Source organism: Pseudoliparis swirei, chromosome 6 (genome assembly GCF_029220125.1).
Source record: "Pseudoliparis swirei isolate HS2019 ecotype Mariana Trench chromosome 6, NWPU_hadal_v1, whole genome shotgun sequence".
Classification (NCBI taxonomy): Eukaryota; Metazoa; Chordata; class Actinopteri; order Perciformes; family Liparidae; genus Pseudoliparis; species Pseudoliparis swirei.
The window spans coordinates 5937895-6009983 of NC_079393.1; the positions used below are offsets into that span (position 1 = coordinate 5937895).

A 72089-nucleotide genomic window follows, 5' to 3' on the forward strand; every position below is an offset into this window, starting at 1 on the left:
CTACCAGTATTAGTGCAAACAGAACAACACACACACAACAACTACAAAAAATACTTGTTCGCTGATCCCTGTCGCTATATTGTTCACATTCTCTAATAAAGTATATAAATTTAAAAAAATGTACCCCAAGGAACACCGACATTAAACATTAAACCGAAAGGTAACAGGAGGGTTAAACCAAGCTTCAACGTGTTAAATGTGGCGTAAGTAAACACATTTATCCGTCAAATAATGTGTTTATTTTGCATCGCATTGCTATACAATGTATAACCGGCATTTATAAAATAAATGAGTGAACACTCAAAATTAAAAGTTTAGACTAAATAGATTTACAAACTGCAAACCTTGTGTAAACTAATGTGCTCTGCAAACAATGATTACTGTGAGTCAGTGCACTCAGCTTTAGTTGCGTAACAACGCAATCCCTGTTTGCAATGGGTTTATTAAAAATGTATGGCAGAACATCAAGTCAAAGGATGTTAATTGCAACCGCCGAGCCCGTTGCTGCATGTACGCCGTCCCCCTGGATTACGGCGTACAAGTGAAATGAACAACACACTTCTTTAAATCACATCTCCGGCTCTGATAGCTTTGGAGTCCATAGAATAATTCAAGCCGGTCACATTAAGAGTGAACGGCAAAAATAAATGACTGTTGGCTGAACATTAACACAATGGGTAAAACAAAAAAGTGTGCAGGGAAAACATAATGTTTGTGGAGGATATATATATATATATCTATACATATTTATATATATTTACATATATATATATATACACTACCGTTCAAAAGTTTGGGGTCACTTAGAAATGTCTTTAGTTTTCAAAGAAAAGCACTGTTTTTTCAATAAAGATAACATTAATCAAAAATACACACTATACATTGTTAACGTAGTAAATGACTATTCTAGGTGGAAACGTCTGGTTTCTAATGACATATCTCCAGGTGTATAGAGGCCCATTTCCATCAACTATCACTCCAGTGTTCTAATGGTACATTGTGTTTTCTAATCGCCTTAGAAGACTAATGTCTGATTAGAAAACCCTTGTGCAATTATGTTAGCACAGCTGAAAACAGTTATGCTGGTGATATAAGCTATACAACTGGCCTTCCTTTGAGCTTGAAGTTTATAGAACAAAATGAATACTTCAAATATTAATCATTATTTCTAACCTTGTCAATGTCTTGACTATATGTTCTATGAAATGTTCAATTCATTTGATAAATAAAAGTGTGAGTTTTCATGAAAGACACGAAATTGTCTGGGTGACCCCAAACTTTTGAACGGTAGTGTATATAAATATTTATTTATATATACATTCATATTTTATATATATACAGTGGGTACGGAAAGTATTAAGACCCCTTTAAATTTGTCACTCTGTGTTTTATTGTATCCATTTGCTAAAATCAAAAAAGTTCATTTTATTTCTCATTAATGTTCACTCAGCACCTCAGCTTGACAGAAAAAAACAGACATGTAGGAATTTTTGCAAATTTATTAAAAAAGAAAAACTGAAATATAACATGGTCAGAAGTATTCAGACCCTTGATGGGGTCCTGGGTGATTATGAGAAATAAAATAAACTTTTTTGATTTTAGCAAATGGCTGCAATGAAACAAATAGTGGACATTTTAAAGGGGTCTGAATACTTTTTGTACACACTGTATATAAATGAAAAAAGTTACCAAGTAAAAAAAACTGTAATAGAACATTTTAACTTTAATCACACATGAGACACTTTGCTGTTCTCTGTATTTATATATAAAGCAACATAATAGGAACCTTAAGTACACCTGACCTCTGGGAGAGAGCATCTACACCAGAGCCAATAAGAGGAAAGAGCATCTCTCCAGGCTTTCAGGGCAAGCGTTGTTCTTCTACTTTAAGTTTTAAACTATCTAAAGATGTATTATATAACAACCACAACACAACGTTTCGCCTCATCCTGACAAAATGTCACAATGTTTTTACCGGAGCGGAACGTTGACAGACTTTCTGTCATTAAGTCGTGACAGTTATGAGACGCAGCTTGTTTGTTACTTTTTTTCAGACGGCAGTCAGAGAGATTTATTTATGTATTTATCTTTTTTCACATGAAAAGGATGTCGGATACTAAAGACAGACAATCAAAGTAGGCAGTTCTCCCAGTTGATGGTGATTTATTGCCTCCATAGAAAGCAATATTGCAGAACCTCCACTAGTCAATGACATCATTCAATGACATCGTCAAAAGGTCAGGGGCAGAAACACCTCAGGGGCGATCGAGGACATTGACGTGAGCGTGTGAACTGTGTATTCTTAAAATCGCACAACAGATTCTGAAATTAGGATTCCCGAGTATAAAACGAGCAAAACGAGCAAGGATAGAAAAAAACCACTTTTATTTACTGACTGTTTCGCCTTTGGTGCAAAACACATTTACACAAACTCCATTATAGATTTCCAGAATGTAAAACCCGTGTCTGTGTTTGCTATTGCTTCCATGTGCATGCAGGCGCGCTGCGATTGCTCGTGTGTGAAAACAACTGACTTATTATTATGATTTTTCTCCTCCTCCTCCTCCTCCTCCTCCTCCGAGCTTGTTTACTTCCACTGCTTTCTGCTCCAGAGGTGAGAAGTGTTAATGAGGGTGCAGCAGCCCCTCGCCACCCGATAACAAATACGGCTCCACAAAACCCATCAATACCGCGATAGCGGGTGTGCCCACAGATTTGCTGGTAATTATGCCCTCTGGATCTACCCCCCCCCCCATCCCCACCCTCCGCAACCCATCCTCTGATTTCCCCCCCCCGATAGGTGAAGTAAAGCCACTGAGATCCTGAGTCCGGGGGCCGGACCAATTAGAGGAAGACATACACAGCACAAGAGACGGCTCTTAGATCTGCCGGAGCAGGGTGGCGCCGGGCGTCGTTATCCAGGCTTCCACACACACACACACACACACACACACACACACACACACACACGGGGTTGTGCGTCATGTCAGCCTGAAGAGAAAAGACCAATGTCTTGTTGAGGAGATTGCGGTTTCTTGTTCTGTTGGACCTGGATAACAAGGAGCCATAATGACGGGATGAGGGAGGGAGGAGAGGAGGAGGGGAGTTTGCCTTTTTTTTTCTTCTTCTCTTCCATGTTCTGTTCCCCCCCCCCCGGTTAGTTTGCAGTTCTTTTCAGGAGGTCAGTGGACAACTTTCTGAACAGGCCATTAACGGTGTTAAGAGTGACAGAAAAGTTCCACAAACGGGGCGGAAAAAAAAGAAAATAACAAAGAGATCACACCTCCGTGAGCGACCCGTCTTCCGGTCGCTAGGCAGATTAAGAGAGGTGACCTCCACCGAACCATTAGTGCGCTCTAGTGGGACATTTCCTCCCAGACGGCGAGGTGAGAAAAGACCCTGTCGCCCGACGCACCTCCTCCTCCTTTTCCCACGAGACGAGCACAAGTGGCAGAGCCGTTGTCATGGCGACTTCTCTCAATTCCACCACCCCTGGCAGATTCTGACCGATGCACCTTTCGGGCAAATTGGAACGGAGTGGATTGACCCTTTCTCGCTTGTTTTCTTTTGGGTAGTCGGGGTTTCGTTGGGCTGGAAGAAGGAAGGATGGGGGGGGGGAGTTGGGGAGAGAGAGAGAGAGAAAGTGAAAGCCGGAGAGAGAGAGAGCAACGTGATACTTACTTTCTGCTCTTCCTCCGGAGTCACGTGGCGTTGCAGGTGGAAGTCTCTGGGAGCTTTCTTTGCCAACGGGCCCTTGGGCGAGCCACGGGCATCGCTGGCCGGCAGAGGGACCCCCGCTCAGGGACTTGTGATGTTCTCTCTCTCTCTCTCTCTCTCTCAGTCCATATCAGCCTCACACAGCAGGGACCCGACTCCTCTGCCATCCCTCGGATGTCTTCCACTGAGCAGCGCTTCTAGGCAGAGCCCGGTCAATGGAAAACACATCCAAATGCAGTTTGGGTGTTTTTGAGTGGACGTGGGTTTTTACGTTGAGATTCATGACCCTCGGCATCGGATGTTTTTTTTGAGGGGCCAAGTTTGCAACTTGGGGGGGAAAAGAGGAAAAACATCCAGATGTTCAATATCTGCATTTACTCATCGCAGGTTAAAATAATCCCAACTGCAAATCAAATTCCACCTACACAGACCCGGTACTTCTACTTTGTTGTATTTTTACTGAGTAAAATGATCTACTGGTCAGGATTTGTGTTTTTATAGTCAAAGATGGACGCTAACAATAAGATTTAGAATGTGTGCTTTCAGTCTGTTCACGATAACGAGATTTAACCTCACGGATCTCTTAAAGGGAATATAATCCAAACTACTTGCAACTTCAAAAGTTTTATAGTTTAGAAGTAAAACAAAACAATATTTGGTCACATTAACTTAATAATGGTTTTAGATTGGTTCCAAATGATTTCTTCAAAAGGGTTACAAACTATTTGGTAATCCTTAAAAATCAAATAAAAAAATTAAAATACTTGTTATTTGATGATTGTATATCATATTGTGCATTATAAATAAAGTATATATATAAAACAAATTTGTATTCATATAATAAAGAAGAATAAAAAAGCCTTAGAGATTAGTTACATTTTCTTTTTAAATCTTAGAAAATCATACCAGGTAACAAATGACTAAGATGTTTGTTTTATTCTTCATTTTTTTTCCATTTTTAATACATAGTCATTTATTAAAAATAGATATAATTCATGACACAACAATGGTGTTGAGTTCCATCCTCCACACATGCTCACTCAAGACCAGGGGTGTCAAACTCATTTCCCCATGGGCCACATCCGCATTATGGCCGCCTCTTAAAGGGCCGGTTGTAACAGAAGTATATAAACATATAAACTACTCCACAATATAGTGTTAAATAACACTCTTGTCATTTAATTATTGTTTATTTGAGTGTAGAAATATTGTACATAAAAAATTTCTCTAATATTATAACATGAATCCATTTCATCTAAAACTTTCAAAATAAAAGCACGGGATATTTTTCATACATTTCTTTAAGAAAAGGTGATCGTATGTCTTTCAAGCTGTCGGGGGCTACATAAAATGAATATATCTCTAATATTACAACATGAATCCATTTTAATTTGAGACCTTCAAAATAAAAGCACAGGATATTTTTCTCAAATTTCTTTAATAAAATGTGATCGTATGTCTTTCAAGCTGCCAGGGGCCACATACAATGAAAATGTCTCTAATATTACAACATAAATCCCTTTTAATTTGAGACCTTCAAAATAAAAGCACAGGATATTTTTCTCAAATTACTTTAAGAAAAGGTGATCGTATGTCTTTCAAGCCGTCGGGGGCTACAGAAAATGAATATATATAATATTACAACATAAATCCATTTTAATTTGAGACCTTCAAAATAAAAGCACAGGATATTTTTCTCAAATTTCTTTAATAAAATGTGATCGTATGTCTTTCAAGCTGCCAGGGGCCACATACAATGAAAATGTCTCTAATATTACAACATAAATCCCTTTTAATTTGAGACCTTCAAAATAAAAGCACAGGATATTTTTCTCAAGTTACTTTAAGAAAAGGTGATCGTATGTCTTTCAAGCCGTCGGGGGTCACATGGAATGATGCGGCCGGTGACATTCGGCGTGTTCCTCGTGTTTGACACCTGTGCTCTTGACCCTCTGAAAGGTAAAGACAGAATAAGAGCTCCTTTTCCTGACAAACACCTATTTGGTACATTAACGTCAGATGTTGCGGTACACGTGTACTTCAGAAACCAGGTTAGACGAACATATTCTCAAACACACACAAAACTAGAGCATCAGCTGGAAGCCAGACTGCTTTGCAGATTCGACATGCTGCACGGTTTGACTCGTCACACACACACACACACAACCCACCAGGGCCACGTGAGCTCAAAAATGAAAGCACTCGTGATACTTTAAGGCACTTAAAGTACAAAAGGGAGCGCGGAGCGTAAAGTGGGGAGCGATTCTCTTTTTTTTTTAACTCCGTGATACGGAACATAATTGTTTTCAAATAGAATTTTCCACCCCACAAATGCACCTTGACATTCATGTGGAAACGCATTGATGGCTCCGGTGTGAAAAGAGGGATGAAAATAGGGATGATGAAAAGAGGGAGGCGGCACGTGTTGAATACACACTTGTCAAACGCGATGATTTACAGATTAATTAAATTCTACATCACAACACTACGCCCTGAGATTAGGATTCATCTAGGGAAGGAGCCGCTATAGTTCGGCCATCGCGACGTCTCGCCACCCAAAGATAAAAACACCAACCAAATGGCACATGCGCCCAAAAAGGGAGCGCAGAGCAATTATTTTTGTAACTTCTTGATACAGAACATAATTGTTTGCATATAGAATTTTCCACCCCAAAAAAATGCTAAAATGCACCTTGACTGCCACGATGTGGAAAATGCGTCGATGGCTCCCGTGTGAAAAGAGGGACGTGTTAAATACACAGATTATTTATAAAACAATTCTTGAGGGTTATAAGTGTGATTGAAACATATTTATGTAGATATATAAAAAATGCTTATATATTCCTATCCTAAATTATTATATCAGATATATCAGGAAATGTATTTAAAATAAAGAAAAAAAAAGAACATAAAATTATATATATAATTTTATATTTTCTTTTTCTGATATATCTGATATAATAATTTAGGATAGAAATATAAAAGCATTTTTTGCTTCTACCTATACCTTTTCAGTCTTTCTGTTTTGTATATTACATAGAATAATATTGTGTTGCAATGATTGACTGAATAAAATACACAACAACAATAAAATACACAACAACAACAAGTTCGGCCATCGCTACGACGTCTCTCCACCCAAACAGGAATCCTTGCAGAGGCCAGTAGCCCGCCCGACGTGGGGGTCCGTATCGGCGACAGAACTCGCCCGTTTACATCTTCCTCTCGTCCTTATTAGCATTCGCTGGCACCGCCTGTAGAAGCGTCCGCCAGTGTGTGGAGCACTTGATCAGAGGCCAAGAAATGTGAAGGAGGACGTCCTCCATGCTTTTTCTCTGACGGGCGGAATCACTGAACTTATTTTCACTCGGGGGAGTTCTGTTTACAAGATGGCACCAATACATATAAATATATTTAGTCCGCAGGAAATATGCCAGACGGATTCCCTCCCCTGTTCCACGACAGCCTCATTACCCCGGCTGAATGCAGCATCGAGTGAACGTCGATGTTTCACTGCTCGTTGAACTGACTGCTGCAGTGAAACGGCTCCACAGAAGATCAACCTCCTTTTCTCTCTCTCGCTTTTTTCCCCTCCTTTTTCTTTTTGCCGTCGCCCTTTTTTTTCCAGAGCTCGACTCCTCGCAGGGCGTCCGTCCATCTGTTGCGGTTCGTCGAGCTTCCTCTTAACCCTGTTGGATGTGACACGGCGTGTCGTATTCGCCGGTTTCAGCGACGAAAAAACTAGTTTTTTTTCTTCTTCTTCTTCTTTTGCCAAAGGTCACAACTGGTGGTACGTGCCAAAAAGCCTTTGCCGGTGTCTGTGTCGACACATCCTTATTGATGTCTTCGCAACTGAGACGACAAAGCAGCAACAACTGAGCAAATTCCCCCCCCCCCCCCCTGCCCTCTTTATCTCTCAAGACTGCTGCTGTGGTTGTTGATGTCTGTCTCACTGCATACGTGTCTAATTAAAGTGGGAAGTGGATAAGCAACGGAGGTATAGGGGCCGAGTCCCCCTGCACATATATTTGGGGGATTTTTAAAGCATCTTTGAGATAATAGTATTACAATGGGACAAATAAGTCTGGCGTAACTATGCAGAACAGGAGTGTCAGACTAATTTCCACCGTGGCCGCCCTCAAATGGTTGTAACTGAGACATATAAACGTATAAACTACTCAAACATACTGTTGTATAACTCTCTTTGCATTTTATTATTGTTTATTTGAGTGTAGAAATATTGTACATAAGAATATTTCTCTTAAATACATTTCATTTGAAACCTTCAAAATAAAAGCGCGGGATATTTTTCTTACATTTCTTCAAGAAAAGGTGATCACGTGTCTTTCAAGCTGTCGGGGGCCACATGAAATGACGTGGCGGCCCGGATCCGGCCCTCGGGCCTTGTGTTTAACTGTGATGTAGAACATCAACGTGATGATTGTTTATGACCGTCATCGCACCGTCTTCCGTCTTTACGAATCCCCGAGACTCGACCACTTTACCTGGCCAAACATAATTAATTAATGCATGACTGTGTTGAATGTGTTTGAGGGTAATAACATTTTATTACTGCATTTAAGGCGGACCGTGACACGTTTACAATAGCGTACGTCCCTGTGGCTGATGGCAAGTTGTCATGATGGACTTCAGCAGTGATAATATGCTATTGATTTGACATTAACATTGCATTTTAAATCATCTTAAAGTCAGTTTTCATTACATACGTACGGCAGTGTAACAACACACATTTGAAATTACTATGTTATTGGGTTTTTCTTCTTCTAGGTCATCTGGTAAAACATATTTATGTCGAGTCGGCAAGCAAAGGTCCAATAGAAAGAAAGTGTTTTCCGATAAATGGCGTTAATAAGACAAATATAAATCATATAATGGATCTGTAGGAGTAAAACTATCCTCTGGGGCTTCATCACATGTACAGATTGCGAACATACGGATTATTTTCAACATTAAACGTAAAGCGATGTTTTATTCAAACTGCAACCGAATCCGTTTCAAAATAAACTCGACGGCTTCAAAGACCGCCGAAGGCCGACGGCCGCATCACTTTGACTGTATCGATCAGTTGGTGGAGAATATCAAGTTGTGCTGCGTCGGCAGAGACGGACCGCGCATCTGAAGCGGCAGCAGAGTCTAAGAATAGGCCGTGCTGCATATCGTACGCATAGTAAAGTTGATTTAGCTTCACCTGTCACGGGGTGAGTCACTATATACTGTTTAGGTTTCAGCCACGCTGGAAAATAAGTTTTTTACAGCAAAACAGTCGCTTCTGTGGCAGGAGTATTAATATTTTAGAACTCACGAGCCCGCCCTGCTGCGATAACTTTGATGTATTTTGTCTTTCTGGGTCTACAGCATGTTGCTAATAAGCAGTTTGAAATCTTGTTTTTCTCCAAAATGTTTTTCCTTTGTTTTTTTTGTTTTTTGGGCTGAAGCTCGGTGTTTCCTTATTCACATGCTTGATGAAACACTAAGCCTAGATTAGACACACATTGAGGACGCATGTCATCATGCATGTCAACTGGTTTGGAATCGTTGTTAAATGTTAAATTTAAATAGTGATGATCTGGATGAGTCGGAGAACAATTTCAGGTAAAAAGCCAAAGTATTTGAAGATGCATGTATCGAGAGCATTGTGCCAAGCCTCTAGTCCCCATCATTTTTACCGTTTGGATCAGATGCATTGTACTGTACACTGTAAAAAAAGATCCTAATTTTACGGTAAATAACTCTAAATATTTACAGTATTTTTCTTTCTTTTTAAATTACATACAAAACTCTGTGAAATTACAGACATTATCTTTAAATTAACAACCCAACTGTTAATTTAAGTTTTATGCTCATAATACAAAATAACATTTTTTTCCCATTTTTGTAAAGAAAAATGACTGTATTATTAATACAGTCTTTTTACCGTTTTCTTAAATGACATACAAATTCATGTAAAACAACAATTATTACCTGTAATTAAATGTGGAGCTCCTTATATGAAGGTTTATGTCCATACTAACAATTTAACGATTTTCTTTGTAATTTTAAGGTAGATCATATTATATTTATATTAATGTGTACTTTTACATTCAAACTCTGTAAATCTGAATCTAAATGTAGCTAACTTTTGTCATTACATTAAACATATTGCATTTTTTTGAAGAGTACAAAGTAGAAGAAATAATAGGTTTTGATACTTGTTCTTTATAGGAGCATTATAGGGCGACCGTGAGTATTTGTCCAGTGTCGGTGTCCCGAGCGAGACATCTAACTTCTAACTGTAAGTCGCTTTTGGATAAAAGCGCCAGCTAAATGCATGTAACATGCTTGAAAGTTTCAACCTCAAGAGAGCAGTGCAGCAGAAACTTGCCATATAGGATTTAGTGTCAACTAGAAATAAGACCGTCACAATGGCAATGACCACCACGAGCGGAGTGCGAAGCATCCCAGATAGCAGTTGATCCTATCCGCCTCCTGTCGCACTCGGTTTGGTCATGCCACCGGATCCGCGCACCATCAGACAGCGTTGTGACTGCGGTGGATGCTCCACGTTGTTGCCCTTCGACTTTTCAAACTGGTATTTTCAAAACTGCAGCTCTTTGCGCCAGAAGTACGAGTTAGGTAAGTGTTGAATTGTGTTGCTACTGTCCAATTATGGCTCGTTTTCTTAAGAGTTCCCTCTTCTTTTGGCTGCCGCTAACATTGCTTTGTGAAGTTTTAGGTATTGTTAGACTTCAACGTAAATAAGTTATTACCGTAACATCCCGGTTTTAAAAGAAAAAATCGTATTTAATCACACACAGTTGGTGATGGTGTATAAGCTGATGTTGCTACTGCACGTGTCCCCTCTGCCAGGGCTGGTCCAGCTAACTACCAGGTGTGGTTCTCATGGAGCTATCTTCTGCAGCTAGCGCTGAATTGTCAGTGGTTATGTTACTTAAGCTCCAACCCAAGGGTGCGCGATGGAAGCTGAGCGAGCTAACCGCTAGCCCGCGAGCTAATAACGAGCGCTAGCTCGCGAGCTAATAGCGCTAGCTCGCGAGCTAATAGCGAGCGCCAGCACAGACCTGTTTTAATTTAATTCTGCATGTATTGAGTTCTCAACACGTAACTTAGAATTTGCAATGTCATCCTCACAGTTGTACAGAAGTGACAACACTGTTGATCGCCATCTCTACAACTCAGGTAAGCACACATTCTTTGGAAGGAAATGTTTTCACAGCAACTTAAAGACACATTTGAGAGGGAACCGTATAACCTGTTTAACTTTATAATGACCAGATTTGTATTAATTCATTAAAATACTATCTTAATAGCGTAGTGTTTGTTAGGATCTGTGTGTTTCCTGTTTTATGTTGAAGTCCCTGTCTCGTTTCCTGTTTCCCTGCTCTTCCCTCCTGTGCTTGTCTGTTTCTTTCCTGATTGTTTCCAGACACGCCCTGATTGTTTCCACCTGTGTCTCGTTCCCCTGTGTATTTAATCTGTGTCCTTCTGTTTGTCTGGTGTCAGATCGTCTTTTTTCGTTCCCGTGTGGTGTTGTCTGTGTTCCTGTACTGAGAATAAACTCAGTTTTTCGTGAAACTCCTGCTGCGTTTGGGTCCTCCACACCACGCATCCGTAACAGTGTTTTTATAAAAATGACTTGACATGCTATATAAGCACTACAAATTAATACAATTGAGAACAAATAAATATTGTATATTTCCTGAAAGAAAAGATGCATTTCAAACATTGTTTGTATTTTGGTTTGTTTTAGATAAAATGAACAGAAAGAATGGGCCTGTCTCCAGCTCCACCATTAGACGGAGGGTCCGTCAAGATGTTTTGACTACATCACTGTGATTGATGGGAAACTGAATACAACTTTGACTGTTAAGTAAAGTTTCTTCTCTTCAATGTGTATAACACGCCTATTATTGCCGTTTAATCTCTTTTTTTTACGGTATACCTCGTGTTTTCAAACACAAATTTTCATACTCCTGGTTATAAAGAACTTTAATAGTTGCAAAATATTATTTTTTTCAAAGTTCTTGGAACAGAAGGTTATATTTCTGTGACAAGTGACACTGTTTGTTTCTTTCCTCTGTAATTCAGGATGTTCCACTTCATAGAATTGTTGACTAACAAAACGGTAGCAGTAGTGCCACAAAGCTATACCAGCTTTGTGGCACTACTGCTACCGTTTTTGTGTGTTACAATTATCCGAGGGACGAAAGGGTGGACAAGGCTGTCAGAAGCGCCGAACAACCTGGACCAGACTGGCAGACACGTGACGTCAGAGTAATTGGATCATGCGGTATTATATTAATATTGTATTAATTGGCCGTTTTAAACGGATATAAAAAATCACTTTGTTATATATGTTGGGGGAAACAACATTTTAATCACATTGTTCTGTTTATAATTCTGTACTTTTTCATTGTGTTTATGTGACTTAATTTTTAGATAATTACTTGGTGGAAATATATGTCTTGCGACACATCAGATCTCCAGTCAGAAGAGGAGGCAATTCCTAAAAAGAGGAAGCCAATGCCGGTGTGAGTAAATATGTATACATTTTATTCTTTAGAACACTTTTACCTTAATAAAATAAAGCGTCTGTCATTCATTTTTATAGTATGACCAATTAGTTTTTTTCTATCTCTTTCTAGCCATTTCTATGGAGACTCGGATGGAGACAGTGAAAATGAAAATTCCCCCCACAAAACAGGGGTCCAACCACTAGCGGGACAGTTGTCCCTCCAATCATTGCCTCCTCCTAACTATTCCATGTACTCCATCACCAGCAGGACAGCGAACACGCCAGGGGGACACGCCCACCTGGCGAGGGGCGTGGTGTGGTTCAGACACCATTGCCTGCTGTGGTGAGCAACACCTCAAACGGCTATGGGATTCAAATTGAACCTTTTAATCATTTAATTTTTTTAAATGTTAACAATTGTTAATTGGATACAAGACATGCAATACACACTGTCACATTGAATCCAAGTGAATATGATTATTATGATTGCATTAATGAAATTGTATAAAACTTGATATTTCCATATTTTATGTAAAATCTCTTAATCGTTACATTTTTTAACTGTTTTTCGAATGGTTTTTTTATATAGCTGTTCCAGTTCAAATCCTAGGCATGCTGGAGACAATTACAGAGGTGAGAGACCCGGTTCCGTTTCCGTGTACCACAATGGAGGAAGTGGACCTTTTGAGCAACGGCTCAAAGATCCCGTCAACATTCTAATGAGTGGTGAGTTTTTGTTTTAAGAATCTCACGAAGCTGATTAAAATCTATTGTATGTAATTAACACTAGACAATACCATGTTTGATGGAAATGTTTTTTCAAACATTCTGTAAAGTATCAAATATTAATCGTACTTTTTCGATCCATTTTCGATTTCCTCCCTGGCAACGATCGGACGACATGATGCCAAACGTGGAACATCCCCGAATGAATGGAAAAAAATTATTCAGTCAAATGACATCTAAGACTTTGCTCCTGCGTAAGTAACTCATATTTAATGAAAACAATTTGGATTCACCCAGAGGTCTTGAGTAGTGTTCAAACTTACGAATAACCATCTTTCCCAGATCTTTTTTTAACGGTGCTAAATAAAATGTTTGAATTGCAACTTTATTCTCTACTTGGGTAAATGTTACTCGACTATATCTTTACATAATAGTTATATGATATATTGGCTCTAAATATAGCATAGCACACCTTAAGTGCCAGACAGCTACTAGATTTTAGACTGCATTTCTGCTCTATGTTGCACTGAGGATTCATGAGATTTTGTATCTGCTTGTGTGATTACAGATGCCGTCAGAAAGAATCATGCCACACATGCATCCACTGATGAACAGATTCTAAAGCATGCCATTAGGTGGTTCAACCTGGCAGCAAACCGGGGTAGCTCCAGGAGGCGTGCTACTGTCGACATCCCCCACACTGAACAGAATTAAAAATATATATTTATATTTTTATATATAATATATTTTTATATATATATACACACACACCAGTTCTCAGTTGGAAGTTCCACCATTCACTTGAGGTCACTGCGACCCATTCTCTGGGAGAATTGTGGTATTTGGGTTAGGTGGTCGGTATTTATGGTTGTATTAGTTGTAGCTCTTGTGTTCTAATGTGAGCTATAGTTTTTACTCTATATGTATGTGTGTATATATTGTCTCGAACTAATTATAAATAAATATGATTCATACATGTACAAGAAATAATTTGATGTCCTTTTAATAAACTGTTTTTGATATTATTTCCGATTGCATTTCTTTTTTCCCCATTGATGCATATTAAATATATGTCGGTATGTAAAGTAATTGATCCGGGCCAAATGAGCTGCTTTATGGAAGGATCCAAATGGAATGAATATGGGTGCATACGGCTGTACATCTAGCCACTGATCCGGAGCCTATGACGCATCCGAGGGAGTCAGTTTGCTATCTGTGATATTAATTGTGTTACATTGAACTGGAATAGGCCTTTACTGTTCAAAATATTGAAAATGACAATGCTATTAAAACATTTGATTTCCACATTCCAAGTTGTGCAAGTAAAAATAGAGGTCAGTTTGGCCTGTATTATAGAGATTTATGCCCACATGGACACTTCCAGGCGGTTAAATTAACTGGGTTTGCCCTAACGACGGAGGCCCGATTCTGCCATAGTTGCTTGCTACTTTGGGCGTCCTTTAGCCGGCAAAAGACAGTAACCTTTGCCCATGTGATTGAGGCCCAGTGCTGCTATAGTGCATGCCGTCTTGGGCATCCACACAACGGTGAAAGAGGCCGAGTTTAGCCCTAAGAAAGTAGGCCTTGTGCTGCTGCAGTGCATGCTGTCTTGGGCATGCGTAATTCAGCCAAAGACTGCATTTAGCCGGGGGAATTGAGGACAGCAGTTTCTTTATCCGAGAAACAGCGTTGTTGGCTGCCTTTAATTCAACCTTTTCAGCCTGGACGCAGAGCTCAAGTAGTCTTGAATGTGCCTCCAAAATGTATGGTATTTACGGGTTAAATCAGCCTTTTCATCGTTTTGACGCAAATTGGCAGAGATCCCGGTTATACTCAGCCAATTTAGCCTGGAGATGATGCTGTAGTGCATTATCAAACTGCACAATTACTGTTGAATCTACCTTGCTTCCATAGACAACTAACATACTTTAAAGACATTCACTGTCTACAGTGAGCAGTTGAACAATTAAAATGTACATTGTCCCATATAAAGGATGGCTAATGGCGAACTACTTTGGCCAACACCTTGGATCTGCTGGATTTGAGCTATGCAGAAGAATAAAGACAAGAAGAGGGGAAATGGCTCGCAATGGATTGACTTGCTACATGCAGTTAAAAGTTTGAAAACATGTTGCAACCTGTATGGGATAATGGCCATGTTGGCAAATGAGTGTTGCTGTGGGCAAAGGCTGAACTCTAAACCAACCTGCCGCATAACACTGCAACACAGTTCGGGAAATGACATTGTCATGTTTGCACAGTTGGCATTTTGGTGGTTCTAAAGGAAAGGTCAGGGATTTGTTAAAATGCAAGAGGGTCATACTATGGGCCATCTGAATGTAAATAGAATGTCACCATGATATCAATCCAGCGATAAGCAATATATGCAGTGATTATTGTTGATTGTTCCATCTCAATTGCCGTCATCAGTCCTCATTTGGGTTATTGTGCAGGAATGGCACTAAAACTTTTAAAATATTTGGGTGCTTCATTTTCTTTAATTAAAGAACCACTAAACACTGGGCCTCTACTTGTGTGTTCTTGTGTTGAGGCTAACCGGGGAAATAATAGTAATAATACAAATAATAATCTACCACTTCTGAGTAGACTCAATGTAGAGGAAACGCTTCATATGGATCAATGTGTTGGAGTTCTGTTGACTGTAGACTAGTAAGTATACTACAAAGGAATTGAATGACCAACCGTCGCCCCTCTCAGCCGGCCTTAAAACATACTAAGTGTGGAAATATATATATATATAGCCTACCATGTGTCTATGTGTGTTTGTGTTAACCTATAGGTATTATTACAACTTTACCATATAGTATTTCATTTGTATTCATACACTGCAATGGAAAGAGTTAATTGAATATACCAGCCTATAAATACAACTAAATACAGACATTTCTTTAGTTTCTTTCAAAACAAGTCATCTTTTTCTATATTTGTTATGTTACCACGCTAAAACCATTGCTATTGGCTGTCTCCCCACGTTGCTTTGAACATGATTGGATAATCTGCCTGTCACTCAGAGAACTGGCCAATGAGAACTGTCCGCGCCTCGGATTTGAAATTACGTCTGTTTGAGCGGGAAGCCGCAGCGGGGCAGGCGCTACTCGGCAGGTCTGCTAGTGTCTGCTGTTGACCTACCTGCATTATTACCTGAAGTATTTTACATATGCCTGCGATTTTAACTTGTGGGATGTCAACGGAGAAAGAAAGACTGGGACACAGAGGAAGGATCATACGGGATGTGGTGACCAGCAAAGTTACGTGAATTGATATCCTGCAAAATTATTGAAGATATCAGGTAAGAAAACATTTTCACTGTTACTTTCTGAAACAACCTAATGTAATTTTCTGTTTAGCATAGTTTAAACATATTTCATTTAGACATATGGAAACAAATTAATCATTTTATATGTTTAAAAGTAATGTTATTACATTAAAATCAGTTAATTAGTGTGTTTAATACAGTTCATAATGGATTAAATAATGCTATAGGTGGATAAACGGACTGTTACAAAGAGTTTGGTTAGCTAGTTAAGTAAACTAGCTTCAGGTAACGTTAGCTTGTTGGCATGATTCTGTCTCACAACCAGAAAAACATACTTGAATGTGGTTTAGGGTGGGTGACATGGATATAATTGACAGTATTCTTCACTTTTTCGAACCGTACTGCACACAGCACTGGACCCTGAGCAGTGCATGGCCTGCAAGATCATGAGAAGGCTGAAGAACCAGGAGTGACAAGATACCACTGGATGGTGGGGCACATAATTCCACTCAAGGACAGGTAAGCAAACAGACAAGACATAGAGAGATAGGATTTGTTCTTACAAAAAACAATATAAAACAGCAAACATGTGCATTTAAACAGAAACAATACACACATACATACTGTAAAAATGTGTTGTGTTCATTTAAGAAGCCTGCTCAAAACAAATGCATGCATGAGTTACTCTAAGTCAGACTGGGAAATAAAGCCTCTAATTTTTGTAAATGTTTCTGAGTTGGAAAAAGGCACCTTGGTGATGCTGGTGATATGATTCTTAAATTGAGTTCACCTTCCATGGTCACTTATAGGTTTGTGATTTGTTTTTAGTGATCTGAAAATGTCTGTTTACCAACGGTCCCCATCCAACCTGACAGAGCGTGTGAGGATCTGCAGAAAAGAATGGCAGAACATCCCCAAATCCAGGTGTGTAAAGCTTGTCGCGTTTTATCGAAGAGACGAGGCTTTAACCGTGCCAAAGGTGCATTAACTAAGTACCAAGTAAAGGGTCTGAATACGTATGTCAATGTGATAATCCAGTTTTCTTTTTATTACAGGGTATTGAGTGTAGATTGATGAGGTAAAATTAATTCAAATGATTCTATCATAAGGTTGCAACATAACAAAATGGGAAAAAGTGAAAAGTCTGAATACTTTCTGCATGCACGAAATATGTGGTGGCAGTTTTTCTGATTCATTTTCACATTACCCTTTTCAACACTGATAATAGCTAATTACACGAAACTTTCTTATATTTTTCAGCTCAATAAGGATTGGAACAACATTGACGGGGGGAAACACCCAAAGTCCATCACTCGTAAGTATCCACTGCAGCATATATAAAAGATATTAGTCCATTTGAACCACTATTGCAAAACCTTACATTGTGATTAATATTAGATATGATTTCTCAAGTACTTTAATGATCTGAGCAAAGCACTTTTTTAAGACAGTTCTTGCACTGGCCATAAAAAAAACTGAGGAGCTTTTCCTTCGGCCTTCTTTTGAGTTGTACGGTGGCCCTGAGAGGTCAGGGCACTGCAACTTAATAAAACATGCTAATAGACAAAACACAAGCAAATTAAGAAAACAACTTCATCAAATTGACAGCACATGTGCAGCATTTAGAAAAAGCGCTGCAAATTCAGACGACACAACACGGTACAGAAAAGCGCTGCAAATTAAGAAAAAGTGTTTCAAGAGGACACTAAATCGTGATGAACACAGCTTGGACAGGCTTGCTGTTGCTATGGTTTGTTACTCATGAAGTTATTGAAATCGGGTATTGTATCATCTGTTTACGTTGTGGACCTACAATATGCTACTGCTCTACTCACGGAAAGTGAGCTGCATGCACCTCGCAGGACCTTGCAGAGCGGAAAAGCTGAATTATATCAGTCATTCTGATTATTTCTGAGGAGATTTGACAGATTTTAAACTGTACTATCCGGTTTAACAGTGTGGACAGACAGCCTGTAGCCTGCATCATATTCATGTAGGCATTATTAGACAAAAAATATACAGACGTATAGTCTACAGTAAGCCAAGCATTCCCATGAGACTTCTTTCCTTGAAAAATCCCCAAACAGACCACTATTACCTTACCTGAAATAAACATACCTCGTACTACTATCACCACCATAAAGTTATTGCTTATATGGTTATTATGCAAGCTACAGTTAACGTAACTTTTTCAATTTTGAAGATGAGGTCATATGAGATTGAATTCTGCTTTTCGCTCTGCAAAGTCCTATGAGTTGCGTGCAGCGGTCACTTTACGTGCAGAGTAAAGCAGCAACAAAAGTCAGTTCCCAACATAAACAGATGGTATACGGAGCCGACGTCACTTCAATAACTTCACGAGTCTCAAACTAGCAGCAACAAACATGTTCAAACCGTGCTCATCACCATTGTCCTTTGGAAACACTTCTGTTTTCTGTATTTGCGGCATGTTTTCTAAATACTGGACATGTGTTGTCAAATTGCTAAAGTTTAATCTTAACTTGCCTGTGTTTTGTCTTTTTGCATGTGTTTTCTTAAGTGGCAGTGTGTTGATCTCTCAGGGCCACCGTAGAGTTAGCATACTTTTCAAAGACATGTCGTCATCATTATCATCATCTACCCTTTTTATTTCTAAAGGGGCATTGAGGAAAAGACCCTCAGACATGTCACAATATAATTATCGGTGGTTGGTTTGATCTAGATGTATCAATTAGCTTCTTTTTTGTTTAGCTACAAGTGTGTTTACCTTGCTATGATACATCTGTGAAACGTGCCCATTGTTGTGAATCCACGTCTTTCTTCTTTTCGTGATTCACATGTTTCTGATGGAAGTTCTAAGACATGCACTGCGTGCAGCTTTAAATAGGTAATCATTTAATTACTATCATTGTCAAAGCTGACTGTTCAGATTGACAGAATGTCAATTGGTACAGACAATTTCAAAATAGTTAGTTTAAGTTTGTTTAAAGGAATGGGAAGAAATGAAAGCCAACTTTCTCAGGACTTTCCAGTGAATTTGTTTGTCCTTCTTCCCTTTTTCCCCCCAGATGCACCGAGGATCTGGCTGATTACTGGAAATTTGGAAGATTGTTCTTTATCTGCACTGTCACTTCTGGTAAATATTTATGAAGAAGAAATATACTTTATTAATCCCCAAGGGGAAATTAGTTCTCTGCATTTAACCCATCCTTAGTTATTAAGGAGCAGTGGGCTGCAGTGATGCGCCCAGGAAGCAACTGGGGGTTCAGTGCCTTGCTCAAGGACACTTCGACTTGCAACTAATGGGGAGAGCGGGGATCGAACCGACAACCTTGGGGTTGCAGGACGGCCCCCTTACCCCACTGAGCTACAGCCGCCCACAATTATGGACCTTTTGTGGTATGTTTTGCTTTCACTTATCAACTGATAGTGAATAATTGGTTGATTTTGAAAATGTACATTAAATAAAATGTTTTAAAATCAATATTGGTGTGTACTTTATATGTAATTCAGTTTCTAACCCCTACTTTAATTGAAACATTGAATGTTTTGTAGATGTTTCAATGTATTTAGATTTTTCACAGTAATCTCAAAAGCTTATATTTCATAATAATTCAACACTTGTAATAGTACAGGAGAAATCTGTAAAATCACAGTATTTCACTGCAAAACCTTTATAAATATCATTTTATTGAAGGTGTTTGATTGTAATAATATAGGAAAAATCTGTAAAATCACAGTATTTCACTGCAGAACCTTTAGAAATATCACTTTATTGAAGGTGTTTGATTGTAATAATATCGGAAAAATCTGTAAAATCACAGTATTTCACTGCAGAACCTTTAGAAATATCACTTTATTGAAGGTGTTTGATTGTAATAATATAGGAAAAATCTGTAAAATCACAGTATTTCACTGCAGAACCTTTAGAAATATCACTTTATTGAAGGTGTTTGATTGTAATAATATAGGAAAAATCTGTAAAATCACAGTATTTCACTGCAGAACCTTTAGAAATATCACTTTATTGAAGGCGTTTGACTGTAATAATATAGGAAAAATCTGTAAAATTACAGTATTTCACTGCAGAACCTTTAGAAATATCACTTTATTGAAGGCGTTTGACTGTAATAATATAGGAAAAATCTGTAGAATTACAGTATTTCACTGCAGAACCTTTAGAAATATCACTTTATTGAAGGTGTTTGATTGTAATAATACATTCAAAATCTGTAAAATTACAGTATTTCACTGCAGAAGCTTTAGAAATATGACTTTATTGAAGGTATTTGACTGTAATAATATAGGCAAAATCTGTAAAATTACAGTATTTCACTGCAGAAGCTTTAGAAATATCACTTTATTGAAGGTATTTGACTGTAATAATAAAGGAAAAATCTGTAAAATAACAGTATTTCACTGCAGAACCTATAGAAATATCACTTTAATTAAGGTGTTTGATTGTAATATTACAGGAAAAATCTGTAAAAAAACAGTATTTCACTGCAAAATCTTTAATGAAAATTACTGTAAATTTATGGTTTTCGTCCTTTATTTGAAGTAAGGTATTTTACCTTAAATTTACGGTTTTTGTTTGGCAGCCGTAGCTGCCACTCATTTGACCTTCTTTTTACGGGTTTTTTTCTTACAGTGTATGTGTTAAGGACTGCAGCTGTTATTAGGTAACACTCAGCAATAGTGAGTATTTCCTGGTACCTTCCCTATTCTTGTTTATTTCTTTCCATTTGAGCCCCGTGTCCATTTGTTCTCTGAGTAAAAAAAGTAAAGAGATATAAATGTTGTGTTTAGGCAAACTTCTCCATTCGTCACGGTTCAGCTCCACACCCTCCTCGGTCTATTTTTAAAGCCACGCCCACCTCGTTAGTCTAACTCCCTTCACCTGTTCACTCAGCTGCCTCTGATCACTAATCAAGTCTCTATTTAGGCTCCTCCCTTCCCAGATTGCTCTCTCTCTCATACCAGACTCTCCAGCACTTGTTCTCAGACTATCTCCTGTTGCCCGTCCCTGTTTAGCCCGCCAGCCCGACTCCCGGTGACTCCACCAGCCTTCTGTTTGATCGGTACTCAGCCTGCTGTTTCCAGGAGCTTTAAATATAATGTGAAAGATCCCTAGAATCGTGTGATTGCATTTGGGTCCAGATACAAACCGTTACATACGGTTGTTGAACCATTAAGGGACGAGAGAATAAAAGCAATAGAAATGTCATCTCTGTTACTTTGCCGTTGGCTTTCAGGCTTTTCTAGGGTACCTGCATGGATGCCGTGCAGACACCCTCACCTCATCCAGGCAGGAATTGTCATCTCGCAACCGATTGTGAGTTTGAGCTACATGAATTAATAATTATGTTGCTGTAAAGCTGCTGCAGGAAAACAAACTTCCACAAATAAAACCTCCAGATTGCTCAGAATACTAAATTCAGATGCACAAACAACCTTAAAAGAAATTACCTAAAATCTATGCTAAAGGTTTACTGTACGTTTTATCTATACAAGCTGGCTGAGCACCGTCTATAAATGACATCCACCAGACGGCAAGAGAGAAACGGCCTCGCCGCTCAATCAACCACTCTGCTTTCTGAGAAGGTCACGAGAAACTTCATCATCGTCATCCGTGACGCGTTAGGTTGGTGAACTGCACATCGAGGAAGAAGACGGCAGATGAATGGCCCCGTTGTTGCGCAGGACTGCCGTACTTCTGCCGGATCGTTTGAAATGACTCATCGTCCTTGTGTCTTACCTTCTTTTTTTTTTTACAGTAGAATTCCAAAATAGTCTGGTGTTTTCCCCGAAGTCGCTGAAGGGAGAAAATAGTACCGGGAGAGATGTGTAGCAACGGGAAGCACCTGGATGACAAAGTGAAACTGAGATGCTAGTATTATCACAGTATAGATGATAGTGGAAGTATGATTTGTTCCTGTGCACCTCCTTTCTTATTTTGTCAATCTTTCTTTGGCCTATAAAAACGGTGGACTACAATATATTCCACTGTGCAAGGCCAAGCTAAAAACTGCTGTGCAGCAGGAAGGCCGAGTGTGACTGCTGTGAATACTGCTGTGCCGGTGTTTGTCATGATGTATCGTGTGTGGAATAAGGCAGCGGCTCGGGGGTAGATTACTTTCCTAAACAAGGCAACGGTCTTAAAGGGTGAGTTACTGCCCCGGCTATTGGGTTGTCTTCCTGGGCTCCCTTGACAGCAGTAGCATCTTAATACTGGCTACCGACCAAGAAGGCTCCGGATTCCCTGCCAAGTGGCGGGGCCCCTGGATAGTCTGCCCGACGACAGCAAGAGCTAGACGGAGAATATTGACAGACACTGCGGGAAAGGAATCTCAATCGTGTGTGAACTCCAGAGCTGAAATTTAGCGCTTTCATATTTGGCTTCAGGATATCATGAGCAGAACACATTTTCCAGATACTGGACCAATCAAACGAGAACCTGAACCGGAAGGTGCACTCGGTAGCAGAGGAGTCGTTGGGCCTTTTTTATGGGGTTATAACTCTAAAATGCTATATATGTGCATGCGTTGTGGTTTGTATGTTGTCTTCTCCTTCAAATTAAAATCCAATAGCCTGTCATCATACTTAACGATATAATCCCCGGGCACTAGGACCTTGGGGAGGCTGCTGCGCTGGCTGTCTCACTCTGCCAAGTGACGTCTCTCGTCAACCACAGCCAGGATTACAGCCAAGGAGTTTAGTTCAGTGAACTTTTAAGTCTAGGTAGTTAAAGAATGTGGCTATCTGTAGTTGTTAATGATTGTTACCTGCTGACATTTAGGTTTACTTGAGGCAAATTTAAAAGATATTGTCCAAATGAGCATTAAAATATCACTGACGCGGAAATCCTGTCTCTAACAATGGATATCCGGGGCCCCAAAAAGAATATCGGTCACAACCTACAACTGGCTAACTCCCAATCTAGACATCGATTGACTCTCAGGTGCCGTTAAACGCACTTCAATCAAACAAAAACAAAACAATGATGACCCATGAAGGCGATCGGCTTGAAGTCGTCGTCGCAATCACACGATGTTGCACAAAAAATTAAATATACTCAATACACAAGCTTTCTTGCCAGGAACATATTTGGTGTCTTGAGCAGCTAGATGCTAACATGTCGTCACTAGCTAGTCCCAACTTTACTTGTTTGCTAATGCAGGAAGTAAGAAAGGGTTGATGAGTGGCTGAAGGATGCAGCCTAACCAATGAGCACTGAACTGACTTATTGCACTGTAACCAGACTTTAAAACCATTTTGACATCTAAATCAAATCAGAATTGATAGAATTCACACACTTGAAACGGCTCGACTACAATTCCATCACAGGCATGATTTAAATAGAAATGTGCAATGCGTCTCTTTTCCACAACTGGTACGCCTGTAATTGGAGCTGGTGTTGTATGGCACGAAGTTTATCCCACAAACTCGACGGTGACGTTCAGCAATATTGCATTTCTCACCCGTTCTCCAATCCCTTGCTTGGCATACTCTCTTCACCCCAATATAATTTCCCTGTATATATTTTGGTTTGAAATAATTGGTTCCCAACTCTCCTCTCTTAGACCCGGGCATCCATGTGACGGTGTGTATTCTCCCATCGGTGTGGCCGTGATGAATTAGCTCAATGCCGTGCAAATATTAATCACATTGTCACCACAGCTGAGCAGGGAAGCAGTTTAGTGCTGCAGCCGCCGCGCAGCCTCATTCATCAAACCCCGGAGCTCTCCTCCGAAGGCTCAACCGCCTGCTCGCCGTCTCCAAAACACAAGCTGTTCCCATCCAGTTCTCTACTGCCAGAACTCCCTTCGCTTGAGTGGCATCGCTTTCCTCAAGGCGCAACACTTCCAGCCTCAAAGTCCTCAAACGCAGTTAATCTGTCGAATAAATCAGTTTGCACTGGAGGAATATCTAGAATAAGAGAATTAAAGAGGATAAGAGAGATTTCTCCCAGCACAAAGAGGTATAAGTTGTCAACAGCCAATCAACTACTCTCAAAAGTTAGTCCTTTGTTATTCAGTCCTGCATCACCTTCTTGTTGGCTAAAAGTCCGCTATCAAAATGGAGGGGTCAAACGTCACGACCCCGGGTCACAACGTCACTTCCGATCAAACTACTAAAAAAGTCCCTTCACAATAAAAGTCCAATATGTTGTTCTCCAGATTAAAATAACGTCCCGGACTTCAACATTTCTGAAATACTAACTAACATTCATCCCCATGCTACATGCATATAAACATTACCTCTTGCCTTTCACATTTTATCATCACATACAGTCAATACAGTCAATGGTGTCTTTCCCCAATGCGCTACAATAAATTCATATTATGCACAGAATAAATGTATTAATTTAAAGCACAAGTCTTCCTCTATGTACATGTGCAAAATCAAAATAAACTATTACAATTTAACAAATGCAAGATATACATTGTGTTCATTGCTTGTACATTAGCAGGCAGCTCTGAGTTCTACGCTACAAACTGGTGATCAGATTGAGTTTTTTCAGGTCACAGAAGCTTTGAAAATACCGCCGACCAAGTTTTTTTACTAGCAGGATTTTCAATAGAGAAACATACAGGACTTGGGTGAGTCATAGCCCAGAATGTTAACAATAACGACATGGACATTTCTCCCAAAACTGTACAATTTCCAGGGAATAGCCAAAATATATGGGAATGGTCTCCATTTACCGCCCCACATTTCCTCCAACATGGTTCTGTTCCGTGCCTTGCACCCAGCTCTCTCCACGGTGCCTGATGCAGACGAGTAGAATACGCTCCGAGATATTCACAAGGTCACCGCTCACAAATGATGAATGCAGGCAAGTGTGGCGAGAGCGATCATCGCCCGGCGCCGTCGATTTGAAGGCGTGGAAATGGAATGTTTACGGCTGGTTGACGTTCAGGCATTTAAATGTAGAGAACACCTGCACCTTCGAGCCTCCACCTCCAATGAGGGCCTTTTTTTTAGTTGGACCTAATTCCAAAATTGGCCTGACCTCCTTGTGTGGCAACACCATGGAGGGCAGGAAAGGTGTGTGGCCCAGCAAGGTGCCATCTTTCCTGAAATCGTTAAAGATATAAAGGGCAGTTTTTTTTCTAATTTTTTCCTTTTCCCGGAATGCAAATATGATGCAAAAGCAGTGGAGGGACAACATTTTAGTCGGTTTGTATTTCTATGCCATCATTAATGCGAAGGTAATGTTTTGATCGCCGTGTATTTGTATGCGTGCATGCGTGTTATTCGCATAAGTCAAAAAGTATTAAACCGAATCGCATTAAATTTGGTGGGATGATTGGTTATTATCCGGGGACCATTTGATTCGATTTTAGGATCGGTCGGGTCAAAGGTCAAGGTCAAGGTCATGAAAAGGTCAACATCTTCGTTTTACCATCCAATTGGCATGCAACTAATGCCAACATGTTCATAATTCAATGCCCAATCTTGTGATATGCGAAGGTATGCGCTCTACCAAGTGCCCGTTCTAGTTTCAACTGTGTGGGGTCCAGTAGTGGTCGTTAAAGTAATGTGATTACATTTTTTTTTTTTTTACATTAATGCATTACGCTTACTGATCCCAACATTCCTTAATCTGTGTATCCACCTATCCATAAACATAATGCTAATGTTACCCTATGCTATGGCTACATTCACATTGGGTTAGTTAGACCAGGAAGTGAGGAATTAGTAAAGTAATGTAATTAATGTAACGTTTGAATGAAGTTTCAAGTTCCTCGCCCAACGCTGGTGGCTCTTTAGCAATTGAGTTTAAAACCACCCAGGTGGATGTCGACAGCAGCAAAAAAAGAAATTCAAACTCACACTTCACTGGTTTCAACAACCAAGAGACATTTATTCTGTAACTTTCATGAAAGTAGAACGCATCGCATGGTCCGTGTGTGTGACATTAGTTCTCCTGGGACGAAACATAAGAGAATAAACGGACTCCGCCAAACAAATTCAGCTAGTTTACAGACTAGCTGCCTACATTACGGTCCGTAAATACACCTCTTTGTCTCTTTGTGTCCCTGTCGAGGCCTTTTTGTAATAATTGTTGGCTGGGTTTTGGGCACTATGCTTTGGCAGCGTGTGCAACATTGCCTTTGGCTGTTTACTTCGCTGGCAAATGCATGTACCACCCACAAAGTGAGGAGGGTCAAACCTTCTGTATCACATCCGCCTTTGACCCCCCCCCCCCCCCCCTTTGACCTCGGGGGTCGTCGTAATCAGGTTCTCAATAGATGGCTTTTCAATACATACAAGACACGCTGTGCTTCCTAATCCCGTGGGATTCCACTCGACCTTGTACTGAAGGCGAATTCATTGGTAATCTTCACATTCCATCGTAGACCAGGTGAAGCAACCTATCGCTTCCCCCCCCCCCCCCCCGGGCCGCCCTCTGGATTCATCCTAATTTTGCTACATCGTGGCAAATCGCTGTCCGAGAGCAGATAGTTATTCGGCGGCACCGTGGGGAACGCTCTGCCCATTAGCGGGCAGCACGCTGACCTTCAGACAATCCATCCATTACCCTTTGATTTCTTGGACCGTTTCCTTTTAGAAATCATGCCGAACACGAATAAAGCTCGCCGGTTCATGCTCGGCATGGGCAAAAACATATTTAGTGTAATAAACATTGCAAGTTACAGTCATACCAGTGAAGTACAGGAAGGTCGGAGCACGTGCGACGTCTTTAATTCAAGATAAACTCCAAACTTCTGTGGAGTTACTGGACATTTTTGTAAAAGGTGTGCTCACCTTCGCCCACGCGGTGAGACGCCGCCGGAGAGGGAAACGCTCAGGGGCGCTTGTACGGCTACGGAAACGGGGATCTCGTACAGCGCTGCCGGGCATATTTCTCTCAAATGTCCACTCACTGTGCAACAAACTGGACGAACTCCAGCTGCTGGTGGGGAGAGACAGAGACTTCTCCTCATCCTCCGTCCTGTGCTTTACGGAATCATGGCTAAGTGGATCGATACCAGATTCTGCGCTCCAGCTCGCTGGCTTCCAGCTGTTCCGAGCGGACCGGGTCACGGAGCTCTCCGGAAAACAAAGGGTGGAGGAATCTGCTTTACCTCAACAACGGCTGGTGCAACGACGTAACGGTGATTCTACAGCACTGTTCGCCGGACCTGGAATCTTTTATCATTCACTGCAAACCCTTCTACTCCCCACGTGAGTTCGCTTCATTCATCCTGGCCGGAGTTTACATGCCGCCGCAGGGAAACGTGCACGAGGCACAGCGGACCCTCGCTGAACAGATACGGTGTGTGGAGCGGACCTTCCCGGACTCTTTAGTTATTGTACTCGGGGATTTTAACAAAGGAAACCTCAGCCACGAACTCCCTAAATATAGACAGTTAATTAAATGCCCTACTAGAGAGAAGAGCATTCTGGACCACTGCTACACAACAATCAGCAGGGCCTATCACGCCGTCCCTCGAGCTGCACTGGGAAACTCTGACCACGTCATGGTTCATCTGATTCCTCATACAGGCAGAGACTAAAGCTCTCCAAACCTGTGGTGAGGAAGTTCAAGAAGTGGACCAGTGAGGCTCTGGAGGATCTGGGCGTGCTTGGACTGTACTGACTGGGATGTCTTCAGGACTGCTACCAACAGCCTGGATGAGTACACAGAGGCTGTAACTTCCTACATCAGCTTCTGTGAGGACAGCTGTATTCCATCCAGCTCCAGGGTGAGTTATAACAACGACAAACCCTGGTTCACAGCGGAGCTCAGGAAGCTAAGACTGCAGAAGGACCAGGCATTCAGGAGTGGGGACAAGGACCTGTACACAGAGTCCAAATACAGGTTTAGCAAGGCGGTGAGAGATGCTAAACGACTGTACTCTGAGAAACTGCAACAGCAGCTCTCAGTAAACGACTCTGCTTCTGTCTGGAGAGGCTCAGGCAGATCACCAACTACAAGCCCAAATCACCCCACTCCATGAACAATGTGCTTCTGGCAGACGAGCTCAATGAGTTCTACTGCCGCTTTGAAAGACAATGGAGCAGTCCTGAGACAATCCCCCACAGCCCCATCAACAAGCCACAGACCATCAGCCCACCCTCCCCCAGCCCATCAGGGGCTCACACCTCTGTAGCACCCTCCATCTCCTCAGCGACGACCCTCGCCATCCTGGAGAGAGACGTCAACAGGCTGTTTAAAAAGCAGAACCCTCGCAAAGCAGCGGGCCCGGACTCGTCTCCCCTCCACCCTGAAGCACTGTGCTGACCAGCTGTCTCCGGTGTTCACCGACATCTTCAACACCTCCTGGAAACATGCCACGTTCCAGCCTGCTTCAAGGCCTCCACCATCATCCCGTCCCCAAAACCCAAGATCACAGGACTCAATGACTACAGGCCCATCGCCTGACCTCTGTGGTCATGAAGTCCTTTGAACGCTTGGTCCTGTCACACCTCAAGACCATCACCGACCCACTCCTGGTCCCCCTGCAGTTCGCCTACAGGGCCAACAGGTCTGTAGTCGTTGCAGTCAACATGGTCCTTCACTACATCCTCCAGCTTCTGGACTCCCAGGAACCTACGCCAGGATCCTGTTTGTGGACTTCAGCTCTGCTTTCAATACAATCATCCCGTCCCTGCTGCAGGACAAGCTCTCCCAGCTGCAGGTGCCCGACTCCACCTGCAGGTGGATCACAGACTTCCTGACCGACAGGAAGCAGCACGTGAGGCTGGGGAAACACGTCTCAGGCTCCCGGACCACCAGCACAGGTTCCCCGCAAGGCTGTGTTCTTTCCCCTCTGCTGTTCTCCCTGTACACCAACAGCTGCACCTCCAGTCACCAGTCCGTCAAGCTCCTGAAGTTCGCGGATGACACCACCCTCATTGGACTCATCTCTGGTGGGGACGAGACCGCCTACAGGTGGGAGACTGACCACCTGGTGACCTGGTGCAGCCAGAACAACCTGGAGCTCAACGCTCTGAAGACAGTGGAGATGGTTGTGGATTTCAGGAGGAATGCAGCCCCACCCGCCCCTCTCATCCTGTGGGACTCCCCCGTCGACGCTGTGGAGTCCCTCCGCTTCCTGGGCTCCATCATCACCCAGGACCTCAAGTGGGAGCTGAACATCCGCTCCATCACCAAGAAGGCCCAGCAGAGGATGTTCTTCCTGAGGCAGCTGAGGAAATTCAACCTGCCAGGGAGAATGATGGTACAATTCTACACGGCCATCGTTGAGTCCATCATCTGCTCCTCCATCACCGTCTGGCACCCTGCAGCCACAGCCAAAGACAAGTGCAGGCTGCAGAGCATCATCCGCTCGGACGAGAGGGTTATCGGCTGCAATCTGCCTTCCCTCCAGGTCCTGTTCACTTCCAGGTCACTGAAGCGGGCCAGAAAGATTGTCGCTGACCCCTCCCACCCTGGACACTCCTGTTCGAGTCCCTCCTCGGGAGGAGGCTGCGTCCATCATGCCAAAGACCACCCGCCACACCAAAAGTTTTTTCCCGTCGGCAGTCGGGCTCATCAATGGAACCCGGGACTGACTGACTGTCACCCCCAGGACTACCACCTCTTCTTCCACCTTCCTCTCTCCTCCTTCTTCCCGCTCCTTCCTCTTCCTCTTCCTCCCACTCCTCCTCCCTCCTCCTTCTTCTTCCCTCCTCCACACACGTCACTTTAACTTGAGGCCTCCTCCACACACATGCCACTTTATTTGCATGCACTTTAACTTAAACACACGCCACGCGTAACATACACTTTTAACTAAAACACACCACTTGAAGCACACACCCAAACACTTTCACATTATTTGTTGTCTTTCTGTCGTGTTGATTGTTGTTTGTTTGTCATGTCCAAATGTTGCACCTTCCACCAAAAAAAATTCCTCGTTTGTGTAAACATTCCTGGCAATAAAACTGTTTCTGATTCTGATTCTGATTCTGAAATAAACTTGTATTGTGTCATATGGGAAACACACTTCACAGTGATTACACAGGAGATGTATTTTAGGCAATTTGGGCTCTTTTTTGCATTTTATATGAACTTTTTAATCTCTTAAAGACCTCTTACCTCTTTTAACTCGAACATACATTTTTCAACCTGTATTTCAGTTAATTATAGTTATTATGACCATGGGATTCAGTCAACTGTAAATGTGTAATGTCCATTCACAGCCAGCTGACGTGGGAACTCGACAAGTGTAAACAGTTTGTGTAAAGTCTTGTAAATCTACATTGCAGGTGTAATATTTTCATTTTTAATCACGGTAACCAACATGTTTAACTTCAATTAATGTCTTACGTAAGAATACTAAATGAATTCATTGTTTAACCCTCCTGTTACCTTAGGGTCAATTTGACCCCATTCAATGTTTAACCCTCCTGTTACCTTTATATTTACTGACATATTTTACCCTAGGGGTCAATTTGACCCCAGCAATTAAAACCTCCAGAAAATTATTAGAATTAATATTGTTTTCCAAGTTTAAGTGTGAGGTATTTTATGTTTGTTTGTTGACTACCTAAATAGCCCTTTAAATATATAAAAAAGTTGATATTTCTTATATGTTTGACGCAGTGAAAAACAGCCTGGGGTCAAATTGACCCGAAAGAACACCGACATTAAACATTGAATGGGGTCAAATTGAACCTAAAGGTAACAGGAGGGTTAAATGGCAGTTTCCATCGCGGATCGTTATAATTACCTTGCAGACTTTACAAACATAGTATACTAGTAAAATGGTGAATATTAAAACAAGGGTAACTACTTTTCTTTGCTGAAGATTATAAAGATTTTTACTTGCACTGATTTGAATACAAAACTGATTTAGCGACAGATTTACTGTCATAGTGAAAGCTGGAGTAAAAAAATTATAATATTGACTCGTTAGTCTTGTTCACGCCTGCAGTGGGATGCAGATGACAAGATGTGGAAGGATGCTGCAATACATGATTTATGGGCTTAAAATCAACACTTTATAAAAAAGTACCCTCTGACTAATGACACCTTCAACCTGTATATGATGTATATTTAACAACGGTCCAAACTAACTTCATAATGTAAACTATATACTGTGGTAGTGTGTCTCATCCTGGACTGTTTGTTCTTTTATGTTTGTTGTGGTCTGTCGAGGGACGACAGATGCAAATGAGCTATTTAGCTACAATCTGGTGCAGAGCATCAAATGGTGACATGTTTTAACTTTACATGGTCCCTTTAAATATAGATAATAAAAAATACTGAAGAACAGGCTCAAAACAAATGGAAGAGGTTTTTTACACATCTTGAAAAAACAAGGCTCTGTAATGTATTTACATCTTTAAGGTGGTCAATGATGGCGTTTGTGTGTGTATATATATAAATATATATTCATTTATATATATAGAAATGAATATATATTTATATATATAAATATATATTCATTTATATATATATATAAATGAATATTTATATATATATAAATGAATATATATTTATATATACATATATATAATATTCATATATACATGTGTGTATATATATATTTATATATATACAAGAAATGGAAATACAAAAAAAAGATGAATGTTTTGCATCCTAAAACGATTACAGGTATTAAATCAAACCGGCCTGAAGATGAACGGCTTAATCTCCGCATACGTTGGCCCCGTCGGTGTGTTCTGTTAATGCCTCGCTCGCAGAGGGGGGGTGGTGTGGTGGTGAAGGGAACTGCTTACGCACGCCGCCCGACTCGCGCTGATTAATCGGCGCTCTCAGCGAGTCCCGCTGGGTTTCCCGCTCGCAGCAGGCATCAACGTACACGGAAAACAGGCGAACGCAATAAAACAAAACATGACAGGTCGCAGCTTCCCACACCTGCTGCCGGCCGCTCGGCCTATCCTGATGCACCTTTTGGTTTGGAGATGGAGAGACAGCTGGTTTAAGATTAGGCTCCCCTCCCCCCCCCCCCCCCCGCCTCTTGTCTTCCCCTCGCTCTGCACTCGCCTCCATTACTGGACTTTTTTTTCTCAAGCAAATTGAGTCGGGGTCTCTCTCGCTCTCTCTCTCTACCTCTCTCTCTCTCACTCTCTCTCTCACTACCTATACCTTACTTCCTCTCTCTCTCTCTACCCCTATACCTATACCTTACTTCCTCTCTCTCTCTACCTCTCTCTCACTCTCTCTCTCTCAATGAGATTGTTTCTCACTGCATTTCTAATGTGTGTCTAATTAGAGGCGCACACAGAGAAGGGGAGATTGCACCGACGTTGCAACAGAGGATTTATTTCGGAGTCGGTCGGCGGGTCGGTGAGCGGCGACCGGGAGGAAGACTTTACGTCTTCCAGGATCAGCACATGGAGCCCGCGTGGACCGCCGTGTTTTAGCTTCCGCCGTAAATTATGAATTTGAATGCTTACATAATCTAAATGCATGCACTGTAAACCCGAACGTCCAAATTAATCAAATAGATTAAGTAGTGTATACTCAACGTTTTAGAGAAAGTTCTACTAACTTAAATATGTCAAGTTGGTGGAACATGTTCTTCTTTTTGAGTAATTTTAACTAATATATTTTGATTAAATGGAACTATTTTGTAAAACATAACGTACGCCCAACGTAATAGAATTTAGTAATTATATGCTGCAAATGATAAAGTCCTGTTATTTCTATTGTTTTAAATATGGATGATTTTAAAATAAACCTAAATCACATGCTAAAATACAATAAAAGTGTAAAATACACAGTAAAATGTGCTTTTAGTTGTTTTTTAGTCAGTATCATAAAAGACTATTGAAGTTGTCATGATAATACAAAATAACTAGTAACATATCAACGACAAATAAAACGTAACGCTGAAAATTCACATTCAACTTGTAGTGTAAATCAACTTGGAGTCATCACGTGTTTTGGCCGTTATCAAAGTGCATTATGGGGATTTCGCGGGAGTCGTTACTTTACTTTCGTCCTGAACCCTTTCGCACGAGGCTGTGGTGTCATCACGACTCGGACTGTTTTCAAGGTGAGTGAGATCTTAAGTGTTTTTATATATACGTTAATATGTGTAATGTGTTTAGTTACATTATGTTACAATCAGCCAGTTGCCAAACCTCGAAAAACTAAAACTTAAAATAATTTCCTAGACTTTGCGAGAGACATTACGAGCTAGCTACGTCTGCTTCACTCACGAGACTCCAATCCTCTCCCGGAGTCTGTCTCTCAACTTAAGCAGTGGCTGGTTTGAGCTCAGAGACAAGTGGCGGCTAACGTTGGCTAACGTACGCTCCTCGTGTACTAAGGTACTATAGCTGGCGACGTCGGTTCGCGCAAGCTAACGTAACTTGACGTACCAGCGGAGGAGCACGAGGTGTTCCACTAAACTACCTTGTTCGACTGAGAACATCGCGGCTAGCTAACGTAACTTGACAGTGATCTCCCGTGCTTCTGTTGGTTCACGGGGAGCGCCCGGTGTTTATGCTTGACTATTCACGTCACTCGCATCTCTGGCATTTCTTTTGTTTTTGTGCACGTCAAATAAAAACCACGTTATTGTTAGACCCTGTATGGCAAATCCTAGATAGATAGTGTTTTACGGTGGTGTTATTGAGACTTGCATGTAAGCTGCATAAATGAAATGTTTAGATATGCCACCAACAAATTATGTATTGTCAACTATGTTTGTCAGTGCATTATACCAGCGGTTCCTAACCTGGGTGTCAGGACCTCACAGGCTGTTGCATGGGAATCACAACGTGTTGTGGGAAGAGTCCTTAAGTAAGAAATATCAAAGAACAACACAGAAAAATCTTGTTTGAAGAAATAAAATGAAATAATTGACAGTAATTGTACTATGGCATAGCATTTGCATCAACCTCTCTCCACAAAAAAAAGCCTTCCTAAAAGGTGGCCAACCAGTAAAATATTTTTGGACTCATTTAAAGGTTAAGAACCACACATTATATATTTTTAGAATGAGAAAAATCGTGACAAAAAATGTTTGTAATAGCATTCAAAACTCAGTCTTTCATTTTCTTCTCTTCTCTGATGAATAGGAAACAGTTACTGGTCCTTTTTAGTCAGTGTTCTTTCAAATCAAATATTTACTTTTAGTTTTAAATCGCATACAAAAATGGAACACATGCAATTTTAAAGCAGTGTTAGCTGTAGTCCATGATCATGTTTTGGTAAGCTAATAGTAATTAACTTGTTATATTAATTAGTAAGTAATAGTAAATCTGTTTTAAAAGTTTTAGATGTTGGTCTAAACTTTGTCATTTTTTTCTTTGCCTTTTAGGTTGCTGGTTCCAAAATGATCTGGAAGTGTAAGTTGTGCGCAGCTTCTTGCACCTCCAGAATACAGTTATTTAGACACTGTAGGCTGCAGCACAGCCACTTTTCCAGAATCAGCCCTCTTCCATGCCTCTACACCGATTGCATTTGCACGTTTCAGACACTTAATTCATTGAGTACTCATTTATCAAGATATCATACAGCACAACCTAGCAGTTGTACAGAGCAGTCAGGGGCCTGTGTTATTCAAATGCCCCTTATGCACATTTCAGCAACCCTTTTCTAATTCAGCCGTTTTCAGTCATCTCAGAAAGCATTTGAAAAATCATGAAACGGTGACATGCCCATATAAGGATTGTAGCTATATCACAAATGTGTACTCCTCGTTCAATTCTCATAAAAGTAGAGAACACCAAGCAGGTCTTGCATCTGACTTTCAAACTGATATTGTCAGTGAGGATCCCCATATTCTTCAAGCCAGTATTTCTGAGGAAACTAGTGATTCGCATGAAGAATGCCCAGACCAGAGCAGAGAAGTGGGAACGGTGATCAGTGTGACACTGGCAGTCTAAGAAATCAACTTAAAACAAATTTAGCTTCTTTATTTCTAAAGATGCAGGCTATCCTTCATGTCTCGAACACAGCTATTCAGGAAATAGTAGACCACTTGAATCAGATCTTCTGAGGTAATATGGATCATCTCTCTTTAAGTGAAAATTGTGATTCTTATTCATTTGACCGCTATTGTCGGCTTAATAAATGTGCTAGATTCTTCAAATTGAATGTTTTTTTATTTGTTGCTGTTATTTCAATGTAGTTGTATGCAGAGTTCCAGAGGATAACCAATCAGAACCTGCCCAACCGATTCTATGCTGAGCTTGACCGCCATCTTCCACGACTAATGACTTTATTTAGGCAGAAGGCATCAAGAACTGGAAAGACAGCAGATGCTCTGGCTGAAATTTTAAAAATCCACGATGAACTTCATAGGTTGAACCGGTGGAACTTCGAACAGGTTCAATGACTCAAATGAGCTTTGTGAATTTTGCAATTAGTCCACTCTGTGTTTGACATTTGTTTGATTGCATTAAAGATGTGAACAGGTTATTTGTGGCCATATGTTCTGAATGGATTATTTTAAATGTACAAATGTGTTTTTATCTGAATAGGAAAACCAGGACATACACACCAAACGTACGACTGTTCTCCACGGCCTCCCTGTCTATCTGTGCGAGGATGTATCTGGATTCTTCAGAACCTGCACAGTGAGTCTTCTTAAGTCACTAACAGATTCTACGTGTGCATGATGTAAACAGTTCATCAAAATACTAATATCTTTTAGGACTTACCTTTGTTTAGTCTACCCATACACTTTTCGGGTGTAGTTTGTTTTCGCCTCACTACAAAGGAACTGTATTGGCAAGTGAGAAGATGTTCAGTAAAACATGTTCCTGTAAATGTCCTTTAGCTTGGTTTCAGTCTCTCACCACTTGGATTCTCTGGTAATTTGGTTGATTTGTGTGCAGAACATGGATCTTATGTTGTTCCCCTCTTACAATGAGACACAGGTCTCCCTTGTAAAAGAGGCCTTTGTTTTCATTGGGACTTGGTTAAGGAAATATACATTATGTCATCTGTGCTGTTCCATGTGTTAGTTTGTGATTGGTATCTCTTTTTCATTCATTCAGGACGAGTCTGATGAGCCAGAGCTTGATGGGGTTGCAGTGGGCCTCCTTACTGTCACCAGTGACAATAACACAAGTGCAGTTCACTACCACCCTGTGAAAATCTCTGTGATTATTGAAAGTGATGTCATGGTTAGTCTCCCCAGACTTGGTGATGCCTTCCTGGTAGTCTTTGGATTCATGTATGCACTACACCTCAGCTACCCCAAAGCACTTACCAAGACTTTTGAGTTCATTCAAAAGATCTTACTTGGCCTAGAAAGTGGCAAACTGTCACCGAAGTTGCAGACCCTCAAGAATGTTTTGATGACCTAGAAACGGAAGGCTGCAGCGGTATACCATTATAAAAGGTTCAACATGTTCAAGTTAAAAGGTCTATGATCACGTCTTGCAGCTTTGCAATGCAGCGCCATCATGTGATCTGTTCATGTATGTTATTGTGTTGTGTATTATGGAGGAAAAAAAGGCAGAGGTCATGGTTCTCGGGTTGTTATCTTTGTGCAGATACATTTTTTTTTAAATTCTTTTATGCCTCATGTACGTGTTTCCTGTTAATGTCAATTTATCAACAATATTTAACCCACTATAGCGGTAAAGATCATCATTATCTTTTAAACGTAAAGATACAATTTATTTTGGAAGTTTAACTTTGGTTGCAAAGTTGAAATGTTTTATTTGTTGTGCCCATATTCATTCAAATAATTAAAATGATCAGCCTCTATAAAGATGGAAGTTTTTCTTTTTTTCCTGAAAATGTTCTGAAACAGTTCTGTTGTATTTAATCCAAAATGCTGCACTATATACTCAGGAAGCCAAGAGCAGTGTTTTTTCGCTGTAAAAAAAATGTTGGTATTGTTTTATGTCACCAGCTCTAAATTTAAGCTCTACAATTTATTAAAGTATATTTTCAAATTATTTATTTTAATATTGCAGTGTGCTAAATGTGAGTGCAAGAAAATACTGTTCAATAGATAGATGTTCATGACTTAAATTTTGAGTTTGTTAAACTCAATGTAATTGAGGCAATAAATTGCCACAAAAAATTAAGTTTCGAGTCTTATCTTTTTAAGTAAACAAATTCAAAACATTTGACTAATGTGAACTCGAAAACATTGAGTTTGGTTAACATGAAATGGTGTGGTTGTGTACTTTATTTTTTTAAGTTCTGTGAACTTATTCCAGTGGTTTGAAAACTTGAACATTTTAAGTACTAATAACTGAAAATAATTGAGTTGAGCTAAATTAACACTTTAATTTAAGCTGTAATCAAAAGGTACAAGTAGCAAGTCATCAAACTTTTTAAGTTCTGCAAAATCAAATAAAAAAGTTCATTAACTCAAAAAATTTGAGGCAATATATTGCCTCAAATTTTTTGAGTTCTACTAACTTATTCGGGTTTACAGTGTGTAATCGGATTGAGAATCTTCACATTGTTCATGTTTAGTTATTCACTCGTCGTAAGCACTGATGTATTTGTGTTCATCGACACCGTCTCCCATCCGTGAGGGTACACTATATAATCATGCTATTGCTCATAGATCAAATTATGCTGAAATACTGTTATATTGACATATTAAAGAAAAGATTATGATGGCGATGATGCAATGATGACGTCAGGGGGCGTTGACTCGATGTAGACGTCACCCGGGTATGTTCGGCAAAGTATTTTTCAAAGACTAAGCAAGATTTTTCTCTTAACATGAATTTAATTTATGTTTTTGTTGTTCTGAAATAGAAAATATTGAAGTGACACGACGAAAGAATGCGCGTTGATTTTACTGACCGCTCCTACAAATGACAAACACATATAGTGGAAAGTTCTTATTCATGAGTTAAGAATATGATTACAGATATTTCAAATGCTTAAAAAACAAACACATTGATGTTAGAGATTATTTTTAAAGTGGTTGGCATGGCTGCCATCCCTCTTTTTTTTCCCCAGCCAAAATGGTGGGAAATTAAGTATTTCTAACATGAAAATGGATGGAATATTTCAGGACTAATACATATTTAGGATTACTCTGAGTGGCTCTACGGCGACTTTTTTGCAAACGGTATTTAGAGTGAATCATTTAAAACGTGAAGTCGAAGGAGATCCCTAACCGGCCAATTAGTCTCCAGCTCTGAGCTCATCGAGGTCGATTAATTATGGAGACGAAGGAAAACAAGCGTGCACGGCGGGCCCCCACGCCGGAGTGGCATGGGATGCAGCCCTGGTGCACTCTAATAATAAAAGATGGTGGTGGTGATTGGGGTGAAGGCGGAGGTCAGTACAATACAGCCTCACCGTGAGCAGCGAAGATCACACATGCAAATGATTTTTTTCACAGCTACTACCGAACGAGTCGAAATACACTCATTCATAACTGCGAGGGTCCCTATGGATGCACAAATATGAGGAACAAAGACTTCCCTTCAGCAGTGAATGTTAATCAGGTTGATGTTGAACTGGTGAGTGACGGGTCAGTGGCTCTGTGGCACGGTGTGTCATCGTGTGCAGACATACAGTCAGACAGACAGAGGACAAGCAGCATTATTCATTTTATGAACACATATTTCCCCTCTGAAATAAGTGGAATAGGAGAAGGTCTCAGATGTAACACTAGCCACGACATGACTGTTTTTTTATATTTATATAAATATATATTTATATATATTTATATATAAATATATATTTATATAAATAAATATATATATACATTTATATATATATATTAATTTATATATATATATATATATTTATATATATAATAGGGCTGTGAAACGATTACAAATTTTAATCAAATTAATCACAGGTTTCTGTGGATTCATCATGATTAATCACATATTACCGATATTCTCGGTATATTTTTGTGAGAACATAAAGATTTATGACAAAAGACGGATATATACATTTATACACAGGGATGCACATAACTTGCTCACCAGTGTGCGCGCATAGCGGCTGAGCTCTGCCGCGCGCGAGCCGAGAAGAGTTGTTGACGGGGGGGGGGGGGGGGGCAGTAAGATATATACATATATTTATTTATTTATACACACAACAACATCAGGCATGCCTCCCCTGAACGTAACGCATCTTAAACAATGCGGCGGCGCGCTTCAAGCTCCTCGTTGTGCGTATTCAAGTTTGATCTCGGGGGTTTCTTCCCGTCCCCGTTAGCATATTGCGGCATATGGCCCGGCGTGTTTTGATGATCCGACACTCTCGTCGTCTTGTTGCCCCCCCCTGTCTGTTCATCCGTCCAGAGTCTATCCGTCATATTGCTGCTTTACCACAATAAATGTGAGGGAAGGCACTTTTTTTTGCGCGGCAACAGAGGACAGATGTTGCCCAGTGTGAGGCTGACAGTCTGCAGCACTGTTTAGTCCTCGGTGCTGAGTCAGGCAGCGGTGGGCTTATTAAATATGCCTCGGCATCGCTTTATTGTTTATGCTATGGGAACGGAAAACATGCTGTTGACAATAATTGTTTATGCTTGAGAGAGAAGGAGAGAGAGAGAACTAGTTTGAGTAATATGATAGTCTTTTACTGTAATATGCACCGTTATGCTCAGGAGATGAGATGTCAGTGTGTCCCATGCATACAGTGGATGTGATCACCTTTACATTCACTGATTGAAGGTCATATGCTCAGTGAGCTGTTTTTGGTAAAGATCAATAATGAAGTTTCATGTTCTCGTATAATAATATTCATCGTAACCCTAATTTATTTCGTAATTTTTCCTCAACTTTTTTTTGCCAGGCTAATGACATTGAGATTTTGAATTCCCCTCAGAGTTGTAAAAGCTGAAAAACACACACACAAAATAAACTTTAAAAAAAGCTAAAAGTTACAACAACAAAATACTAAAAACATTAAAAGAATAAAAGTTACCCCCCAAAAAATAATCACATAAGAGAGACCACAGAAGCAGTAAATTGCCTGAGCCAAAAATGTGTCATTCAGTGTCAGCAGCAGTACATTTAATGCTTGAATGATCCTTAATCCAATTATTTGTTTTAATCGTGCATCCTTATCAAGTTATCTAGTTCAAAAAGAGCTCACATAAGACGAGGGTCCAAGAGAATGTCGAAGGGTTCTCAGGAAAGGCGATGCATGAGGATTGATGTAACTAATGTGTGCTGCCTGAGAAAAAAGGTAATTGGCTCCTCCCACCAAGGTGTGATGGCTCCTCCCACTAAGGTATGAGGCTCCTCCCACTAAGGTATGACTGACTGAACGCATGTCTGTTGAAATACAACTTTGATTCGTCTCTTCTTTCTCACACGCTGCACATTCAAAGAATTAAATTGCACGGCTTCTTGATTCTTCTCCACCGGGAGCGCCGACGTGCGACAGTGCCAACGGGCAGTCTGGCACACGAGACGCATTATGACTTACTATTACGGTAATCACTGGAAGGGTTCGCTGTAATTATAGAAATGTACAATTAGCCTCTCAAATGATAAAACCATGCCACACTCTGCAATTCCAAAAATGTAAAGCTATGTCTGCACATGTAGCATCCGTAACATATCATTTAGTCAGTAAGAATACGTTATAAGGGGGGGGAGAAAAATGCCAAGAGATTGTAGAAGAGATGACATGTAAAGATGTTTGGTTAGCGGAGCAGTTTGTGTTGGAGTGGTTAGCATCGTCAGTTCTGAGGTTTTTTTTATCAGAGGCTGGCTGCTCATTGAATGGGACCGTTGAGGTGGATTTGAAATACGAGATCAAGGAAGTAATGATCGTATCTTTACAAAATACTCTGTAATCACAACTTGAATTGAAAACTACTTAATGCGGTTATTACATCTATTTCCATTAATCAGTGTCGCAGACAGGCCTTACAAATTGACATTTGAATACACATTGTTTTATTACCACTGAGATTCGTGCACTTGACTGAAGATTGATTTGGGACGATGCGTTTGTGATAAATAGTCTTTAGTGGACAGGAAGCCCCCACTCGATGTACCCCACTACCCACTGCGGGGCCGCAATCCACACGGTAATGCATAACTCCGCAGTCTTACATTCAATATCTATTGAAAGTGCACTTTAACTGCCATTGTTATTGGATCTCTGGGAAATGCATTATGCATGGGACGTCTTCATTGGGAGCGCCGGGTCCATAGCATACACTGGGAAGTAAACTGTGTTAATCTCATGGCTTATTTACTGACAGTCTCTCCTTGGACCGGGCTTTGAACTCTCTTCTAATGCGTCTCACCAAACCAGGACGCTCCCTCTGGGTTCACACTTCAAATGGGAGACATTGCAGCGTTTCCTACAGAAAAGATGCTATAGGGCCGGTGGCTGGTGTCTCTTTAACCCTCGGACTGGATGGATAATCACAGACAGAACCATGGACTGAATGGCGAATCACAGACAGAACCATGGACTGGATGGAGAATAAGACCGAACCATTGGACTGAATGGATAATCACAGACAGATTAATGGACTGAATGGATAATCACAGACAGATTAATGGACTGAATGGATAATCGCAGACAGAACCATTGGACTGAATGAATAATCACAGACATATTAATGGATTTAATGGATAATCACAGACAGATTAATGGACTGAATGGTGGCAATGAAAAAAACGGGGGGGAAAGAAGCCATTACACAGATTTCGAGGGGCGTTTTAGTTCCTGACAGTTTGGCGCGTCAAACTGCTTGGACACCCAGACTGACCTGAAGTGAGGACCCCGGAAACCCACAAAAAAAATATTTTTCTGAATCTGCAGTATCTGTTTAGAGAGAACTAAAAGCCAAAAAACATCACACTCCATGCCTCTGACAGACCCAATACACATTCTGTCATTTAGACCCTATTTAAAAAAAGATGGAATGGAGTGTCTTGTTTCTTAATATCACTCAAACAAATCGTTCTACTTTGTGCTCTACTCCTTCACAGGGTGGATTGCTGCATTTTTCTTTGTAAGGATCATTTGCTTCTGATTAATCGCATCAAGAAACTCAATCCTTCTGAGACTCAAAGCGCAACAACACCAGGCTGCAGACGATTCTTCATCCAATTAAGACTCAAAGATATTTCTCGCCATTATCTCACCTTCGTACGACATGCAGGCACTCATGTCTAATGCACTCAACACTATACCGTATTGTGGCTCGCAAGGATTTGCACATGGGTTCTGAGCTCAGACATGGAAGAGATTGCGTTAACATGACAGCCCTTTGTGGTCCAGTGGAGCAGGACTCCACGTCTCTCGATGTAGAATCCCCCCTGAGCACCTCGGCTCCTCTGGAAATAGTTTAATGGGCTACAATCTCAATTCTCCTTTTCCCTTTTGTCTCCAGGCTCCTCCACAGACCACCAGACTCCCCCAATCGAAGAAGCCTCAAAAAAGGACTAGATAATATAATGAATCCCAATTCTATGTTTCGTTTAAAAATACATTTGATAGATTTCAAACCGAACACGATACACTTCGAGTACATCTATGCACGAGTTGAAATGTGTCTGGGGTTGCCAAGCGTAGGCTGTACCGCCCGTCCACATGCAGTCGATGGCTTTCTAGGTTTAGTGGGACTCAATTTAACCCTCCTGTTACGCCCCCGTTAAATTTTTAATGTCGGTGTTCTTTCGGGTCAATTTGACCCCAGGCTGTTTTTCACTGTCAAACATATAAGAAATATCAACTTTTTGATATGTTTAAAGGGCTATTTAGGTAGTCAACAAACAAACATAAAGTACCTCACACTTAAACTTGGAAAACAATATTAATTCTAATAATTTTCTGGAGGTTTTAATTACTGGGGTCAAATTGACCCCGAGGGTAAAATATGTCAGTAAATGTAAAGGGAACAGGAGGGTTAAACATTGAATGGGGTCAAATTGACCCTAAGGCAACAGGAGGGTTAAACATAGCAAAAGGTCATAGGCAGTTTAACCTGATTTACTTTGCTGCAAAATAGTAGGAAAATGCCAGTTTGTTGATAGTGTGATCAATGGGACGATGATGGAATAATATTTAGAGGCTCAGGACATATCTTTGTTTTTATTTTAGTAGTATTTATAAAATGCGTTTGCATTGCCCACTCGCTACAAACCCACCCACCTACCCATGTTTGACCGGCTGTAAATGGTGAGATTCTAGTTTGAGTCTGACCCTCAGATATTTACATTCGTGGGTTTAGTCTCAGTCAAGGGAGGTATACAAACGTATACAGTCTAATCACGGTATGAGTTATCTAATGAAACCTGCTGGAAGTATTACATTTCTCATTTCCTGCTATTACACATTGTCAGGAAGGTAGCAGTTAGTGCATGTGAATGTACGCGTATGTCAAAAGGCTGTCCAAAAATAAATTATTGCCAGGGCTACTACATGGACTGAAAGGGCCTCCACAGACTGTATATACTGTATATACATGAAGGTCTAGGGCTGAAAAGTTACACAAATGAGATTTTTTTTTTTAAAGACTAATTAGATGCGGCTTTTCATTATGAACATAATAACTTTTTATTACTTTTCTTCATGCAGAAGATCTGGCAATCAGAAAATCAAATTAGCTTGAGTTTAAATGATGATTTTGACCCTAATAACATCATCCAATGCAGCCCTGGATGGGCGAATTTTCTCCGTGACGGGGCTGGGAAAGGTCCAGGGTGAAGGTGGACTTGGTGCCTGCTGCATGCTCTCTACTTGTGATTAAATTGTTCCCGAGAGGACAACATTGTTTAACCCTTGTGTTGCCTTAGGGTCATTTTGACCCGAATCAATATTACACCCTCCCCCCGCCTTAGGATTAATTTGACCCCATTCAATGTTTAATGTCGGTGTTCTTTCGGTTGTCAACAAACAAACATAAAGTACCTCACACTTAAACTTGGAAAACAATATTAATTCTAATAATTTTCTGGAGGTTTTAATTGCTGGCGTCAAATTGAACCCAAAGGGTAAAATATGTTAGTAAATATAAAGGTAACAGGAGGGTGAAACATTGAATCGGGTCAAAATGACCCAAAGGCGGGGGGAGGGTGTAATATTGATTCGGGTCAAAATGACCCTAAGGCAACACAAGGGTTAAAAGCGCAGTCCTTGAGGTTTGCTCCACGTGCTTCAAGTCCCGATCAAAGATAACACCGAGATTCCTTACAGTGGTGTTGGATGCCAGGGCAATGCCATCTACAGAAACCACATCACCAGATAATTGATAGTTGGTAATTGAGTAAAATAACTTCAGTGTTGTCACATCAAGAAGTTTCAGGTCATCCATGTTTTTATGTCTTTAAGACATGCTTGAATTTTACTGAGTTGGTTGGTCTCCTCTGGTTTTATCGATAGATATAGTTGAGTATCATCTGCATAACAATGAAAGTTTATAGAGTGTTTCCTGATAATATTGCCCAAAGGAAGAATATATAAGGTAAATAAAATTGGTCCAAGTACAGAACCTTGTGGAACTCCGTGACTAACGTTGGTGGTTATCGAGGCTTCATCGTTTACAAACACAATTTGAGATCGATCTGATAAATAGGATTTAAACCAATTTAGTGCGGTACCCGAAATGCCAATCGACTGATACAGTCTCTGTAATAATTCCGTTTGCCAGATGAAGTGGAATACTCACACGTTTTCGGCATGTGACGAAACCTCCATTACTGTAAGTTCAAATCTCCCATGTTGAGAAGCTGTCAGGCTATTTTAACCCTCCTGTTACCTTCACATTTACTAACATATTTGACCCCAGCAATTAAAACCTCCAGAAAATTATTAGAATTAATATTGTTTCCCAAGTTTAAGTGTGAGGTAGTTTGTTTGTTTGTTGACTACCTAAATAGCCCTTTAAATATATAAAAAAGTTGATATTTCTTATATGTTTGACACAGTGAAAAACAGCCTGGGGTCAAATTGGCCACAAAGAACACCGACATTAAACATTGAATGGGGTCAAATTGACCCTAAAGGTAACAGGAGGGTTAAGCCTGCAGGCAACAGGAGGTACGCCTTCGTCACAAGGACCTTTCAGTCTTGAGGTGTTGACTGCATGAGGGGTAGCGTCAGTACTTTAAGGGGCCTCCGGGTGGTCTCACCCAGTGCCTGATGGGTATTCTCATTTGCATGCACCTGCTTTTCTGCAATGGACACGACATGTCTTTTTTTAATCCGTTGTGCTTTTGACGGATACAAATAAATCCTCAAGACGGACTGGACATTATAAAAAGGGGAGCATAAAGTAATTGGCTTCTTCTGTCGGCAAGTAAAAATAATTTGCAAGTGCAGTCATCATCGCTATATTCATCTTCCAACAATTTGCAGAACGTCATGAAATTTACAGAGAGAAAGCTAGTTAATTGACTCAGAATTATGAAGATGGCACGATCACGATCAAAACACTGGAACAATGCGAGTACCTTGGCTGGAGGGGCTCCGGAGCACTTCTAATTGAAATCTCTTGTGACAGCGTTTGCCGGGCCAAATTAAAATGCAAGTCGGCAGAAGGGGAGAAAAAAAGGTCCGATTTTTAAATAAGTGACATTGATAAAAGATCCCAGCAAACGTACTAACCAAATTAGTGTTGATCCTGAACTGTGTCAAATCTACCCGGGAATTATACTACTGATGATATTGGAGAACCACTGTTATTACAGATCCCCACAAAAAGGCTCCAACCGTGTTGAAAGCTATTTATACAGTCAAAGGAACGCTGACTAAAGAGGATTATTTTGGATGCTCTCTGGCCCCGGTGTATGCGCTCGTCTTCTACTAAGTGCGAATGTCCGCGGGCAATCTCTCCATCTGGCGTTGCACTACAAGCCAGGCTGTCCCGGCGACTGCCCCGGCCCTCTCTCTCTACCTCTCTCTCTCTACGCTGCCACCCAGAGACATGGACAGGACGACAACTCGCCTCTTATCCAGCACCGCCCAGCCCTCGGTCTCAGCGGCGGCCTCTCGGTCCCTCGGGGTCCTCGGGGCTCTTTGATAGTCTCACAGATGACATATGTGAGTCTGGTTAGCATATGGCTGTGGGGGTGACTGCGTTCCAGAGCCCACAGCAGGGCGCGGGTCGGCGAGGCTGCAGGGAAGGAGTGTAATTGATTCCTAGCACTCTCACCTTTACAGCATGGTGGGGACGAGAGACTCTGAAATAGTAGTGGATACCTTTTAATATATCGGAATAAGGGCTGGAGAGAGTGTATTAAAAAAAGACTAATATAAAAAAAAAATCTAATTTGTGTACGCACTTTCTTTACTTTAATATATATATATGAAATATAGTTATTTATATAATCTAGTTCTAATATATATAATATATATATATAATATATATATTATATTTATTATATAAATAATATACATACGTATATATGTTTATGTACTGTATATATTTATTTTGATGAGATGAAGCAAGTCAGGAGATGCAGCACTCAGGACATTTTTAAAGAGCTACTCCAGTTTAGCTCGAGTATAAAGTCTTAAATGTACGAAGAGTGGGGCAATAATCATCTTTTTAAATGTAACTTTGTGGGTAAAAAAAAAGAAGAAGAAATCAGTGATGGCCATCAAATCTAAAACTAAACTTCTGAAGAACACAGATTGCATCTACCGACGGGTTTTACCTGCACCTATCTTTCTCAAATGCCACTTAAGATTGCTGTTGGCAGCTTTCTTTCTCATGGTCTTAACTTCTAATCCCGGGAGAAGAAATCTCTAAATGGTTTTGTCAGATGACGTCCCAATACTTACTGAGTGCAAGCAAAAGGTCACAGCAAGAGCATCAATGTTATTTTTCCATGCAATATATTCTCTAAGTAGTCTTTCTATACTCTATATTGTTGTCTATTCATGCAGTAGCTATTGCAGGAGTTTCCAATAAGGTACATTTTCATTATACGTTCAACAGAAATACATGCTATTGGCTATTGGGCGATTAATTTAGCACATATGTAGATAAAGTATCATTTGGATGAGGTTACATACAGAATTTTGACTTGTTGTGAATGTATGTGCAATTAGAAACTAGCACAAGTAATGTTGACATAAGTGACTTAAAAGTCTGAAATGTAACAATCCAATAATTTTAGAATGAGCTGGGGAAAAAGATTGACATTCTTTTGGCATCCATCTCAGGTATATCGATTATAGCAACCTTTTTCATATACACGACAAAACAATATTGATTGATGATGAAGATTATGTCCTCATTGTCAGACAGAATTGCAACACGGCGTCGCTCCTCGTCGAAAGTATGTTGCGCTAAGCCGACATTGTCAAGGCGATGTGCCTTTTATCTCTTGGGAGACTTCCGTGGGGGGGGGGGGGGGGTGTAGTAATAATTGTCTCTCTGAATTAATGGCCGCTCTGTTAGAGTGAAAACTAGAACAGCAGCATAATTAAAATCCACTCTCGCAATAGCTCCCTCACTTTACCAGGTGAGTGTTGATTTTCCGCCCTTTTCCCGCTTTGGCGGGAACTGTGTGTGTAAAACAGAGTATTAAAAAACACACTAAAATGTGATATACGGTCAGTAAAAGTGTGAATTTCAAGTAAATATTTCATATATAACTTGACGCTTAACTTAGGAGAATTATATTTCGATATGCATCCACTATTTAAATGATCTAGTGTATATTTAAAGCCCTGGAGGTTGTTAGCTAACGATTATTCACGAAAACTTTAGTCAGTTGGTCACGGTTGTTCATAAAAACCTCAACAACTGACATTCAGCAGAGCACAGCAGAGACCCACAAAAAAAAAATCAATATTCCAATTTTGTTAGAGGACATAGCAGCAGTGTTTGCTTATCATTTAGTTGACACTTGCAGCACTATGGGTGCCACATTTCTAGTCTTTGTGTGTCATTGATTTATTTTCTGCATCTGATTGGTCTTCAATCTCGTGGATGTACGATATAAACTGGACTTCCTTCTCATCTTTTATATTCTCAGTGCCTCAGAATGTTTAATGTCACTTTGTCAGTACATGTATTATTTTTTAGCTTTACAGTCGTGTTTCAACTGGACATAAAATATGTCTACATACTGTCCATATATATATATATATATATATTAAAATATATGAATATATATATTTATAATATATATAAATATATATTACTATATGTATATATATATATTTATTAATATATATATATATAATATTTATTAATATATACATATATATATTTATATTTTTATATATACACATATATGTATATATAAATATATATTTATATATATATATACATATACATATATACAGTATATATGTATATATATATATTCTGTGGACGCCCTGACATCAAAGAGTTCCTTGGAGCTCAAAACCTCAAAGACCAGTTATCTCTGGATGTGGTGGCATTACATCTTCACCTCACCACAATCTTCAAACCCCTGAGCCTCAAAGACTGGACGATGGAACAGGTCAAAGCCTTTAATTACCTTGGAATAGAGATAAGATGCCCTCTGTCTTTCCCCCCAAATATGCTGACACAGTCACAGTACAGCCTGTTAGCGGATAGATTTAAAACTCCCAATTAATTATTGGTGTCCAGAGTGCCCTCGCTCCCCAACTGTCAGAAGTCCATATGGCTCCAAAACGTAGTAGTTGCAGACGCAGTGTAAGGAAATACACTCCAACAGCTGCCCCACGGGTCTCTTTCTGATTCTATATTACATCCTGCTACGATTTTGCGTCCCTCAAAAAGGCAAAGCAAAAACTCTTCCAGGTCATCAATCACGCAAGTCAAATATGATGACAATCAAATCGACAGTGTCGGTCTTTATCTGAACAAAAGCCATTCCAGAAACAAAGGAGTTCTCTCTCGCCTCCATCAGTTATGTTCAGCACTGCCGTCGTACCAAAGACAAACAAAGCCTCATTATGGAGTTTATTGCAACATTTCAGACTGCTGTCACTATCACGAACCGTCGAATATATTTGTGTGTCAACATTACTGTTTGTCTCATGTCGGGTTTTTTTAATAGCTTTTACTTGTTTAGTGTACTTCCAACTGCCAAAGACAGATTTCTGTAATGTGAGGAAAGTTGGCAATACATCTTAAGTTTTTAGCTTTTTGCAAATGTAGCCTATGGTAGGGCCATGTCTGCCTGCTCAGAAAAACAAGTACGCATTACTGTCATTTGATTAATAAAGCCGCTTGACGACAGATTGTGTTGACTTAATATCAATAATAGTGACACAAAGTGCACATCCCTCGTTTTCAAACCCACAGTTATCCATCAATGGATGACGTAACGCCCTCAACCCCTTGTGCCTGATTTGTAAATATTATATTAAAGAAATTTGTGTTTTTTTGCTGTCGTGCTAAATTAAGTGGAAATTGTTCATTTTGAATATAGCATATACAATAGATATATAGATGTAGGTATGATGCAAATTAGCGAGATTAAGCATTATTGGTATGTATATTATTGGAGAGGTCTACTTATTGCTTTTTATGATGTTTAAAAAAAAATGATTTTATAATGAGGCCAGTATTTTATCGTAACCTGTGTGTTTTATTGCTCTTTTATGATGTTTCTGTGATAATCTTTCTCTCCATTAGTGATTGCTTGTAATATCTGGCCACAGGGACTACGGCTGAAATTTAGCCTTATAGCTAAGACTGACACATTTAACCCTGAGTTGATTAATGTGTACGGCCCCTGTTCAAAATAAATAAATAAATAAAAGATGACTTCCTGGTCCAAGAGTCAGCACTAAACACTTTAATTGAACCAGATTCAAGTATATCCATCAGTTTCTGCATCTCACTAATGCATTTTATTCCATTTCTTGCTTCTGACTTAATAAATGTTCTTAAATCTCATTTTCTTTTGCATTGCATTTTGATGCTTTTATGTGAAGTATTTTGAATGACATCGGCTGCATCGTCAACAAGGGGTTAAACATCCCTTTGCAGACGTATACGTGTACCCACTCCGCACTCATTGGACACGAGACAATGGGGAAATGCGGCAAGTGTGCAATTCCGCCATCTGCGTTGCATCGGCGAAGTTCTCCACCGGCGCCAGAGCAGCTACAGCGCCGTACCACCGATTCAGCTCACGCTCCTGCAAACTATCATCGCGGTTTAATTCTTAATCATCATTATCAAGAGGTTAATTGCAGAATGCTGATCAATGAGTCATTCGCGGTGCTCATGTTGAAAATGATTTTGCAAAGTGCGTCGCGATTCAGAAAGAATTCCGCGTCCATTAACAACTGGATGGTGGCTTTAAAAAAAATGTAATTTAACTTTGCTTTATTTGATGAGGGAGAGTGAACATTAACAAAACATTTCTGTAAATGTGCCAGAGTTAGACTTTTTTTTTTCACCTGTAGTCCTGAGAGACAGACGTCACAAAAAGAAACCTAAAAACATAACATTACATATCCAAGAATTATAAAATATTGATGCTTTTAATTTTTATTTTTTTTACTTTTTATGGATTGTTTTTTAGTTTCACTGAACAAAAAAAATTTGATAAATCATCGTAAATGACAAAAATATTTACTATATATTTTCCTTTTTGTCTTTTATAACATTGACGCTTTTTAATTGGTTACACGATTAATAGTGAGAATAGTGAGTATCCTCACTCTTAGACTCTTAGACATTGTCACACAACAAAGAGGCTCACACATTAAACACACAATAAAACACGGAGTGATTTTGCATACAAATAATGATGAAATCCATCTCTCAACATTTTAAATATGCTTTTTGTTCACAGAACCCTGAGGAGCCGCGGGAATAATAACCCACACATGTTTTGGTGAACTTTCTTTGACCTCATCATACATATGTTATTTCAGTAAGCTGCAGTTAAAGGTATCAACATAAATACTTATTACATATCACGTAGGTTCTGTTATGGCCAGAGTTCTTTCTGAAAATTAACAAATGTGTCATTGATAATGCACCTGTGTCACACAGATTATACTAATGTAACAAACATTTATATGGCACAATTGAGCATATGGTGTACTTCAAATTAAATGGTGTCATTTGACACATTTAGATCTGCTCTTAATTGTCCTCAGTTGGAGCCAAAATATAGACGGCATATGGAATCCGTTATATCAGAGAATATTTGTTTTAATTCAATGTTTTACCATAGCACCCATCATTTAGCTCATTTTGTTAGAACCTCTATACCTCTACCTCTCTATATCTACCTCTCTGCCTATACCTCTATACCCATCTCTCTACCTCTGTCTTTCTCTCTCTACCTCTATCTCCCTCGCTATAACTCTAGACCTCTCTCTATACCTCTCACTATCTCTACCTCTCTACCTTTTTCTCTCTCTCCCCTTCCCTCTCTCTCTCTCATCACCTGTAGGTGTCCTTGCTGGATCATGTCCGATCGCCTTCTAGACGCCCCTGTGGACCAAAGGCTCTCTCTCTTCCCCCCTAATGACCTTCCTCCTGTGGCTACTCACTGGTGCTTTTTTGAACCGGTGATACCAAAGAACAAGGCCCAGAGGCTCCGGAGGAGTACATGATTAATTCCGTCCTTTTCCTCTGGGAAGGGGTGGGGGGGGGATAAGCATCGTCTCCATGGAGAACTTAGTAGATAATGGCGTCTTAAAGACATATGTGTAGTGTAGTGTAAAAGAGAGACTTCACAAATGGACATAAATGGTACAACATGAAGTCAAGAATCATAAAAGATTGGGCACTTTGGTGAATGGAGATTTCATCTGTTACTATAAGATGTTTGAACGATTTATTCACTTGTGACTGAACACAAAGGGCACCTTTTATTGATTTTACACTTTGTAACAACAGGAACATGGTCATGTCGGAGGCAGCCACACGTCCGTCCATTTGCTAAAGTGTTTATCGTGTTCAGGGTCACGAGGGGCTCGAGCCGGTCCCAGTGCACGTCATGTGGGAGGCGGAGCCCCGGAAAGGTCACGCGTGTGGACGAACACATACACACACGGTGTGACCGCGTACACACGGCAGCTTTAATTCAGCGGTATTTAGAAAACGGGGCTCAGACTGATTGATTGGACAATTTCCAGAATTGCCACTATATGGATGATCAAACTTATGAGTGTCTAAGAGTTATTTATTGTTCATGTTGTCGGAAAAATTGAGTGGTAAACAACACAACAACTTAAATAACTATTCTAGAACTTCATCATCATCTACAGTTCACAGCCTTCCCGTGTTCCACCTTTCCCTTTCTTCTCCATTTCTGAAACAAGGTCAAAGAGATTTGGAAAAAATGAGAGATTGGTTGGTGGTTGAAATATTTTGTAGGTTTACATTAATTATGTTAAACATTACAACGGGAACAGTGACCTCAGGTCCAACTCGTAGTCCTCGTTGTCGACGCCGTGCCAAACAGAACCTAGGTTGCCATTTTTGTATTTGTGAGGCTTATCCAACCTAGAAACGGTAACTAAGGGGGGATGAGACCTAGTTCAGATCAATTGTAGCTGAAATACTTCTTATTTATAACAATTATTCTCCATTCTGGCTCCCGTTGACATCACGATTCTCTTTACGAGATGACTTTTAAATAACAAATTAAGCGATCTCAATCACTAACCAATACACTGAAACGACACATGAAACAGCTCTGGTATTGATGCTTCTTAAGTGGAATAATGAGTTATTCCCTCTTTACATCATGAACACCAGGCCACTGATTAACTGCCCATACATGAGGGTTGAGCAACGACAAACAATCACGTTGTGTTGTCGATGGATTCTCGCTTCAAGAGGGGTTTTTTGGATGGAAGGGATTCATTGGCTGAATGCTAAAAAAAAGTGCCCGTGGCAGCGCCCGCTACGACATCCCATCATAACTAACCCCTGGCGTAAACGGTGATTCGGGGGAAAAAACCCGGAGCTGCGCCGTCTCTGTGGTCGCACTCTCCCAAAAATTGACTGCATAGGCGAAAAAGAGCCGAGCTTGTTGATTGGTGGAGTTATTTCCTCCAAGGTCAAGCGCTGTCAACACATTATGTTAGGCGCTGATATAGCTCGAGCACTCTGGATCTAGTGTACCGGAATCAAAGGTCCTCGAAATGATGACTGCACCCCTGCTCGGATCCATCACCGTAATGACGGTCAGGCATGTCCTCGTGGCGAGAGGCCACTTGAAAAGCCTCATTTGCAGCCAGGATAGCCATTTAGGCCTCGATTCATGAATTATGACGTTGATGCGGGAATGCTCGGCTCTTCTGGGTTTTGGATGGTTTAGAAAACTCCACGAGGACCGTAACACGGCAACACGAAACGCCGGCAGACATTTGTCTTGTTTGACTTGAGGTCTGAGGGGGGAGCCAACGCTAGTTATGGTGCGCTAATATCAGTGATGTGCATGTGGGGAGCCGCCGTTCCACGCCGGCAGCGTGCAAACCAATTATCTCTCTTACGCCTCCTCTTTTGGGGAAGAAGTGAGTCATAGCGCACGCGTGTTTTCAAATGGGTTTACGAGAGGGGGGGGGGGGGGGGGGGAGCTTGTCTAAACTTCCCCGTCCTCCATCCGTCTCCATTGGCCTTTTTTTCGATGTACACACTTGAATCTCCTCAGCCGGGGCTCCCTGGCACCGGCAGCCTCGTGGATGGGCCTATTGGCAGACAAGGAGAGAGAGAGAGAGAGAGAGAGAGAGAGAGAGAGAGAGAACTTCACCTCCTCCAACGCTCATCGGCACATTTCGTGAGTGGCGGGATGTGGCCGGGGGAATGCGCAGTGGGACGGATCATTTAGAGGTAATGTGTCACTGGGATATAATCAGGCAGACTAACAGGGGAAGCCCTTTCACACGGCGATGGTGACACTAAGGCCACGTTTACACATAGCCGGGTATTTACAGAAACAAATATTTCTGCCCCTCCGTTTTCAAAAATAACGTCGTACACACAAGGTCGTTTTCAAAAAAGTTTCTGTTTATATGAACCCGCATAAATACGCCCCCGAGCGCCATCATAACTATGCCAAACCTGTAGTCGGCAGTGTAACGAGAAGGATAAAGACATGCAAACCAATCAGAATTCTCAAAACCAACAACAACTACGAAAAACACGATCAACTTCCTTTTCCTTTAGAGAGTAAATATGGCGCGAGGTTCATTTGTATGGACAGACAGCGAAGTGGAGCTGCTGCTTCGAGTCACCTTAGATTATAAGGCAAATAAAGCACTCGATAATGTGGATTGGGAATCATGCCAAACTAAATATAGGGATATGTTGGCATTGTTCTTAGAACAGTACCCGTCCGAGACCTCCGAGGAGTATCCTCATGCCAAGGAGGAAATAACTCGGGCGCACCTAAGCAAACTAACTGTAAACAAGACGCTCACATGACGTGAAGCATTTTTAGTCGCATACTGTGACGTTTGACAACCTAAAACTCTGTTTGACTTAGTTTACACGCAAACACAAAAACAGAGTTTTCAGAAATCTCCACTTTGTCCGGAGTTTTTAGAAATGATCGTTTTCCATGATAAAACCTCCGTTTTTGTGTAAATGAAAGGCCAAAACGCATGAAAATATATGCATTTTCCCATCGTGTAAACGGGGTCTAAGTTTTTGTAAGTACTTTGGCTGCTGCTGGTTGATATGATGCGACTGATAGAAAAATGTGTCATCTCTGGATAATGATTGACATCTCTTGCTTCTGTCCATCCTTAACTTTTTTCCATGTTTATATTTTTGAGAGTTTTTACCTGATGCGATGTGAGGTCCTGGGAGAGGGATGTCGTATGTGTACAGACTGTCAAGCTCTCTGAGGCAAATTCGTAATTTGTGATATTGGGCTATGGAAAATAAACTGAATTGAATAAGTCCTGCTCTACTTTTGCCAAGTGTGTCACGTTCAAAGAAAAACCTGAATAAATGAGCAAATGACCAAAAGAGGAGTTCTCCATAAAAAGGAGGAGTCACTGAGGGATTATATGAGCATGAGAGTGATGTGAATCATATGCCATGGTCTTCTCACTCCCAACATCCCATGCTACGAGACATTTTTTGGAGTGACATGTCTACTACCATCTATCATTCAAACAAACTCTAAGGAAACATGTTCTCCAAGCCTCCAGTTCCAGAGGCTTCTACGCACGAGGTGAATTAAAGCACAACCGCATCCTCGTAGGGAATCACTCTTGTCGACACCCGTAACCCTCCGGCCACGCTACGCAGACAGAAAAAGTAGTCAAAGAGCAAGGGAATGTAAAAACAGTGTTTCTTTTGAGTTGCTTTGACAGGTTCTCAATGCTGGCGGTGTTGTAACAGTGGGGAAAGCCTTCCATGTTCACTTCGTGAGTGTCAGAAGAAAACCACAGCGGCAAGTGCTTCCTCCTATTATCCTCGTATGGTAAACGCCACGATGTCTTTCAGAAGCCGCGCCTCCAGTTTATAAGGCCCGGGCTGAATGTGAGATGACTTTTACTTTTTTAGAAAGCTCCTTTTCTGAATCACAGAGGACAGTGATGAACGTTCCCACGCGCACTGCAAGTACACTGATCTTCATCAGCACTCATTGGGTTCTCAACCTTTTTTTTCAGTGATGTTCCACTTGCGAAATATTCTTTTCAGCCGAGTACCCCCCCCCCTCCCCCCCGTCCAGTGCAAAGCATTTTGGGTTGACAAAAAGATGCAATACGCAGCATTTTTCCATCAGTGTCAGATTTAATATCATATGTACGATTCAGTTTTTGAACTTATATTTTATTGAATATTTATTAAATAACTATTTTCAAAGGATTTTTCTTAATAGATGCTCATTTTAAATATATTGAAATCAAATCTCATGTACCCTTAGAGGGCCTTCATATACTCCCAGGAGTACACGAACCCCCGGGGGGTACACGAAACTCCGGGGGGTACACGAACCCTCGGCCGGGTACACGTACCTCCGGGGGTACAAAAAACCCCGGTACACGTATCCCCAGGGGTACACAAACCCCCATTTGAGAACCACTGCTCTAGACACATCATGCAGACATTACACAACAAACTGTAAAGCCTTAAACTAAGCAAACTATGACAACAGAGTATTAATCCCGACCCCTGAGGTAAGTCTGCTTCTTCCCCCCCCCCCGAAGAAAATGGGCTTTGGCTGTGTGAGAGAAAAACTGGCTCAATTGTCCGAGAGGCTAAGTGCTAAGGCAACACTGTTAGTCATCGATTGCGAGCGATACGGTGGAGGGTCACATGCTATTTTCTGCAGGAGTTCGTTCTCCTGTGTTCGGCCGTGTGTGCGTTTGTGCGTGCAAATGGAAATGTACTTGAAGGTCTCACACAAGAGGAAGAAAGGGTCCAATCATTCTCGCTTGTACAGAGCGCCGCTGCAGCTTAAGTGCTACAGAGCGGTTTGATTTTTAAACATGCGTTTGCACTGCGGATTGTCGTTCCTCTTGATTCGGCTGCTCGGGGTTGGTCGATTCCCGCTGGGTCCGACAGCCCCTCGATATGTATTCACTCAGCATTGTGTATGTTTTGGGTGACAGCATCACCACTAAAAGGGGAATATATTGACATGAAATAGCTGGCGACACCTGGAGATTTCTCAAAGATCTGCAGTTATTTCTTTTTTTAAACACCATATTTGGCTCATTGGTTTATATTAAATCTGGTTTTTTTTGCTCCAATTGTGTCACGGAATGAAAATGCATTGCAATCCTATTTTGTATATTTTCACATGAACTGTATATCAGGAAATGAGAAGCAGCTGCTTTTGCTCTGCTTGTATTTTGAAGGTTATTTCTCACGTCTCTCCAACGCCGCGCTCCCCATTGTTCAGTGACTCTTCCAGTCTGCCATTTTTTAAGAACCCAATTTAAAAGCTTTATTGTTTTAATGACCCCCGCTGGTCTCTTAGTCCTTGAGTAAAACACACAAAGATATGAACGCTCACCGGAAGCATAATGGCAGTTTATATGCCGGGCATTTTTTTTGCAAACAACCGTTCTAAAAAATGCGTCAACAGCAAAGTGCAACAAAGCCACGATTGGACGGGGCTTCGCCTCCTTTTGCGGTTAGCGGGGGAAACGAGAACACGGCGATACGACAGGTATCTTTGTTCATCTCGGGGTTGACGGTACAGCTGCCTGCAGATGTGACAGAGAAGTCAGTTCCCATTCAGATTCAAGTCCACATGTACTTGCATGTATTTAAACAAAGAGAACATCCGTTTAGGTTACGGTAAGTCTAACGGACAGCATATAAGTGACCCAGCATACACTATTCATAGAAATAATAATAAATAAAATGCAACAAAACCTCCTTTTTTACACAATACTGCACAGACACCAATAACACCACCACATATATTTTGTATCTGAGCAAAGGCAGTGAGATGTGAATGGACGTACGGTTTTAATGGTGGGTGGGTAGGTATGTGGGCTTTAATTAAGTGCATTGAAGTAGTGTAGTGTGTTAATTACTGGAGCTGCAGTACTGGGATTTCTTTGTATTCCCAGTTTCGATGTCCATTCTTTAATTGGCTTCTTTTAAGCAGTGCACACATGGATGGACTCCTCAAGGGCGAACACCACAGCACAGTCTGTGATATACTCCACTCCGATATCACGTAAACTTAAATGCATATTTATGGGATCAAGCAATAAAGGTATTCTTCACATCCACTTGTTTCTGTAACTATGGCAACAAGAAATGTGCTGCTCGCTTTCAGGAAACGTTGCCCACGGCTGAGTCTAATAAAACGGTGTTTCCGAGATTTTTGCCGACATCACATCAAATCTTGACTATCAGTGCTTGAAGGCGGGGATCAATTTGAGGATTGGATAAACTGCTGTTGTGGCTGTCGCAGTCATTCCTCCTCCACCGGATGTGGCGCTCACCACCGTAACAGAGTATCAGAGCTCAGGATTAGTCCTCGTACATATATTCTTCGGGCCATTATTAATAATATAAAAGACTAGCTTCAGATACACGTTTGGGCCAATTGAGGCCGGAGCGAAGGTGTTGTTACCCGGCATCACGAATGGAGAAGCGCACCGATTGGCCGGGTAGGCGAAAGTGAGGAAAAAGCACTCGCCCACCGCCGCAGTTCAATCCCCCAGCAGGGCGCCGCTTCTGGCTGGTCCTCGCACTCGGATGGGAAGCCAGTGAGGGATTCAGAATATTATTTTTTTTCCTCCTTCTTCAAGTGGTTTCCTCTTGGTGTCCCTGTTGTGTCACTTACACCTTCAGTCTCGTGGCCGGAGAAACTAGAACAAGCACCGCAGCGTCGAACGTGATGCGGAGTGTAGTTATACTTTCACGGTAATGGTAATATTACAGTACAAAAGAGAGGGGAAGTTAATATCTGAATATGATCATAAAGATACGTCTTTGTGTACACTCAGTCTCCAGTACGGTGGTCCGGTGATGAAATTGGCAAAATATACTCATCTCAAAAGATTAAATTCATTATTAAACTGAAGGGTTGGTGTTCACAAAGGTGTTATATTAAATTGTATTAATTAATGACACCGTATAGCCAAAATGTGTCTTTTAATATCCTCTATAACTAATTATTGTATGTATTATCTGTGAGCAATGGATGACATTATCGGTTTTAAGTAAGAGATTAAATTACCGTAATTATATAAGGAATTAAGGGGAGGCACTACATGTGAATAGGTAACACATTTTAAGAGGATATATTTTGAATGGAAAGTGTTCTGAAATGTTATGTTGAAAGCAAATTAGGCATTATCTTATTAAATATGTGCTGATTTCCATATACAGAACATATGTCTGGCTCGTGGGTGAAGCCAGGTACACAATTATTTTTTCATTTATTGCAATATTAGACTCAAAAGGTTTTTAAAAATTGAATTTTAAACATGTCTCTCACTTTATGAAAAATACTTGCAAAACACATTAAAAGATATAAGACTAAGAATTAAATGTTCGGCAAAAAACGTTACTAAAAACCCTTCAGAGTATAGATAATAAAATTGGAACGATTGGTATTTTCTGGCTCAGTGACGTCAGCGAGTTTGCGGAAGTAGCAATGAGCCTCATAGCAACGCTAACGGACACCATCGTCCCCACGGTAAAAAGTTAGACTTTTCCCCAAAAAAAGCCGTGGTTTGATCCGTCCATCCGTGAAGCTGTGAGCCCGTGCTGCGCTGCCTATGGTCCTATTCTTGTATCCGGCATGCACAACAAGGCGGCGGTCTAGGTGGAGAGAGGGGGGTGAAGGAGCTGTGAAGGAGCGAGAAAAGAGTGACAGACAGACAGAGCAGGACGACAGGCAGCGCCAGCCAGGCGCTACGACTATATGCGGGCTAGGCTACTAACTACCGGCGCAGCAGGTGAGTGGTGAGTGCCCAGTGCGCATCCTGAACTCATTTTATCCGGTTTGAGGCTTATGCACGGCTAACAGCACAACAGCGCTAGCTCTGACCGTATACCGTGCCACGTTAAGCGTGGTAGCCGTGGTGACACACTACCGCTGGGGACACACAGTGTGAGGAGGGGCGAGTTGGAGAGTGAGAGGGGGAAGAGGGTGAACAGATGGAATATCTGGGGCATAGTGGGGACCTACTGAAACTGTGCTAACCAGCTGCTGTGTGTTCACCAATATTCAACCTCTCCCTGGCTGAGTCCGTTGGCCTGGTCCCTGAGATCGCCTATTGTCCCTGTGCCCAAGAATGCTTCTCAGCTCATGAATGTAATTCCGGCCGGTGGCCCTCCTCACCACCATGTGATACCTCGCCTCCGAGGCTGCTTCTAAGGACCCTTCATGCCCTCCTTGGACCCGCTGGATCGCTGCAGTCGCCCAAACAGATCCATTCATTGCATCCCCCAGTGCACCCACCACTGGACAGCCTGAAGATATGTAGACTGCTGTTCATTGATTATACAGTCAATACATAGTCCCTCCCAGACTGGCCGGCAAGCTGATTGAGCTGGAAACACCCCCCTGTGTGTGATGATCCTGACTCCTGACCCGGGGCCACAGGTGTGGTCAGGGTGGCAGACCACACCCCCCAACCCTCACCCCTGGGATCCCCAGGCCCCCCAGGGTGCCGTCCTCAGCCCCTACTGTCACACCCTGTCACACACTGTGTGGTGGCTCAACACACTCAACACCATCATCAGGGAGTGTTGTGGGACAGTGGGACCGAGCTGGATCTCCTGAAGGAAGGAGAGGCCTTGTCTGAGATGATCTGATCTGTCAAATCTGTCACAGCATGACAACACCAACACATCATGAATGTCACCAAAAGGGAGGAGGGCGGACTTTGGGAGGGTTACAACACACCACCACACTACTCACCACTGTGGATGGGAGAGGGTGAGCTACCTGGAGGGGGGTCAGTGGTGACATGGTCACAGGCAACAGATCTGACTGACACAACACACAAAGACACTCAACAGAGAAAGGCACCAGCAACAGCACTACCACCTCAGTCAGCTGCAGAATTGAAAGTTCCCAGACCCCAGAGGGATCCTTCTACTGGAGCTGTAGAGCCTGCCTGACAGCAAGCATCTGCCAAGGACAGGAAGCTCTCTGCTGCTCAGCCAAGGAGGAAGGGAGAAGTGAGTGTAAGAGGCCACCCTGCAGGACTTAACTCAGCACCCTGGGACTCCCCACCACGTAGGAGAGGAGGTGCAGGAGGTGCAGATCAGGATCATCTCCGTCATAACAACCTCAACAACAAGCTGCTGCAGTCAGGTGCTGCAGGCAGGCAATCACAGGACAGAACAGACCTGAGCCTCAGAGAGAGACTGAGCTGCCCCTCCCTCCTCAGGCACACACACACACACACACACACATACCCCAACACACACACACACCCCAACACGCACACACACACACACCCCAACACGCACACACACACTTTTTGTGTGTGTTGTTTGTGTGTTGTATGTAGTTGTATTGTTGTGCCTGCTGTTGCTGAGCATTGCCACTGATTTCTGTGCACACAGTGTGTGTGTATGTGACAAATAAAACATCTTGAATCTTGAATCTTGAAAAGAACAAACAACGAACAGCTTGAATTTTGAAAAGAATTGTTTCATTTTTGCGTTACTGTTTGATTCTAAGAGTGTCTTCTGTACAACCGATAAGTATGAAGTAATTTGACTCACAACTACTTTATCTCACATAAATAAAACATGTGCACGTGTCCGGGGACAGAAGGCTGAATACGTTACCATTTCACAGCCCGAAAAGTGGCAAAACGAATATTTATTCCGGTACTTTTACGCTTCAGCCGTTTTCTGTCACATGCCTATTCTTAAAGTCTCGAAACCCGGGGAAATCTAAGGGATGAGAGCAGCCTCGGTAAGACCGATTAAAGCGCCTTAAAAAGTAGCCACAGACAAAAAGCAGGACAGCTTTTTCCAGAAAGACTCATCTTTCATTGTCATGAGTGGACAGTACATGGCCGCTGCTCTGTGTCACACATCTGTCCCATAATACACTACAGGAGCAACTTCTAAGGCTTTGTATGTAATTTATTGCTCTCTTTTACTTCCATATCTATCTTATCGTGTGGGGGTCAACCTATAAAACCTTTATGAATTCAACAGTGTTGTTACAAAAACGTGCGATATGCATCATGAATAATGTCGGCTACTACGAGCACACACATCGATTGTTTTACAGATCACATGTTCTGAAATTTAATGATTTGGTTCATTATAAAAATAATGCAGACAATGTACAGAGCTAAAGCAAAGTCACTGCCAGACTGTGTGTACAAAGGTTGTTTTCAATACATGAGTGTGAATATGATTTGATAGATTTTTGTAAATTTACTCAACATAAAGCTAAAAAGGGGATTAAAAGAAGATGTATTTCTATTGTAGGAGTCCAATTATGGAACAACGTTAAAATGGATGTAAGAATGGTCAACTAACTTTTGGTTTTCAAAAGGATTATTTATAAAACTATTTTTGAGGGTAAGAAGTGTGATTGAAACGTATATATATATATATATTAAATAAAATTGTATTATTATTATTTTATTCTTTATTTCATATTAATTATCTGATTTATTTGGTAATATTAATTTAGGATAGGAATATATAAGCATTTTTGCTTCTACCAATACCTTTTCAATCTTTCTGTTTTGTATATTATCCAGAATAATATTGTATCGTATTGCAATGATTGACCGAATAAAAAAACAACAACAACAACAACGTTGCAGATTTCAATTTCTGATTAACCACCACGTTGTATTTGTGCTGCAGACAAATAGAGAGCTGTTGTTTCGGCTTGCGTTCGATTTCACGAGTCTGCGGAACAGTGATAGCTCTTAGAGATACCAGCATGAACACATTAAAGTCCAATCTATCTCGCAGGAATGCGCTGAAGAATTGATTGTGAGTAATGATTGTACAATTTAGGTTACACAGAGGCTTATTACCAAAGGGTATTATATGCTACCTTTTCAGAATGAATGAAGTGTCACTGCGTTATTTTCTAAATGATTACATGTGATTATTCCCCAGTCTCTTAACACTGCAGCAGAAAGTCTCTTGAGTTATTCTCACCAACAGATTTGGATTTTAAGCTTTAAAACCATTGAGACATACACGGAAGGTCTTTACCGGCCACATAAGAAAGTTGTTTTTCAATTTGTCATCTTCTGTGGGAAAGTTTGACAGATTGTCTGGACTCTGGCTGCCAACAGTGCTAAGATCAGCCAATTCTCTCAGCAGCCGGAAATGATGACAACACAAAAAGGTAAGTGGGCAATCTGTTCCTCCGGCTGATTATGAAACTACTGAGAGCAAGAAGGTGTGTTTTATATTATTTTTTATCTTGCAAGCTAGGCATTCAACCTATGTTTGAGTGATTACATTTGATTTCAGTCCTGGTTCGCAATACATAAACATACAACAGCACAGCGAGAGCTACGTTGTCTTGGCTCAAGTTAATGACTTGAGTATGTGTCAATACAACTACATGTTAAATACATAGACACGTAGTGGAAGCAGTCGCCGGGATGTCATCCATTTGGTTGTGGACTTCTCTTTTAAAGCCTTGAGTTTGACATTTCTGTAATTTTTCATTTTTCCAACTTGAAGTGACAAGTGGATGGCGGTAAGTACATCCGACCTCTAAACGAGGCATTTACGGGCAAATTACTGCCATAAATGGAAAAAAAGCACACTGTGAAAGCGGTAATGTTCCAATACAAATACACAGACCTCCAATACATGATCCTGGTAGCAACCTGTCAAACACAAGGTGGCCACCTACTAAAGCAAACCTTACTCTATGGTCTATTTTACTCTAAACAGGACCGTAATTTACGAATTGAACATCGTGCTGTAGTGAAGAAGACATTCAACAATCGATGTTTATTTAGGTAATAAATACAATGAGTACACAGCAAAATCGAAAGTGTTGGATGTTCAGTGTTAGGGTTGAGTGTTAAAATAGAGTTATTTCAACTCAGGTTTAGTGTTAATCAACTCCAAGAGAGTTATTGTTCAAAATGAGTTGGTGTTAATACAGGGAGTCAAATGGCATAATATGCAAACAACTCTACAGTGTTGATTTTACACTACAGCTAGTGTTACCCATCCCCCAGAAGGCTGCATGTTTGAAAGAGGCGGGAGATTGTTTGACGCAGCCAGACAAACACCTTAAGACTCTTTTCTGTGGACTGGACATGTTCAGAGTACATTATTCCAACTGTGACTAGGATGATACGTGTGTAAGTATGTCTCCGCATATGTCTCTTCATTAAATGTTCTACCCTAGTGTGTATTTCTACAGGTAACATTAACGTTGGAAAAGGTATATCCTTGATGGTTAGCTAACATTAGCTAGCTATCCAGCTCAGCATGTTTAGCTAACCGAATAGCATAAAAAAGAATGTTTAGCGAGCCAAAGACTGTGATATTAGCCAAGTAGGATGAATAGTGATATTATTTCTCATTAAGAAATTAGAATAATCAACACACGTTGCAATCACGTTATATTATGAACCGTAATTGTAATTTTTTTAAAGAATTCTGTAATGGTAGAGCACAGACATTTATTTTGAAGGCAGGTTAACAATTATCCTATGTTGTCCACTATTTTCTTTTCTTTTCGTTTATTACTGCCATTTCGCACACGTGTTTTTAAAATTATTTAAACAAGTCTATTGGGCTTCATATTAAGGTTAGACACTTTTAAATAAAGAGAAATGTGTGGGGGTTGTCGTGAAATGTCGAGAGCATTTTATTTTGACTGCATTAATCTCACTGTTCCGTTAGCTTTACTTCCTCTTAGTGTCGGGACTTTTCGGGGTAAGCCACGTTTCCACTCTGCTCTTTGCAGTTTCTTAGTTTTGGTTCAAATTTAAACTGAAGTTATTTGAAATACATGGAAAGTCAATGTATTATCATGTGGACATTATCTACTTGCAATTTAAGTTATTTTGTATGTCCGTGTGTCGATGTCTGTGGGTAGAGCTGCCATGTGGCTAATGTTCTAAGCTAGCCTGTACAGTCAAGAACTTGTGCTAGCATTTGTGTGTGTCGATATAATGCGTGACCGGAAAAATGCAAATGTCAGAAGGAGTAAAGTAATTAAAACATGCTTTGGACAAACATGTCTGCACAATGGAGACGTAAAGAGATGTGCAAGCTTGCTGTTCTGGCCGACACATAGTTAGCTAAACAGAAGGTCAGGCTCAGGCTCTTTTAAGCCCCTTTCATACTCCAAAAATGTCCTGACCTGGAGAATGCGCGACCCGCTTTCGTCGGGTTAAGCGGTTTATGGACCCGCTTAAGGAAAACTTCCTCCAGTCGAATTAAAGATTATCCGTGGCTCTATGATTTGGCGTGGTTTGCCCAAGTCTGGGGTCCGAATTTCGATCACTTTGGGCGGGTTGAAAATCTAAAAAATGTCCTCCATAACGGGCGGGTAACCTGGCGGTTTAGCGGCCGACCTCGGGACACGTTCGTCGGGTAAAGCGCTTAACAGAGCCGCGATTGAATACTTTGGGAGAGTGGCAGCGCCTTGACTTCTGCGACTGCATGGAGCGCCCAGCTCTCCCATCGTTCACTTAAGTGACTTCAAATTGTTAGTCACACAAGTATGATGCACATTAATTTGATTTAGTTGTACACTGTCGACGCCAGGTGGCATAGAAAAGGCAAGGGGGAAACAAAACATGAGTTTTAGACTTTTCATGAATGTTTGTTTTTTTCTTTGTTGGACAATATGCTGGTCAAGGTGAGATTTGGTTCAAGTCAGAAGTATGTTAAGGTGGCAGAAACCGAAGCAGGCTATGAAGACTACAATACATTTATTGAGAGGTTGGTATTACTTGTTTATTACACAGTTGTATCTGTTTGGAGTAAACTAATTATTTGCTTGAATGTCAGTTCATGTTATAGTGTCTTTTTATATTAATTTAAGTAATGTTTGGTTGCCTCGCCTATCAATTGTTTTTTTATTATGTTGACCAATTGTTATGTCTTGTGAGCAAGTCAAAATGGACAATTGGTGTATGATGGGGAATTTATATCACATATTCTGCACACTGCTCAGACATTATAATAATAAAAGTGTCAATAGAAGTTTACAAAGGACCATTTTTCTAAATCTGATATTCTCTCAGTAATAGGAAAGTTAGGTCTTCCTCTACAGACAGACTTGCACTTGACAGATCAATCATGAATGAATGAATGATCTTTATTTGTCATTGTGCAAAGGAACAACGAAATTTAGATGCAATCCCAAGGTGCTAATAGGACAATAGACAATATAAAAACAACAAGACAATATAAAAACCAGAATGAATCATAAATAGACATAGGGGAACTATACATAAGTATAAATGAGATCTATGGATGTAAATATAAATATAAAAATAAGTATAATAAACTACGTATGTAAACTAGGCATATTTCTTAGTGTAAACCTAAGTTTTTTATTGCACGATTCCTCATATTGAACGGGGATGCGACATTTGACTCTCTAAAAACTTAGCAGCGTTTAGTGCGCTTATGGCCCTCGGAAAGAAGCTGAACTTAAGTCTGTTGGTCCGGTATACATAGTCTTGAAGCGCCTGCCTGAGCGCAGCCGTATAAAGTGTTCGTTGCCCGGGTGAGATGGATCCTTGAGGATCTTGACTGCCTTCTTAAGGCAGCGAGCTGTACAGTTCTTGCAGGGAGGGAGGGGCACCCGATGATCTTCTGGGCCGAGTTGACGACCCTCTGAAGCGCGTTCCTCTCTGCAGCTGTGCAGCTGAGGAACCACACGCAGATGCAATAGGTGAGGACGCCCCACGGAGCAGCGGTAGAAGGACACAAGCAGATCCTGTCTGAGGTGGTAATTCCTGAGTATTCTCAGGAAGTAGAGTCTCTGCTGTGCCTTCTTGACGATCGCCGTGGTGTTGGTTCTCCAGGACAGGTCCTCAGCCAGGTGAACGCCCAGGAATCTGAAGACCGAGACTCTCCACACAATCCCCGTCAATGTACAGGGGCTGGATGACAGTTTTCTTCCTTCTGTAATCGATGATCATCTCCTGGGTTTTGAGCTTGTTCAGCTGCAGGTTGTTCGCTTTGCACAACACAGACAGCTGCTCCACCTCGTCGCGGTACGCGGTCTCGTCACCCCCGGAGATGCAGCCCACCACAGTGGTGTCGTCAGCAAACTTTATGATGGAGTTGCTGGGGTGGGCGGCGGTGAAGTCATTAGTGTAGAGGGAGTAAGTAGGGGCTCAGCACGCAGCCCTCGTGGGACCCGGTGCTGAGGCTGAGGGCCGTGGAGGTGTGGGGACCTATCCTCACCCTCTGGGGCGGTCAGACAGGAAGTCCTTAATCCAACGGCAGGTAGAGTGTGATAATCCCAGGTCTGACAGTTTTGTCACCAGTCTGTCAGGAAGGATGGTGTTAAATGCCGAGCAGAAGTCCATGAAGAGCAGCCGTGCGTAGCTCCCCCCCCCCTCCAGGTGAGACAGGGCAGAGTGGAGAGCTGTGGCGATGGCGTCATCCGTGGACCTGTTTGCTCTGTATGCAAACTGGTGACGGTCCAGGCCGGGCGGAAGGGATGAGATGATGTGGGAACGAACCAGCTTCTCGAAGCACTTCATGGGGATGGGGGTGAGTGCCACTGGACGGTAGTCAGGGACAGAGGTGGATGCAGATGTGTTTGAGGAACTTTTACAAGCAGGGGACCTTACCGTCAATGTGTCCACAGAAAAGTCTGGAGGTAAGATTTAGCTTTGTTCGGGAAAAATGAGGATCATGAACTGTAATGTACTGTGAGCTGTTTTTCTGACTAGTATTGTAGAGTTGTGACGGTATAACTAATTTTGTGTGTGTATTTCTTTGAACTGTCTTGCAGTTGTGCTTCAACCAGATCTAGCAGAAATGTCCTTTGAGTCGAATGTGTCAGACACCGTATCCTCTGTGCCTTCTGATTCATCTGATGCAACAATAACTCTTGAGAACGATGGTGGGAGGGAAAGGACCCACGACGATCGGGAATCAGCTGAAGCGGTATATCGCACATTACATTTGTTAATAAAACTGAAACCCAAAGACATTGTCCAAACGAGCAGTGCTCTTGTTGCCGTAAAGTTTAACATGATAACTTATTGTCTGATTCTTTTCATTTTTAGATGGTGAGAGATATTCTTCAGTCCAAGCCAGGGGGAGTAAAAGTGTTGCATGAATATGACAAAACGAAGACATTGACGGATGGTACCCGGCGACATATGATAAATCTACTGGTGGCTGACATGATTGAAGTTCATGGGTAAGCATTTTATGTTCACTGGTGCCCACCTTAAATCTATTTTTTCTTCATAGCATAAGATGCAGTTGTTACAGAACCCTGTCACATTATTAAATGATATATATATATATAAAATATCTCATTTCTGGAGCAAAAATATTAAAGCAATTAAGTTATACAAATTAATTAGCCAATGGGAAAACCGGGCGAATGTATGATCAGTGCAAAAGAAGCCACGGGAATTGTAAACAAAAAGACTAATAGTTATCATGATCACACAAATCATTTGTTTGCATTAATATAGTTTACTTTAGAGATGTCTGTCTTTTTTGCTTTCTTCTTGATAATAATACTTATTTTAGTTTGACATTTTACAATTTTAAAGTTTGAAAAATAATATGTTTTTCTACTTTTTAAAGGAGGATCCCACCAACCTATGTGCGAACAAAATACGCTCTTGGCACTACCACTCTATTTCCTTACCTCGGGGATCCTTAATCAACAAATGGATATGTAAGTTTGTAAATGAATGGCTTATACTACAATGTATGCAGGGAGGTTATTCTGAATTTGCCTTGTTTGGCTGTGACCCATCAGTTATGTTTAGTTTTGTTCTTTCTTCTCGAATTTTTTAGGAGCACTTCTATGATGCTGACAGTGGATCTGGTTATTTGGCCTGAAGGATAAAGACAGTCCAGCGCGACACTGCAGTTCTATCTCGGAGATGCTCAACCACCTGTACCTATCAAGCTGGACCAAAGAGCAAGATACATTTTTGTTGTCTGGGCATCACTCCTCAGATGCGTCTGGTAAGCATCGCTCATTATCTTTTTAAAACATTAATTTATTTGCCTGATTCAGAAATCTTGTCTGAGCGTAATGTGGATATATTTATTTTCACATGTAAGTCTTTGTTAAATCTTCTACTTTCTTCTGGTTTCCCCCTAGGCTTGGACAGTGACCTGTCAAGCATCCTACTGCTGGTTCACCTACTTCCCCCTACTGCAAAAGGACCCAAGAAGAGTCCTAAAATTAGCTCGCATCAAGCAATCAATCTTGTTGTGAGATATTTGAGGGTATGCAATGTTTTAATATGCTTCTTTATTTAGTTGTATTCGCAATGCCTCTTTTTGTGAAGAGGCACATATGTTTTTAGTAATGTAGTGGGCCATTAAAATTGTTCCTCATGCTTCTGTTTTTTCCAGATTGGCGCCAGTGTTGAGACCTTCCTTGAGAGTTTGGAACCAGGACAACCCATCCTCCTGTGTGTCGGTGAAGAGAAGAACAACATCCAAAGATTCTATGTCATCGTTGACCACAAGGCCATCCCTTGCAAGGCTCAGACGTCCCTGGCAGCTTTCGATGAACTCTTTAAGGCCCACTTCATCTTCAGTGTTCACTACCACAAATCCCTTAACAGCTTCTACACATTCATCCAAACAACTGTGTTCAACATTGATGTGGGAAGTACCAAGGAAAGTCCTCGTGTGAAGGAGCTCAGAGCAAGACTGCTGAACACAAGTATCTGAGGTGACACATCCTTGGATGCAAATATGTTGATTTGTTTTATCTGCAAGTTACACCACAGAAGTTCTATGTTGCTTTGTAAGCATTTGAGATTTTACCATGGTTTATATCCAGGAAAGACATTACGTTTGAAATGTGGACAGCCGGAATGTTCTATATTATTTTGCACTTATTCAGGGTTCAAGAAACACCTTATTCGTTTGCACCGGGACACTGTTTCAACAAATACTGTCACTGTCACTTCAGTGCTTATTGTATCAAGGAGAGGGATGATTCATTTTATGTTGTTTCTATTGATGAGTTGATTTATTATAGACCTTATGATAAACAGTTATCTAATGAGATGGATGAAAAAATATACATTGTGCCATGTTGTGTGACCCGTGCTATTGTTTTGTGTGACCTGTACTATTGAGGCTGCCATTTAAGAAATGTTATTGTAATGCAAATGCTATGTTTGTGGTGGGCTTGAAAATACAATTTTATTTGAACAAATTTTTGTATTGATTTTCTTCTTTGTAATTAAATACTAGGAGTATACTGAATTCCAAAGTAAAATTGTACCATATATAGCATTGAGGATTATAACTCCCGACAGTGTTAAAATATATATATAAATCAACTCTACAAGAGTAAAATACAGAGTTTAATTTTAAATCCCCTATAGTGTTACATAGCTCAGCAACTCTAGTCGGTGTTAAAACAATATACAGATGGTGTTAAATTCTGACACTGCACACTAGTGTTGTGTAAATTCAACACTGGCCTGTGTTGACTGGTGTTAAATGTCAACTATTGAGAGAGTTGCTTCAACTCTATCACAGTGTTGATCTTTTAACACTTTTAAAAGTGTAGTTTTAACTCAAAATGGGGTGGACCAATATAGACACTTTCAAAGTGTTGAATTTAACTCTATTGGTGTTGAATTGACACTGCGGATTTTGCTGTGTAGTAGGGTAATTTCCTCGTAGAGTGCTATACAATCATACTTCTTTTTGCAACAAGAGGAGCCGCCCCTGTTTAACCTTAGAAAGAAGGCAAGTATAAAACGCTTAATTTTTCAGAACCGCAGGTTGCCACCTGGTTAATTACCGTTATAAAAAGTACACAGCAGGAGAGTCTGCATTGCTCTCCTGAGTCAGACTAGGAGCCAAATCGTTGTCTGGCTCTAACAGTGTGGCCTCGTATTTTTGAGGATGACAGACACTGCTCTCCTGCTCAAAGGTCGCAGGTTTGCTTCCCATCAAATCCAACGTTGAGTCAACGATATGCACACAGTGCATGTTTTTATGGCTCTGGAGAGATATTCTCTTGTCATATGTACTTTGAAAAATTTAGCTTGATTATACCGATTCTTATTCCGTTTGACTTTCAGTCTTAGTTTTATAATAAAAACATTTTTTAGAATCCGGTGGATGATTGATGGGCTTTCAAAGATTATTGTTTCATGAATGAGAAAAGATGATTGATAAGTTGGATTTTTCTGAATTTCTGCCATGAAAAGTGTCAGTTAATTCATTTCATCCAAATCTTTAAAAGGTTATCTGAAGACCCTGAACACCTTTATTTTTGTGATTTGGATTCATACTGGCTTTTAAAAAGTTTTTGCATTAAGTATGTACAAAGACAAAAAAAGTATGACCATAGTAATTTCATTGAGATGTTTTGAGACATTTCAATCTATTTAGCGGTTTATGCATGTCCAAATTATGCCAATTCATGAGGCTGTTTTTCTTTCATTTAAGACATGTTGCAATTGACCCATCTTCTATTTATTTTTAATTCTTGCAGTTTTCCTGATTCTTGACATGAAATGGGGAAAGGAAAAAGCTCCCAGCATATCCTCATGCTGTGAAACCAATCCAACTACTGAACACTTGCAAAAGCTACAGTCCCACCGGAAAAACAGACTTTATGTGTTTTTCTTAAATAATCCTTTCCCGATATTATAAATAGCATTTTACGTACTGGTATTTATCCACCGTATTTCTGTAAAATATCAAATGCAGACCATACACAACTTCAACACAATGGTGAAAGGAAGTAGGCCATCATCCTGTGCAATGACATTTAATGCAACTAGACACAAGCTCTTGGAGAGCTTTGCCTCCATTGTTTTGTGATTCGATTAAGTTTGCATGTGGAACAAGCCGGCAGAGATGGATTACTGAGCCTCCGGCAAGAACACAACAAGAAGACATGGGGAAGACCAATCCCACAATGCTGTAGGTTTTTCTCTGTCGTTGGGGTCAACAGTTCCCTGGCAAGCTGCTCTTTAGTTTACAGTCTAACATGAACTTCAACCCACCATGTGTAAACATCAAGCTTTATTGGTATCAGAGTATGATACTTTTTCAGTTATATAGTTTATTTACCTCAGTGAGGAGCTAACAGCTCATGCAACTCAACACACAGCACGACTGACTTGAGTTTCTGAGGAAGTGTTAAACTGTCAACACAAGATTACGTATCAAACTGCAGTTTAGCTGCACAGAGCCGGTGTTCAGACATTGAAATAAGGGTGTAACTTATGAGTGACATATGAGTCAAAAATAGGAATGATAATCTTGGGAGTGTACGTTTAATCAGAAATCACAGCAGGGGTCATTGCAGACACACCTGGCTGAGATCTGCATTCTGCTGCATGCCCTTTAAAAAAAAAAATTTATATTGGCTATCACAAGTCATGAGAGACTTCATGTCCGTCCTGTAGCACAGAGGTGGTCATAGGTATGATGCATAGACCTACAG

At 40.8% G+C, this 72089-nt stretch overlaps 5 long non-coding RNA genes across 8 annotated transcripts; all 5 read left to right on the forward strand.

Moving 5' to 3' along the window:
- The first annotated feature begins 9994 nt into the window (after positions 1-9994).
- On the forward strand, positions 9995-11842 carry LOC130195097 (uncharacterized). Of its 2 annotated transcripts, none has more exons than XR_008832016.1 (3): positions 9995-10350; positions 10533-10914; positions 11486-11842. It is a non-coding gene; the product is annotated as an uncharacterized LOC130195097 (long non-coding RNA). The 2 variants fall into 2 exon arrangements; XR_008832015.1 differs by having other exon boundaries at positions 10869-10914.
- Positions 11843-11934: 92 nt separating this feature from the next.
- On the forward strand, positions 11935-12930 carry LOC130195091 (uncharacterized). 2 transcript variants are annotated; one of them, XR_008832006.1, is made up of 4 exons: positions 11935-12025; positions 12175-12266; positions 12381-12593; positions 12840-12930. It is a non-coding gene; the product is annotated as an uncharacterized LOC130195091 (long non-coding RNA). The 2 variants fall into 2 exon arrangements; XR_008832007.1 differs by having other exon boundaries at positions 11949-12009.
- Positions 12931-13011: 81 nt separating this feature from the next.
- LOC130195092 (uncharacterized) lies at positions 13012-14001 on the forward strand. The gene is made up of 2 exons (XR_008832008.1): positions 13012-13230; positions 13545-14001. It is a non-coding gene; the product is annotated as an uncharacterized LOC130195092 (long non-coding RNA).
- Positions 14002-15754: 1753 nt separating this feature from the next.
- LOC130195090 (uncharacterized) lies at positions 15755-19718 on the forward strand. Of its 2 annotated transcripts, XR_008832004.1 has the most exons (6): positions 15755-16286; positions 16665-16772; positions 17082-17177; positions 17309-17331; positions 17514-17568; positions 19301-19718. It is a non-coding gene; the product is annotated as an uncharacterized LOC130195090 (long non-coding RNA). The 2 variants fall into 2 exon arrangements; XR_008832005.1 differs by lacking the exon at positions 16665-16772.
- Positions 19719-33197: 13479 nt separating this feature from the next.
- Positions 33198-36872, forward strand: LOC130195095 (uncharacterized). Its single transcript, XR_008832013.1, has 3 exons — positions 33198-33217; positions 35655-35750; positions 36174-36872. It is a non-coding gene; the product is annotated as an uncharacterized LOC130195095 (long non-coding RNA).
- Positions 36873-72089: the final 35217 nt, after the last annotated feature.